The sequence below is a fragment of the Glarea lozoyensis genome (genome assembly GCF_000409485.1).
Source record: "Glarea lozoyensis ATCC 20868 chromosome Unknown GLAREA10, whole genome shotgun sequence".
In the NCBI taxonomy this organism is placed as follows: domain Eukaryota; kingdom Fungi; phylum Ascomycota; class Leotiomycetes; order Helotiales; family Helotiaceae; genus Glarea; species Glarea lozoyensis.
The window spans coordinates 1-69,860 of NW_007360984.1; the positions used below are offsets into that span (position 1 = coordinate 1).

The window sequence follows — 69,860 nt, forward strand, 5'->3', positions numbered from 1 at the left end:
CCCTAACCCTAACCCTAACCCTAACCCTAACCCTAACCCTAACCCTAACCCTAACCCTAACCCTAACCCTAACCCTAACCCTAACCCTAACCCTAACCCTAACCCTAACCCTAACCCTATAGTAGAAATCGAGGGTACTAAGTAGTTTAAGATAACTTAGTACTCTTCTAATAAAAATACTTAGTACTCTAAGAGGGTACTAAGTTTACTAGATATAGACCTAAATTATTTGGCGGTAGTTAGTAGCTATATCGAGAAGGTATTCTAGCTTAAGTACCTTTACTTATATATAATAATAGATTAATATAATATCGATTTAATACTAAATAGATATCTATATTAAAAGATAATAAATTTCGATCGATAGAGTTATAAGTTATTATCGAAGGTAATAGTATAGTTTTTATACTATAGTAGTATATAGATTACGTATATAGGCCTAAACTATTTATAAGTAATATTGTAAATATATAATAACTTAATATAAATAAGTTATACGTAACTATAAGTTAGTTTCTAGATAGGTATAGTATATATTTAATATAATACTAAGTTATATCTATTTATTTTTAGTATTAATTAAGACTTTAGTCGATAGAGTTTTAGTAGAGTTATAATGTCGACCTAAAGCCGCCTAGCCGTAAAGCCGCCGCTAAACGTATAGACTAAGTTATATCTATTTATTTTTAGTATTAATTAAGACTTTAGTTAATAGAGTTTTAGTAGAGTTATAATATTAACCCGAAGCTATCTAGCCGTAAAGCTGTCGCTAAACGTATAGACTATTTTCTATTAACTTTATAATATAAAATAAACTAGTATATAATTTAAATTTTATTAAAAAACTTTATAGTTAAATACTATTTTACTAAATAGTAATTATATTATTTTATAATAACTAACTTTATAAATAATTACTAGTTAATAAAATAACTATTTTTAACTAGTTATATAATATATTATAAACTAGTATATAAACTATATATTACTAAAAGACTTTATACTTTAATACTATTTTACTAATAAGTAATTATAATACTTTATATATTAAAGTTAACTAGTTAATAAAATAGCTATTTTCTATTAATTTTAAACTATATACTAAACTAAATTATATTATAAGTTTTTTTAATAAACTCTATATTTAAATACTATTTTACTAAATAATAATATTACTTTATTTTAATTATACTAATTATAATAATAATAGTAATACTAATAGTAATAATAATAGTAATAGTAATTTTTATAGTAATAAAAGTAGTAATAGTAATAGTAATATTAATAGTTATTCTAATAGTAATAGTAATTATAATAGCTATAGTAGTTATAGTAGTAATAGCGACTATAATATCTATAGTAATTTCGGTATAGTAATTCCGGTAGCGATAGACACGTAAATTCCCTCGATGAAATATAAGTTATCTATTCTAACAATTAACTAAACTCCCTCGCGCAATATTTGAAGCCCTCTCTAGCGCTTCAGCAATCCTCTTTCCCCAAACAATTGCTTCGGTAACATCTCCAGCCTCCAGACTCTCCAAGATCCCTGGGAAGACTACGCCATCATATCCCGCCCACAGCCCTGGCGCAAAAATCTACATGTGCGTTAGATCGACTTTCCTTCTTAGTGCGGGATGCCGAAGGGTTCAGAGTACTTGCCAGATGTCTATACCACGGTCGGCCAGGGAGGCCTTGTCCTTTTTCCAGGAGGAATGCTTTTTCAAGTTCACGGTAACGTTTGTTGATTTTTGCGATAGTGCTTGCGCTAGGAGACCGTGAGTTCGCGTGATTTTCGGCGAGAGTGTCAAGACTTTTCGTTGCGGATGAGAAATTAGAGAGTGCGCTTGACAGTCTTGTAGTATTGAAGCCCGGAGTTGAGAGTTTTTGAAGCCCGAGAAGGTGAGATTGGAGGGACAGGGCGTAGGAGTGAGCGCGAAAGTTCAGAAGAGGAATTCCGGCCAATCGCACGGCCATGAGACCCCAGAGGCGGGCTATTGCTAGATGTTTTCTAGTTGAAGATGTTAATTTATCTCGCAGTGTTTGTGCCGCTGTAGTCAAGCGATATATTAAACAAAACTAAAACTCAATACTCACTTGAATCCTGGATCTCCAAACCTCTCAACCCAAAGAAAGCTGTCGTAATTCGAATGATAAGGATAGACTCCACTCCCCTTTCGATTGAACAGTAGATCAATAGATGGAATCCCGAGGTGGTGGAAGAACACAGTGTAATCGCTGCCAGTTCCAATCACCCCAATTGCATCATCTTGCTCGCCATAATCTTTAGTACCATGACTCAGCCAGTCAGAATACACAGTCTTGCCTTCTTCCAAGGGCGATGGAATTTGTTGCATTACTTCTATAAGCGAATGAGCGAGCAATGGGCTTCCAGTTGCTCCGAGGATTGCTCCGCCGTTGGTAGATTCGTCGACGTTAAGATCTGGTTGACTTTCAGTTTGAGAACAAGCGAGATAAAAGATTCCACCATACATGCCACGCAGGTCTTGCTAATCTCCAAAGCATGATCTTCGCCATATTCGGTTGAACCTACAAGTCCATACTCTTCGTTGTCCCAGGATGCGAGAACACTGGACGAGTTAGTTGTCGTGAATCATGATTATCGAGATAGATGTATACATCTTTCGAAATGGTTTCCAACCAGATGCAATAAGTGTTCCAAGACCTCTTACAACTTCATTCATTGCCGCACTACCACTAATTGGATCGATAGCTCCACAACACCTGTTTATGAGTTATTAAGGGCATATCTGATATCGAAGCAGAACTGTTCGAAAGTCCTTTGCTCCTTTGAAAAAATGCAGTGAAATGGTAATACAAGGTAACATACCAAGAGTCGTGGTGATTTCCCAACATCACCATCTCGTCTGTCTCCCCCTCAATTGTCCCAATGACATTGTAAATTGGAGATATACGATAATCCCCTTGGTTGACCAGGCTAACTTTGGCAACAGACGGTCCAGTTCGATATTCAATACCCTCCAGGCAGCCTTTCCATTCTCCATTCTCACCACCAACGTCCTCCGGTAAAAGTCCACATCCATTCAGTGCTTCCAAGAACGGCGTTGCATCAGCATAAGAGATTGGCAAAGAAGGTATCTTTGGAATGGCATGTTCTGGATTTTGGCGCTCTACGTTTTCACCCGGCAAACTCGCATATCCCGGAGTTGTCGGATCCCCAACAGCAACGGAGAAGAAGTCAACACTTCCTCGCTGAATGCTTGTTGGATGTCGAGCTGGTCCATCGGGATAAGGTTTGTAGCCATTTGCAATAGTTATTTCGCCATCCTCCTGGGGATCGTTGTAGATGATTACTCCGATGGCACCAAATTGTTGTGCTGCTCGCACCTTTAGACCGCGGAATACTTTCCCGTATTTACATATCACGATTTTACCTTCTATGTCGACGCCTTTCGAAGCCAGGAGTTGAAAATCGGCAAGAGTGCCGAAATTGGCGAAGATCAAAGAGGCGCAAACATTGCCGTTGGCACTGAAGCCGTGAAATGCTGGGAGCCCGTTGCTCGGGGATGATGTTGGGTCTTCTTCGTGACTGTCTTCTGTCAGACTTGCTTCAAACGCAATATCCCCATTTCCTGAAAGCGTATGCAGCTTCAAAGACGCGTGTATTGGAAAGTTTTGAAGAACATCGTATTGAACGAGTTTTGTGTCAACACCATATGATTGCCACAAATCCCGAATGGTTTCTGCATGAGCCAAATCTCCGGCGAGATGAGGTCGTAAACTGTACTCCTTCGACCAATGTCGTAGATTAGAGACAGTAGGACTACTCAGCATGAGCTGTTCCGCTTCTTCTTGTGTTGCCGCAATCATCATATCAGGTGTCGTAAACTACAAGGTAAAATTACTGTCAGAAAGAAAAATAGCTGGGATTCTTGGTACTTGTATATGTCAAGCACTTCCTGATTCTCCAATTTTCAATTCATTGTAAGCAACTGATAAGACTGACACGGCCATGTTATTAACTCCTACATCGTGGTAAGAACCTCCGTGCGTTGTTCCATTTGTGTGTCCGTTGTTTCGTAACATCAAGGTTTTGACGCGCTGAAGTTGCCCATTTCAATTCGCTCAAACCTTTGGTAAAACAAAGCCCCGGGCGGCATGGTTGGGGAAACTGAAAGAGGGATAGACCTGGTTGCTGTAAATGGACCCTGTAGCAAAATCGGATAATTGCGGCCAGTACACGCCCCCCACTTTCTCACTATCTCTATTTAGTGGAGTCCTTCTTACACAGATTTGACCTAATGGGTCACCCCGCATTTCGTCGAATTACCACTATACGAACATTTGCGCATATACTTTTACACGTTTTACTCGACCGAACAGAGACAGCAAAAGGTAACTATTACTTATTTTAGAAATCTGCCCAACTACTCAACTTCACCATAGCTATGTCAGGTCTTCCAGTAACCTTTTTGTAGGTAGTGTAAGAATCAAGCTTTTCAAAGATACGTACTTGCAAGACTTGACAGAAGGGTATGGGTCATTATACAAAATCATCTTCCTTCTTTTAAGATATTGATTATGATCATATCTTCGTATGGCTTTCCATGATTTCTCAACTCAAATTAACATGAAAACGTCCAAATTACCACAACAACTTGTCTCGGGTCTATCCTACACTTGATATGATTTCAAGCATTTCCATTGCCAATTGCCGGGGAGATTCTTTATCATCCACAAATATCTACAATAACGCGCATAAACATAGCTATACAGTCTAGGTAGTCTAGTATATCTACCTTCTCATCAGGTCGAGTGTTATATTTTCCACCTGGACCACAAACAATACCTTCCATACCGAGACGCTTGTAGAGATGGCCCGCATCCGAACCGTAGAAACAAGTTGGTGCAATAACGCCTGTAGGTTGATCTACTTGCCGGACACTGTGATACGCATGATTCAATGACTTAACAATTCTGGAGTCTGGAGATACCTCGAACGCTGGCATGGTCGGCTCAAATCTTTGTTCAAGCTCATATTTCATGCCCGGAAATCCAACAAGCGTGTTCTTCATCAACGCGCTGATATCTTTCATCACTCCATCCTGAGTCTGACCAGGTGCGTATCTCGCGCTGCCAGAGAGTTTACAGACATCTGCAACTTGAGCTGGACGCCACTCTACAAAATCTTTTCCCAAAGCTCCATGCACAATTCCAACCTGGCAGCGGTTGCATTTGAGATGCTCCGCGCTTCTTGAATCACTAAATACCATGCTGTCGAGTAAAGGAATAAGTTGACATGCAGCCAGAATCGCATCGGTCGCTTCTTCGCGGGCTGACATATGTCTCGTGATACCAATAAGTCGAATCTCGAAGACCAGACACTCTGCATGCATAGTCACAGCCTTAATATCCGATGGCTCACAGTTGATGAAATAATCGGCTTGGATTTTGCCTTGCTCTATCAATGCCATGGTTCCAACACCCCCTTGCAGTTCTCCAACAACGTAGGTGAGAGTGACATCTGCTCTTGGTCGCCAACCACTAGCTTTGAGCGTCTCTACAGCACAATAATAGGCGGCACATCCTGACTTCATGTTGCTTACTCCGATGCCATAAACAAAATCATTGTCGACTTTGCCTTCCCAAGGATCTATCGTCCATCCTTCGCTAACAGGATTGGTGTCCAAGTGGCCATTGAATAGAAGAGACTTTGGTTGTTCTGATTTGTGAAAGTTCTTGACCTGCGATCCTTTCCAGACTCCCACAACATTCTGTCGCTTCCCTTCGTCGAAAGGTATTAACTCGGTTTCTAGGCCAATTTCCTCCATTCGTTCTGCCATAAAGCTGGTCGCCTCGAGCTCCCCATCTGTCTGGGAGTAACTCTTGATTTGAACCAACCTCGAAAGTAAGTCAAGACATCTCTGGCGATTGATTTCTGGAACTTGCATGACGACTGTTTAATAATAAGAATTTTAAGAGAGACAACATCAGACATTGCCTGCTTGACCACCACAGACAGTGCTTTAGGCCATTGACAACTAGCATAAGTGCTCGGCGAAGCGGTTACCTAGTCGCATCCCGATCCACATGTTAAATCGAATAGAACGAATAATCTAAGCGATCCTCGTATGATAGGAACTTATTGTGGAGGTTGGCCGATTTCGCCGACGACTGGGTTTTGTTGTTCATCCTGACCTGAGACCTGAGCACCTCATCAGATTTTCTTAGTCTCCAAACGACTTTTTGATGATTACTGAACATCTATCGGCTCTCATTCCGATAAAGTTCCACTAAAAAAGCTCATCTAAATCTTAATTCGTCTAAGCGTTATCGAAGACGGGACCAAGACGCCGCAACCGAGCTGATCGACATTGTATCAAGTCTCCACTCTTGGCTATATTCATCAACAGTAAGAGTGATCCCACTCTAGCATCCCCGTCGTTACCATATTTTATTGTAAGGAACGTTTGCGTGGGAACACATCCGAAGATAAACGTCAAGATAAGAAACATGGCATTGCGCCGCTGTGGGGATGGAAGTTTAAGCCAAGGTCTTGAGCAATTGAGTAGATCAAAAAGGATTGTTGAAAAGACGTTGAGCTGCTGCCTTATACTTGTTCCTAGACTAAGCCGCAGATATCATCATCGGTCCATCGACTACACTATTGACCATGGCTAGAAACAGTACCGATATTGAGGCTGTGGCCATTCCAAGCCAGGCAATGGTCGACAAAGAGATCGGAATCAAAGGCGAAATTGCTGACGAAGGATATGAACTATTCGAAGATTCAGCACCTACCCCGATCACAGAAGAGCAGTCCGTAGCTGTTCGAAACAAAATCGATCGCCATCTCCTACCTCTCATGTGCGCGCTCTATGGCTTGAACTATGTCGACAAGGTCGCAATGGGATACGCAGTTCTGTTCAACTTCAGGCAGGATCTGGGACTCGTTGGCACCGATTACTCCTGGGCGAGTTCAATGTTCTACTTCGGCTACTTAGCTGCTCAGTATCCCGCCAACTACATTTTGCAAAGATATCAGACTGCAAGAATACTGAGTATCTCTGTGATTACTTGGGGAATCCTCATGCTCGCGTAAGTTTCCCTAGAACATTTTATTGCTTTCTTTGGCTAACTTTGTCAGGCACTTGGGCCTCAGAAACTTTGGTGGGCTCTTAGCTGTTCGCTTCCTGCTCGGCGTTGCAGAGTCGGCGGTAACCCCTGGTTTTGTACTGTATACCTCGATGTGGTACACGAGAAAAGAGCAGGTCATGCGTACCATGCTCTGGGCAGCCATGCAAGGATGTTTCAGCATTGTAACCTCTTTACTGTCTTACGGTTTAGGGCACATCACTAATACAGCGCTCAAACCTTGGATGTATATTTTCCTCGTACTTGGCCTCTTGAGTATAATCGTAGGGGTTTTGTGGCTTTTCACAATGCCACAAACTCCAAACAAAGCCTCCTTTCTCACACCAGAAGAGAGAGTAATTGCCGTCCAGCGTGTTGCTGGAAACATGATGGGTATCAAGGGCTACCAATGGAAAAGCTATCAAATATGGCATAGCATAATCGACCCCAAAACTTGGCTGGTCTTGGCTTTTGTCCTTTTTACTCAGTTGCCAAATGGTGGGCTTAGCAGTTTTGGTTCACTAGTGATCAGTGGACTCGGATTTTCATCCTTTGGAACCTTGCTTATCGGCTTACCTTCAAGTGTGGTAAGCGCTGGAAGCATGATTGTTTGGGGGACTTTTTCGCTCAAATATGGCAATCTGAGAACCTGGGGTATGATTGTCCCTTTGCTGCCAGCCATTGCAGGTATCGCGGCAGTGTATGGTACTATGGACACCGGAGCAAACAAGTACGGACGTGTGGTAGCTTACTGGTTGATCAACTCCTATGCTGTTACTGTGAGTACACCAATCAGAATCGCCGAGTTGAAAAAAAGAAACTAACAGATTCAGTGGCCATTCGTTCTTACTATCGTGGGTCAAAATGTCGCCGGCCATACCAAGCGAGCTTTCACAAACACGATGTTACTCATGATTTTCGCAGCTGGTAACATCGCTGGACCATTTTTGTTTCGCACTCAAGACGCACCAGGATACGTGTTAGCTATTGCGGCCATTTTAGTATGCTTCTGCCTTGCGTTGTTGAGCGCGATCGCGTTGCGCTTCTATATGGTAAGAGAGAATAAGAAGCGGGACCGCGTGTATGGAGCTGTTGATACGAGTGAAGCCATTGTTGATGGAATGAGGACGGGTATGCACGATAAGACCGACCGGGAGAATACGGATTTTAGATATGTTTTGTAGTTTTAAATTAAAATAGCAGATCAATGCAGTCGGTCGTCCATTCTGTAGATCCACAAACGAAAACCCAAAATTACTGTATCTAAATCATACATATACAAGAGAAATAAGAGACCACGTCATATCGATCTAGCTACTTCCTCAATCCTTTTCCCTTCTTAGAGATTTCCCTTTTGCAAATCGAACCGACTTTCTCAGCAGCTTTTTGATACCCTTCTTAGAGGGCGGATTACTTGGCTCGACCACCTCCTCAACCTCTAACTCCTCGATTTCTACCTCCTTGATCGCTTTTTTGCGTGCAGCTAACAGCGCCAGTTGATCTATCATCACCGGATGATCCACAAGGTCTTCAACTCTTAGTTTCAAATCCTGATCTTCCAGCAATGACGAGACTTGTGCAAGTCCGATAATGTCGCCTCCAAGATCGTAAAAGGAGGAATCAAGATCAATTGTTGCAATATCATCATTTTTATCCGACAGAATCTCCCTCCACGCCGCCGTCAGAATATCAGAATATTGTAGTTGCTCGTCTTTGCTGATTGCTTGGAAATCGCGTGATAATTGCAGATCTAAAAGCGTTTCTGCTATGTCGAGGGTCTTTCGTTGAACAAGCGATAGCTGTGTAGGGGATGGAAGGATGGACCTTGGATTGTGCGAGAAATCTATCGCAGTCTCGCATAGAGCTTCAAACATCTCGGAAGCGAAAGATGAGGTGATACCGCTGTTCGAAGTAAATGTCAAGCTGATCTCAATGTGGTCATCTTCCTGAGGGGTTGAGAGGACTGTCAGGTCTGCAAAGTCTTCTTGAGAACCGACAGCCCCAAGAGTGTAATCGTTACGCCCGAGCTGGAACGAGGTTTCTCGCTGAATATTTTGATGTTGGCAAACGGTGGAAAAGTTTGCCCAGTCAGGCCAGTCGGTGCAATGTTTGATGATTTCGCGGAATCCCAACGATTCGTAAGGCATCGCGGCGACTTGTTGAGTCTGAATACTTTTCAGCAAGTCTAAAACTGACCATCTATCCTGAAATTGTATTCGGATTGGAATAAGATTGACGCATGGGCCGATAATATTCTCGACCCCGATGACATCTGCGTTGCGGCCACTGATAACGTTTCCGAAAACAATATCAGTCTGTGCAAACCATTGAGCCAATACCAAGGACCAAGCAGCTTTAATGATGGTAGCCGGTGTGACATTCTCGGATGCGAGAGAATTTATGTGAACAACCCTCTTCAAGGTCGTGGGCGCGTCGATCCCCCTACTATAATTGGGATTGCTTCGACGAACAACCTCTGTCATGGATGAACCTTTCAAAAATTCCTTCCAGTAGACATAATGATGGTCAGCAGTCTCCCGCACAGCATCACGAATATATGTCGAGAATGATGGCGTTGCCGGAATGCTTTGTCCTGCATAACCCTGCTGAAGTGCGGTCAATATTCCAGGAAGACAAACACCGTCGTACTGTGCGTGAGATATGCGCATGATTATGCGATGTAGTCCGCTACTTTTATGCTTGACGACAGTAAAATTCAAGTATGGCTCCCCTGGGCGAGGACCATTCTCTCGATCCCGTTGTTGCAGTTCCAGCGTAAATTGAACCAAATCGTCGGCGTCGTGAACTTCGAAGCCAGGCTCGAGCTTGCGCAGCACCACTTGGAAAAAGCGGTTACCATATGGAACAAACACCGTCCGAAGTATTTCAAAAGCGCTTACGACTTGTGATATAGCACTCTTGAGACGTCGTAAATCCAACAAACCTGTTCCTTCAAGATAAAAGTAGTTCAACATCCATTTGGATTCCATCAGAGTTCCAGTGACGGCCAGTGCTTGAAAATCGGTGACTGGGAAAACATCCGTTATGCCACCTCGGAACGCTCTGACTTTGGAGCAAATGTTTTCTTGTAAGAAAGTATCCACATTTGCCGCCTGGACGAGGGAATAACGTTGGTACAAAGCATTTTGTTTGGCACGGATCCTGGACTCGTGAGCCTCAATCTCCTCTTTTGTGTCGATGTTAGAAATGGGTGCCTCCTCCAGTGACTCGGCGGATCGGATGGCGTGTGCCATATCAGAAAATGTGGGATGTCGAAAGATGTTGGCAACTGTGAGGTCGAGTTCCTCATCTCGAGCCATTCCCACCATTTGCATAGCAATAATAGAGTCACCACCAAGTTGAAAGAAGCTGTCATCTTTTTTAATTGAGTCTTCCGAGATCTGTAAGAGTCGACTCCATACAGAAAGCAACTTTTGTTCTATGCGACGCAGTTGACTTCTGGCTTGCGATGCGACTGATGCGGCCACTGAGGCGAGCGTACTTACTGATGTCGTCCTGAAGGCTTTAGGTCTAGATGGTCTTTGAGGTGACATCTGTGAGTAATCCATCATGGGTTGTGCGATTTCCTGGCCGTTGAGACCGGTGAGTTGGTGCAGCTGATGCGGGTCTCTGGTAGTAATGGCACCGGATTTGAGCAGTTGCTCAATAGTTTCTCGAACGCATGCTCCAATGATGTCTCGAAGCTGACTATCAGACGCTACGAGCTGTGGTTGAGGTATCATAGTGTCGGTCACCTTTTCATCACCGGCAGCGGGTTGCTCAGGCAGTTCCGCATCTCGAGTTGCTTCGTTCGAGTTTTTCAAGTCTACTTCATCTCCAAGTTGATGTGGGTTATTGACGAAGCTTGTCATGGTCTGAGCGAGTACTTCTGACAACTTTTGAGCTTCTGCTTCGGACAAAACGTCAGTCCAGAAGCGGATGACTGCTCCCTCATCTCCTTTAACGGTTCTGATGTTCAAAGTTGCAACATACTGTAAACAAAAAGGTCAGTACATTTCGTTGTTAAAATTGACAATGCCACTTACTTCACTGGGATCGTGGGCGGCAACAGGTTCAAACGATATCATCTCTTTCTCTTTTCCATCTGACGGTCCGTCGCCTTGTATCGAAACTGCGGTATTGAAAAGTGGCCCACCACCGCCAAGTTCATGTTGAACCTGAGCAAGTGAACAATATTGATATTCCAAACTTTGAAGATAATCTGTTTGGACTTTTTGGAATATTTCTTTGATTGTGGAGTCCTTGGTGAAGACGATCCTGCAAATGAGCATATTGATGAAAGCTCCAATTGTACTCTGAACACCGCTGACGGGCACATCTCGTCCAGATGTCAAATATCCAAAGCAAACGTCCCTTGATCTGGTATATCGGCGAAGACAGAAAGCCCATGCCGTTTGCATAACGTTTGCCAAGGTTACTTTCATTTCTTTGCATAGGGCTTGCAATGCTGCGTACTGGTCGAACTTTATAGTGACGGTGGCAAGCTTTCTGGTCGTTGGTGCGTCGCTAATAAGCTTTGGCATGTGACAAGGATTTGCACCTCCAAGATAGCCTTTCCAGAAACTCATACCAGCATTGACTGGTTGGGTTTTGATGTATGCGACATAATCGCTGTACAGTGGCCCGGACCCGGTAGGTAGACTGTTGTTGTAGGCCGCCGCAAGATCCTTCAGCATAATATTTGCCGAAGAACCATCAATCACGGCGTGGTTCACTTCGACCTTGATATACACTTTGCCGCCCGAAGTCCTACAAATAGTGGCTTGGTGTGGTAGTCTGGGTTGTTTGGTGTAGTTGGCGTCCAGGATTGACATTTTGCCCAATTCTTCCAGAGCGACTTCTTCTTCACAATCCAGAGACAATATTCCACTGTCTACCTTCTTAACAACTATCTGGTTAAATATGTCTCCCTTGTAAACACTATCGGCAAAAACAGTACGAAGAGCGGGATGTCTGTCCACTACCTGCTGCCAGGATTGCGCTAATCTTAATGCATCGATTGATTCACCCATACTGGTCGGATGGACCTCGAACACAGCGTGAAAGTGATACAAGCTTGGGTTCTTGATTTGACTGATCAATAGACCTTCTTGCAATGGTGCACAAGGATAAATATCCTCAACGTCATTTGGAGTTATGCCAACTTGGGGCAAGGATTTCGTGACTATCTTATGCAGTCCTTCATACGAAAGAGGAAGCAACGGGAAAGTGCTTAACGTGAACGAAGTTTCATCCTTTCGACTTGCAAGCTTCTGGACGATTTCTTCAAAAGTCTCCTTACATTCCATAATCCATCGTCTGATCTCTTGCTGGCGGTGCATGTGACGATTGAAGAGGAAAGAGAACTGAATCTTGTCGTCAACAACCACGGCTGATATTTCAAACAAGGCAAGTCTGGTGGTTTTAGAACCAACGTCAGCTATGGATTTTGATGTTTCCTCATCGTCTGGATAACTCCATGGGCGTAAAAGTGAGTCATCGTGCTCCAACTGTTGCATTCTTCCTAGGTAATTGAAAATTATCTCCATCGATCGTAATGGATTTTGTTTGCGCGAGTTTTGCGCTTTGGACAGCATCTGGTGTGCGAAATATGGACGTCCATTGTCTGGAATACTGCGGCAGATATCTTTCATTCGACGTACAGTTTCAACTGGGTCGTCTTCTTCCATGTCCACATCAACATAGACAGGGGTAACTGTAGTGAACCATCCTACCGTCCTCGAGACGTCGATCCGCGCATCCCAGGGTTCTCGGCCATGGCCTTCGTTGCAAATAATTGGTGCTGAGCGGTCGTAGAACACTCTACTGAAAGAATGAGAGATAGCGGATAAGAAAAGTTCAATAGGTTGTGTCTGAAATAACTTGTTACTCTGATCTAGGGCCAACTTCGAAATCGCCTCGTTTGTGGTAAAAGTCTCAGATATAACGTCGCCGTAATAATTGGTGGCATGGTCCACACCCCAATAGCTGCAGTCAATGACCGGAAGTTTGAAATCTAGTGCGTATCCTTTTCCTTGAGATGCGGCAGGAGGGTTTGCGTTTTCGATTTGCATCTTGTTCCATGCTTGGAAGGAAATTGCCTTGTCGGATAGATTTGCTTCTTGGTTCAGCAGGTCTTCCACATCCTTGAGAATGATGCGCCAGGAAACCATATCAATGACGAGATGATGAGCCGCGAGAAAGATCATTTGCTTCCCGTCACCGAGGTTGAAGAGATCAACAGCGAACAATGGACCCTTTCGTATGTCCATGCAAGATTGTGTTTCAGCTACCATGACTGGAATTTGGCTCAAACTTGTAGATTCGTGTACGTGGTAGCGATACGAGTATGTAACATCTTCAGATATTTGCTGCTTCCATTGTTTAGAAACATCTTGACTAAATCGAGCCCTTAGCATAGAATGCTTGCCAACAATTTGTTGAATGGCTGACTGAACCTCAGCTGGTGCTACGGGACGGGTAATCTCTAGAGAAAAGCTCTGATTAAATCTCCCGTCGTTCTCAAACACACCGTGATCTTGAGATTGGAAGTAGAGTTTTTGAATCGGCGATAGGTCGAAGAGAGTGTTGTAGGTTTCGTCTGGATACTGAAACTCGCCTTCGAACCGGACAGTGGAGGCTAGCTGATGTATGGATTTTGATCGCAACACTTCAGATAATGTGAAGCTCATTTTCTCCTTCCGACACATGGCCATGACTTGCATAGCTGTGATCGAGTCTCCACCCAAGCTCAAGAAGGACTTGTTGTTTTTGACTCTCTTCAATGGAAGATTTAGAACCTTTGAGAATATAGCCTGAAGGATCTTGCATGTTTCCGTGGTTGGCAGTGACTCATTTTCTTCGTCGTCTCCTTCCATCATTCGCTCATACGTTTCGGTGTCGATTTCAGTGAGCCAACGATCAACGCTTCGTCTGTTCAGTTTTCCAGATGGAAGTAGCGGAATTGACTTGACGACTGGCCAGAACGTAGGTACCATGTAGGCTGGCAGAATATCTGATAAGCGATTTCTCACGGATTGGATTATTTTACGAGCCTCTTTCGCTCCTTGTCCATCTTCAACTAGTTCGCATGAGCCTTGTGAAATTGCCGATGATGCGAGCTCCGTGAGAGATACGACTGCGACCAGGCGTTTCCTGAAATGGCCAGTCTTAGGTAAGGCGACGAGTGCGTGTTGAATTTGAGAATCTTTGTCCAAAGCATGCTCGATCTCCCCAAGCTCAATTCTCTGACCGTGGAGTTTAACTTGGTCATCTTTTCTTCCTATGAATATCAACGAGCCGTCTTGTGCATATCGAACCAGATCGCCTGTTCTGTACATTCGGCCGGGTTCAGATCTGTGCTGGTGGATTGCTGCTCCCTGCCGTGTCTGGTCGAAATATCTGGCCCACGATGGCCGAGAGATGAAGGCTTCGTCCGTTTTTTCTTTGTTGTTTATGTAACATTTCGCAAGTAGAGGGCCATCCAGAAGTAGCTCACCAACACAGCCAACAGGAGTAAGCTGGTTCGAGTCATGGGGATCAGCAATCCAAGCATGCCCGCTAGAAAGTGCGTATCCGATGTTGGAAGGATCCTTCTGGTGGCTCACAGTTGAGTTTGCAATTGCGATTACTGAAGCTTCGGTTGGGCCATAGCCGTTGACGAGAGTGACTCTGCTGGCCCATTTTTGAATATTTTCAATTGACATTGGCTCACCGCCACACACAAGGACCTCTAGAGATGGGACTGTTGCGGGGTCTACTAAGTTTGCTACTGACGGTGTAAGAAACGCCCACGTAGCCTTTAGAGTATTGATTGCTTCACCAACGTTTCTGGTTCGCATGTCCTCCGAAGGAACACATATGCAGCCTCCACATACCAGTGTGGTTAAGGTTTCCAAGACACTGACATCAAAGGTGAATGATGCAAATTGCAACACTCGTGCATCTTCTTTCATGAGTAGAGCTTTCTGCATCGCTAACGAACTGCTTGAAATAGCGCGATGCTCAACAAGAGTCCCTTTTGGACGACCTGTACTGCCAGAAGTGAAGATCACATAAGCAGCGTCCATAGGTGTCGCTTTTGATGGGGCCTCGGAGGAACGATCTGAGCTAGGCAAGTTCTCAACCACAGTCTCGTCCAGTGGAATGACGACTTCAACCATCGCTTCAAATCGACTACTGTACACCGGAGTACATATTACAATCCTTGCATTCACGTCTTTAATCATCTCTTGATGTCGAGCAGATGGTGATGAAGGATCCAATGGGACAAAGGCACCTCCCGCCATCATGACTCCCAACATTGCAATAATCACATTCAATGATTTGTCCATGCAGATTGCCACAAAACTCCGCCGATCAACCCCACGGCTTGCTAGATATCCGGCCATCAAAGACGCACGATGCCGAAGTTCTTCGTAGGTACACTCGCCGTCCCACGCACATACAGCTGGTGCTGTTGGTTGAGCTTTGACCTTCTTTAAGAAGGTGTCGTGGATGCAGTCGTCGACTGTCTGAGCGGGTACAGAGTTCCATTTCTTCACTGCTTCTTTGTCCTCCGAAGAGAAGACTTCCACGGCATTCAACTTTGCATCCAATCCAAGTCGAGGGAGGTCACTGAGTTGCCCGAGAACCGCGTCCATCTGAAACAATATTTGCTGTACCTGCCAAGCTGAAAGGCAGTTCTGGTCATAATGAGCTGTGATTTCAACAGAGTCCGAATTTCCACCACACTCAAGGACAAGTGGATATGTGAAAAAGTTAGATGCCACTCCACTGCCTTGAAGATCCCACAAACTGCTCTCAATTGCTTCTTCGGCGGTCTGTACCACAAGAAGATTCTGAAAGTCACATGCAACTTCAGTGTCCGGATCAAGGCGTTTGATGCGCTGCAAACCTGCGTGTTGGAATGGGATGACATCGGTGGCATTCTTTTGGATACTATTTAGAAAGTTGTTGACGGAAACACCACGATCAACTTGAATTCGTGTGGGGACAGTTGTAAACGTCGGGCCGATGATTTCGGTGATGTTTTGAACCGGAATGTCCCTACCAGCCAGTGTTTCTCCAAAAACAACATCATTTGAACCAGAATAAGCAGCAACGATCATGGACCAGGCCGCTCGAATTATAGTAGGCACGGTAATACCCATGCTTGTGGTATTTCTTGATATGGGCGCTTTGTGCGTAAGTGTTTCGTGGCCCAGTTTACTGTCGATGGTAGTTCGCTGTGGTTGGGGAAATTGAAGTGGGGCAGCGTTCAATAATCTCTCTCGCCAGAAGTCATCAGATATTTTCTCATCAACACTCGACGTGTACTGGATGAAGCTCGCATATGAGCTTTTACTAAATGAGGCTGTATTATCCGTGTATGTCGCTTCTACCCTTTTCAGCACCATGGGCAGACTCCATCCGTCGTAGAGGGCGTGGTGTATCTCCCAAACGAAGAATCGATCGGCCGATGTCTTCGAGGAAACGATTGTATATCTCGTCAAAGAGCCTCCGTTATACTCGGGTAGTTTTGGCCGGGTAGTGTCAAGGGTTTCCAAGGCCAATGCGGAAAGCCACTCAATAGGTCTTTCCTGCAGAACTACCTGAAGGAAATCCGTTGACTCCATGTGGACTATTCGAGTTCTCAAGATGTCAATATCTTGAACTGCTAGCTGCCAGGCCTTCTTGAATTGCTTTAAATTCAGGTGCTCAGGGAGTTTGAAGACATTTTTCATGACATACGCGCCAGGTTGCTTCAGAGAGAGTGTGATGAGTCCCTCTTGCAAAAGACTGCAGGGGTATGCATCTGATATGGTTTCTGGTCTAACACGACATTGCTCAGACAGTTCACTTATGACGTGTTCAACGGACTGTTCGTCTTTCAATAGACTGAACGGAACCAGTATTGAAGATGTTTCTTCTTTCAATTTGCCACAAATGGTTGCCATATCACATAATCGTGGATTGCGGAAAATGTCGATAACTGCTATGGCAATGCCTTCGCAGCGTGCCGCTTCAACCAGTCGCATTGCTGTAATGGAATCGCCTCCGAGTCGAAAAAAGTTATCTTCGATTCCAACCGAGGTTGGGGTTCCAGTGTTGAGTACCGCCGCCCACAGTGATTGCAAATTCATCTCCATTGGCGTTCTGGGGGAAGATACCGCATTGTTCTCGCTTTCTTGGAGTCGATACGGGCCTGTGGCTTCCCTGGGCATGTTTTGGACAATATTACGCAACTTTGCCCGATCCATCTTCCCAGAACTCATCCATGGCATTTTTGATACCGGAATGTAAAAAGATGGAATCATGTAGGTTGGCAACACCCTTCCCAGTGATCTGTCCAGACCTTTCGCCACACCCATCAGAGATTTTGACATCTTTAGGAGAATCTCATCTACTCCCGATATTCGACTGTCCTCGTGGATATTGTTATGGTTGCGGTCTGGGAGGTAGAAGAAAACCGCGAGAGCCTTCGTGGCTGTACGGCTCATCGGAGCGACCAATTCAACCACGGATTGGCACTCCTCTGGGAGAAGATTCTTGACGTGATGTTCAATCTCGCCCAACTCAATGCGCTGACCATTCAGCTTGATTTGTGTGTCTTTTCGCGAGACGAAGGATAAACTTCCATCAGGGTTGTATCGAACAAGATCTCCAGTCCGGTAAACTCTCTCCCGAGGAAACAATCCGGTCAACCAGGGCGGATTAAAAATGAAACTCTCTGAGGTTTTCTTTTCATTGTTCAGGTAGCCACGAGCAACAATGCGTCCTTCAATAGCGAGCTCCCCGATACTACCTGGTGGCATCAGGTTTTGGTAGTTCCGAGGATCGACAATCCACGCTCGGCCACCAACAGCTCGTCCAATATTAGAAGGGTCGGAGTTTATCTCTTTGCCAGACTCATCAACTTTCGTACTCGTACTTCCTATGACAGAAGTCTCACTGGGGCCATAAGCATTGATCAAGCAACATCTGCCCTTCCACTTTGCAATGTGCCCAGATGACATAGCTTCACCTCCAGTCACTAAGACTTTTAAGCTCGGTACGCTTTTTGGCGACAGAGTGCTTGCTACCGAGGGAGTCAGAAGAGTCCATGTTACGCCCATTTTTCGGATGGCGCCGGGGATGTCATTCATGCGGTCTTCTTCGCTAGGTATACAAACGCATCCACCAACAACGAGGGTAGTCAAAATTTCCATGACACTTGCGTCGAAAGTATGACTGGCAAATTGAAACACCCTGGAGTTTGAGCGCATACACATTGCCTTGCTATGTTCGATTGCGCTTGTGGTAAATGCTGCATGCTCGATGATGGTGGCTTTGGGTCTTCCGGTTGTTCCAGATGTGAATATGATATATGCGGCATTATCGGGAGAAACTTGGGGCATTATCGCCGATTCCGTTTTGGCAGCCAATTTATTGACAGACGAAGCATCAATAACGAGAACGGTCTTTGCGATGTTGGCGACTTTGTCTAATTGAAGTGCAGAACAAAGCACAACCTCAGCGCTAACATCATCAATGAATTGTTGTAATCTGCCTGGTGGGTGAGAATGATCAAGCGGCACAAACGCTCCTCCAGCCTTTAGCACGGCAAGCATCGAAACGATGTTCCATGCAGACTTCTCGAAGCATAGTGCCACATAGATCTCTGGACCGACTCCTAGCTCTACTAGACGCAGTGAGAGTCGCTCTGAGAGTATATCCAGTTCTTTGTAGGTGAAATTTGCATCCCAGGCACAAATGGCCGCTGCGGACCCAAGGTTCGTCGAATGATTGCTAATCATCTGGTGTATACAATTATCCACTGTCTTTGGGAGTGTGCTATTCCAAGCCATGATCTGCTTCTGGCCCCGCGGACTAAGGAAATCGAAGTCTGCAATAGTTTCGCTAAGCTTGGTCCCAGAAACAATTGTACTCAAAACATGCTCGAACGTGTCAGCAACATTCCTGGCCTGGTCAGCAGAAAGGCTAGTAGTCCAGTAGCCAAAATGTATCTCCACTCCAGCTTCCGATGCCTCGACGTTGACTGTGACCTCGTATTCGCTTGGATCGTAGGCCTTTACGACGTCAAAAGAGATAGACTTGTCTGTTGGTGGCACCACACCACCTCGATTCTGGAATGTGAAAGCGGTATTAAAAAGCGCTGAACTTGAAAGCTGCAGTTCATGCTGGATATCGCCGAGAGAGCAGCTCTGGTGGCTCATCCCATTGGCAAAGTCGGTTTGGACCTTTCGAAGGGCATTTTCAAGAGGGATCGAGTTGTCAAGGTTGATTCGGCAAGTCAGCATATTTATAAATGCGCCTACTGCCGAATCCTGTATTCCTTGAATTGGCGCATCTCTACCAGACGTCAGGTAGCCAAAACAAACATCATCAGATCCTGTGTATGCTCGAAGAATCATAGCCCAGGTCAATTGAAGAACATTTGACAGCGTGACACCATTCGTGCTGCAAAATTTTCGGAGCTGGGAAGCTTGCGTAATTTCCAAGACAAGAGACCTAAGCTCTTTCGCTTGTGTTCCTCCGTCTGCGGGGCAGTTGATGTGGCAGGGCTCGACGCCGTCTAGGTAGGCTTTCCAGTAGTTGATATCTTCGTCCATGACTGCAGTCCGGATATGGTGAATATATTCGCTATACAATGGTCCAATACCAGGTGCGTCGAGCTTGACTAATGCCAGTTCATGTTCTAGAGAAACAGCCTTGCTCTTTGAGATACCCAAATCGTATGCTACTGCTAGATCTTTGAGCAAGATCGGTACAGACGTGCCATCACAGATAGCATGACTGATTTCCAGTTTACAGAAAACTTGATTGTGTGCTGTTTTGCATATGGTGAAGCGATGAGGGGGTTGATAGTCCTTGAAGTTAAGAGGTGTCTGCTTCTCTAGGGCGCTCGCATCTTCGCCCTCGATCCATGCAACTCTAGCAATACTGTCTTTGATTACGACTTGGTCATTATGAGATTTCGCGCTGAGTCCGTTGATAAAAATCGTCCTCAGAGTGGAATGTCGCTTGACAACCGCTTGCCAAGCTTCTCCAATATGCCGTGGGCTGACATCTCCCTCTTTCGTGGTAGCCTCAAAAACCATTGAGTAAGCATAAAGACTGGGGTCTTTTAGTTGAGCGAGGAGCATGCCTTGCTGCGTCGGAGAGCACGGATAAACGTCTTCAATGTCTTCAAGGGATTGAAGGCCGAGCTGAGGCAATTTTTCGACTAGTGACTCGATTCCGTTATAAGATAGTTCCAAGAGTGGAAACTCTCGAAGAGTTCGCTCGGTTTTCCGTTGTAGCAACATTCTCGCAGCATCTTCAAGTGCGCGTTTGCATTCGAGAACCCAACGTCGAATCTTGGCTTGGCGACCCATGTTCTTGTTATACGAAAAGGAGAAGTTAACTTTTCCTTGAGTGACAGCAGCGGAAATTTCGAACAGCGCAAACCTGGGAACTGTTGACCCTATATCAAATGAAGCGCTTGAGACATCTTCGTTTGACTGAAATAGAGCGTCTGTCGCGTGTGGTTGATTCAGCTTTCCAAGGTAGTTGAACGTTGCTTCGATCGGCCAGTGTCCACAAAACCGTTCTTGGCCCTCGTCCGTGAGCAGTCTATGGGCAAAATAAGGTCTACCTTTGTCCGGTACACGACTTCTAAGATCTTTGACCCATCTTATTGTGTTGAGCAAGTTGGTTGGGCCATTGTATGAAGAGGGCAAAGCTATCGGAGTGAGTGTTGTAAACCAACCGATTGTCCTTGATAGATCAATGGTCGAATCCCAAGGTTCACGACCGTGGCCTTCGTTGTAGATTGGAAGAGGAGACCTATCCGGGAAGACTTTACAGAACGCTTGCAAAACGGAAGCAAGAAAGATGTCCACCGGTTCAGTTCCCATCGACTCATTGCAAGCACCAAGCAAAAGTAAAGAAGTTTCTGCATCGATAGCAAACCCATTCTCCACCGTGTCGCCATACACGTTCTCCTTGTCTTGCATTGACCAGTAGCTTGAATCCCCGATAGGGACATCTTCTGGGTGGAACGTGTTTTTCGTTAAGGATTGCGCATGACTTCGCTGAAGCCTGGACCAAGTCTGAAATGGGAGAGAGCTTGCTAGCTGGATCTCTGGACGAGTGACAGTGGTTTCGAGATCTTTCAGAATCACTGTCCAGGATACCACGTCGACGATAAGATGATGTGCCACGATTGACAAAAGTTGACGTCCTTCGTCTTCGATCTCAACCAGACTGACAGCAAAAAGTGGGCCGTTACAAATATCTAGACTTTCCTGGCTCTTGCGAATCAAAGCATCCACACTTTCACGGTCAACCGTCTGATGCTGGATATGACACGAACCGGAAATTTCGGGAGATATCCGCTGCTGCCATATTCCAAGATCATTCTTCGCAAACCGTGCTCGTAACATAGAATGAGCTTGAGTAACCTTCTCGATCGCTGAACTCAACATTTCAAATGAGATTTTGCGAGCTAGATTCACTACAACACTCTGGTTGAAGTGAGAATAATTATCGCCAACACATTCGAAAAACAACTTCTGTATAGGTGACAGCTCGAAGAATTCATCGAGTGGCTCTGCTTCGTGGGACACCACCTGCGGTAAAGTGACCCGCGAGCCGAGCTCTGTGATTGACTTACTCTGCAAGATATCTTGCATAGTGACACCCAGGCCTTCTGCCCGACAGCTTGACATGACTTGCATAGCAGAAATAGAGTCGCCGCCCAGTCGAATGAAGGATTGGTTTAGTCCAATCTTAGATGGTGATAAGCTAAGTGCAGTTCCCCAGATGTTGCGCAGTTTCTGCTCGACGACTGTGCTCTCGCCATCGGAGTATTGCCCCTCAGCTTCTGAGATTTGCTCATAGACTTCTGGGGTCAAGTTCTCTAACCAGTTCTCGATTTGTTTTCGATCCAATTTACCGGATGTCATAAGCGGTATATTGCCAATGACAATCCAGTTTGAAGGTATCATGTAATTTGGAAGCAGGCTGCACAAACGATCGCGTATCGCAGACAAGTAAAACGAGCTTGCTTCTGGGACAACGATTTCGATGCCAGTTTTCGATGGGTTTAAAGCTGCCAATTCCTGCAGAGACAAAACGGCAACTAATCTGTTCTTGCAAAAGCCGGATTTCGGAATTATTGCCAGAGCGTGCTGAACTGAAGAGTCCATTTTGAGGTGATGCTCTACTTCATCAAGCTCGAGTCTTTGGCCATGTAGTTTTGCCTGGTTGTCTCTACGACCACAAAAGATAATCGTGCCGTCAGGGGCGTATTTGACAAGATCTCCAGTTCTATACATTCTCCTCGAACTTTTCTGGCTTTTCCATTGGTCAGATGCCCAAGTGGGGTTCTCGATAAAGACTTCAGCAGTCTTCGCGCTATTCTTGAGGTATCCTTGCGCGAGTATTGGCCCTTCGATTGTTAACTCTCCAACAGATCCAACAGGCACTAATCGATTCGGATTGGATGGGTCTGTAAGCCAAGATCGGCCGCCAACAGCACGCCCCATATTGTTAGGATCTGAAGAAATTCCAATGGCGTTGTTGACGGTAGCCACTACAGCACATTCACTAGGCCCATACGCATTGATGAGTTCGAGTTTGTCAGCCCATGTAGTTACATGACCCTGTGACATCGCTTCGCCGCCCAGGACCAACGTGGAGAGTGTGGGGACTGCTGAAGGCTGGAAAAGCTGGACAAATGAGGGTGTCAACAATGTCCAGCTCACTCGCATGTCGTTAATAAATTTGGTGATGTTGTTTAGTCGTATGTCGTCGCTCGGAACGCAAACACAACCGCCCATAATTAATGTAGTAAATATCTCCATCACACTAGCGTCAAAAGTATAGCTTGCGAATTGCAAGACCCTCGACGTCGGTTTCATGTGCATGGCGTGTCCATGGGCAATAGCTCCAGTACAGAAAGCGCTATGCTGGACGATTGTTCCTCTGCAAATCCATTAGGTAAGTTCTACAAGGTTTGAAGGGTCACATACTTTGGTCTCCCAGTCGTGCCGGAAGTAAAGATGACATAGGCAGGAGTGTTACTGTCTGCCTCATTTGTACTTTCTCTTGTTTCCGGTAAAGAGCTGACCATATTCTGGTCTATCGGAATCACCTCAGTTACCAAGCTTGAGCACAACTCTTGGTATCGAGGCGAGCAAAGAATGATTGTAGCATCCAGGTCAGACATAACACTAGTTAACCGAGCAGATGGTGCTAGTGGATCCACAGGTACAAAAGCAGAACCAGATTTGAGAACTGCAAGCATGGCGACAATCATCCAACTCGATTTTTCGAAGCACAGGGGTATGTACTTCCCAGCTACGCCCTTCCTCATAAGATGTTGTGCGAGTGTGGTCGAAACATTGTCCAACTCGGTGTAGGTGAAAGAGGTATCCCAGGACTCAACTGCCATTGTTGCTTGTGGTAAATTCTTCGTTTGTTCCTCAATCATGTGGTGGACGCATCGATCGAGAGTGCTTACTTCTTCATGGTTCCAGCGACCGAGTAGTGCTTCATCCTCTGGATTGAGCATCTTCAGACTACTTAATGTCTCATCCATCTTCTCTGAGGAGCTAAGACATTGGATAAAATGTTCAAATTGAGCAAGAAAACGCTGAACCATCCAGCTAGATATCACTTCATTGTCGAAGTGAGCTTCGATATCTACCTTTCCGTCGCCTAGTTGGCATGAGACAGTGAGAGGGTAGGAGTAAAAATTGGTTCCACTTGTGCCACTACTCCGCAACCTCCAAAACTTGCCCTGTGACTCTGTTTCGTCGTCATGATGGATTGCGAGTAGATTTTGAAATGCACACGCCATCCTGGTATCATCGCTAAGATGTTTAATATGCTGAAGGCCGGCATACTGAAATGGTATAGCTTCGGAAGACTGTGTTTGCACATCGTTCAGAAAATTCATCAGAGTCAAGTGAGAGTTCATTTGAACTCGTGTCGGAACAGTCGCAAGTGTTGGGCCTATCATATCTGTAATCCCGTCTACTGGCGCATCCCTTCCAGTGAGGGTTTCACCGAATACCACATCAGTCGAATTGCCAGAATAGACTGAGACAGTGAGCGCCCATGCGGCTCTGATTGTCGATCCTAAGGTAATATGGCTTCCGGGACGTTTTGAGATTGCTGTTGAACGGACTTCCCTGCTTGTAGCATGAACTTGGTATGCCGGACTCGGTAAAGGTGGAAACGAAGTGGCAGATGTCCCGGATAACTTCGATGTCCAGAATTCGTTCGATTTAGTTGGGTCAATATCAACGAGATATTTGATGAAGTTTGGATAATGAGCTTGACTAGCCGAGCTATTGCTTCGTGCGACCTCGTGATATGCGGCTTCAACTCTATCAAGCAAAATCGGAATACACCAACCATCATAGAGAGCATGATGGGCAGTCCAGACAAAATATGAAGTATCTCCGCCTCGAACCACTGTGTATGTGGAAAGGACGCCACCGTTATGTGATGGAAGATGGCGATTCAGGTTGACGATATTTTCGAGATCATCTTCTTCGTTAAAACTGACAGGTTCATCAACGACAACTTGAAGGAATCCAGAAGATTCTGTGTGAACGATCCTCGTTCGCAATATAACTTCGGATTCGACGATCTCCGTCCATGCCCTTCGTAATCTGTCCAGGTCGATGCCTGCTGGTAACTCATACACGCTTTGCGCAACATAAGCCCCAGGATCTTTGGTGGACAGTGCAATGAGGCCCTCCTGAATTGCCGTGCAGGGATATATATCAGTTACGGAGCTGGTGTCAACTTGACAGTAAGCAGCAACCTCTTTGAGTAGTCCACTTGCATCGACATCAACCGAGATCAGGTCGAATGGGTTTAACGCCTTTGCCGATCGTTGAGCAGCGTCTGTGCCAGAAATGAGACGTGCGTCAATAGCGAGATCTGATAAAGTGGGCTTTTGAAACACATCGGCGACAGTCAATGATATACCCTTCAGTCTCGCGGCGGTAATCAATTTCATGGCACCGATCGAGTCGCCGCCAATTTTGAAAAAGTTGTCATCTGGGCCAACAGTCTTCGATTGAAGTCCGAGAGTTGTTTGCCATAGTTCTGCAAGTATCTTTTCCATTTCTGTCGATGGAGCCCTCCCAGAAGTGTGGGCGAGTCGGTACATGGCAGCTTCTTCTTCGGAAAGTGACTGCCACATAGTTCGAAGTTTGCGGCGATCAAGTTTACCGGAAGAGGTCATTGGCAGTGTGGCCACAGGAACATAGATATTTGGCACCATATATGCTGCCACCTCTTTTGAAAGTGCTGTCTGTACACTCGCTGCTTGTTGCTTGACCGACACTGAGATAGGTGATAGGGAATTTTCTGCAGCGACATTGGACAGAAGTGGATTATCCGGCAAGCAGAAAAATACCGCCAAAGCCTTAGTAGTACCGATTGCCGTTTGAGTGGTAACCATTTCCACGACCGATTGGGCGTCTGGTGGTAGAACAGACTTGACGTGATGCTCAATCTCTCCAAGCTCGATTCTCTGCCCGTTCAATTTGACCTGGGTATCCTTTCGACCAAGGTAAGTGATGGTGCCATCCGAATTATATCTTGCCAAGTCCCCAGTTTTATACATGCGTTGCGTCCCCTTCTTTGCCCAAGCTGGGTTCTCGAAAAATGATTTGCATGTCTTTTCCGGATCATTAAGGTAGCCTCGGGCGAGAATGGGCCCTTCAATAGCCAGTTCGCCCACGCAGCCAAGTGGCATCAGAACATCCTGATTCTCCGGGTTAAGTATCCACGAGTTGCTACCGATGGACTTACCTATGTTAGTAATTTCGCAAGAATTTCCCAAATTTCCGTTCCACGTCGAATTTATCGAGCACTCCGAGGGGCCATAACAACAATGCAGGGACAGCTCCTTGCCCCATACATCGATGTTGTCTTTGGTGAGTGGCTCGCCGCCAAGAGACAGATCTTTGACAGTTGGAATGTCGGAAGGGCGGAGGAAACTGGCGACGGTCGGCGTTATATCTAAAAAGTTAACATTCAAACGGTTTATCACTCCAGCTAAATCATTAAGTCGGTCGTGTTCTGATGGTACACAGACACATCCTCCTCGCATAAGCGTGATGAAAATTTCTGCGAGACTGTTGTCAAACGTGTATGAGGCGAATTGAAGCACTCTCGAACCGGGTCCCCATTTATACACGCTACCAGTGGCTTGCCCGCTCGTGACAATTGCTCGATGTTCCAACACTACACCTTTCGGTACTCCGGTGCTTCCCGAGGTGTAGATGATGAAGCACGGATTCTTTGGCTCTACCGTCGTGTGGCGGACAATATCGTGGCTCGTGATTTCATTCATGAACTTCTCGTTCACGCAAACAATTTCGACACCCATATCTTTGAACAGACCAGCTCGTTCTTCAGAGGTCAACACAACTCGAGCCCCAGTGTCACGGATTCGAAGTTCCAGTGCACTTCTGGGATGCTTAGCATCGAGCGGAACCGCAGCGCCACCAGCTTTAAGAACAGCTAGCATAGCAACAATTGTCCATCCAGATTTATCAAAACAAGTGGGCACGTATGTTTCTGGTCCGACATCCATTCGCATAAGAAGCTGCGCCAACCTGGAGCTAAGTTCGTCGAGTTGGGAATAGGTGAGTTCGGCATCCCATGCGCATACGGCCGGGGCATCTAAGTGCGCAACAACTTGTTTCTCAATAACATTATGGACACATTCATCGATGCTTTTCGGGCAACTGCTGTTCCATTGCGAGAGTTTTTCCCAATGGGATTGGTGCAGGCTGTTAAGGTGCCTAACCTTGCCATTTGAATCGGATATGATATTTTCTAGGGCTTGCAAAAACGTCGCAGCAATGTTAGCAGCCTGTCCTTCGGATATATAATCCGTCCAGTAATCCAAATCAATCGCAGCGTTCTTTTCAGATGCTTCAATGTTGACGGAAACATCATACTCGGTTGGATCATAGGTTGGCAGTCGTTCTTCGAATCTGACTTTTGGGGGTTCGCGACTCGGTTGGATTGGTAGTCGTCGATAAGATAGGGCCGTATTGAAAAGTGGGGTTCCACCAAGGCGCAATGAGTGTTGAACCTCTGCTAATGAAGTCGACTGGTGACATAAACTGTCCAGATAGTCTTGTTGAACCTTATGGAGAATTTCAGCTAACGTACGTGTTGGGTCCATATTGACTCGGCAGACTAATAAGTTGACGAATGGGCCCACAGCGTCCTCGATTCCACGAATTGGCGCGTCCCTTCCAGAAATGAGGTAACCAAAGCAGACATCGGCAGATGCAGTGTAATTACTCAAAGTTGCAGCCCAAGCGGTATGGAATGCATTCGAAAGTGTCACGTTGTTTGCACTGCAGTAGCGTTGCAATTGGCCGAATTGAAAATCGTTGAAATGCAGTCTCAAGGATCGAAGTTCTCTGTCTGCAGGCCGACCATCGTTGAGAATCGGAAAAGTGCACGGCTCGATGTCTGCAAGATATGCTGTCCAGTACTCCACGCTTCTCTGGGTTGACTGATTTTGAAGAAACGATATGTAGTCGCTATAAAGAGGGCCAACTCCACGTAAGTTACCTTCATAGGCAGCGGCAAGATCTCGAATAATAATCGACATCGAGGATCCATCCATGATAGCGTGACTCAATTCCAATTTACAAAACACCTTGCCATCAGATGTTTTGCACGCAGTAAACTGGTGAGGAGGTTGACTTCCGTCTCCATAATTGGCCGCGTTTTTCTTGTCCAAAATTTGAAGTGCGTACTTCTCACTACTGCAATCCATCCGAGTGACATTTGGAACGACTTTCTTAAGCACAACCTGATCGTAGAGACCATCGTCTTGGCTGACACTCTCGATGAAGACCGTCCGAAGGCAAGGATGTCGACCAACGACTTGATTCCAAGCCAACAACAGCTTTTCGGAATCACAGGAAATGCCTTCTCCAGCTACCAGCTCCAAGACCACATGAACAGCGTAGTATGCAGAGCATTTTGCCTGACTAATCAAAAGCCCTTCCTGCATGGACGAGCAGGGATATGCATCTTGGATCTCAGCGGCGTCGTTAATCCCGATTCTTGCAAATCGCTCCTCTACCATAGTCTGAAGAGAGCTGTTTGTGAGAGTGAGAAGAGGAAAGTCGCCCAGGGTAAGACGAGACTCGGTGTAGACAAGCTTCTCTGCGAGTGTTTCTAGAGACGCTTTGCATTTGGATATCCAAGAGCGTAATTTTTCTTGGTGTTCCATGAAACGATTTAAGGTAAACGAGAATCGTAGTTTGCCTTGGACCATCACGGCGGATATCTCTACAAGGCCAAATCGTGGAGTGTCTTTGCCGACGTCACTTGTAGCTTCAGCACCCCGGGTTTCTCCTGCCATAGCATCAACTGGCTTTAGAAGGGCACCTTGCCGCTCAAGTTGTTGGTACTGTCCCAGATAATTGAAGGTAATTTCGAGCGGCCAGTGATGGCCAAAACGCTTTTGGCCTTCTTCTGTCAGCATTCGGCTAGAGAAGTATGGGCGCCCATTATCTGGAATTTTCCGACGAAGGTCCTTGACATGCATGACAGTGTCGATAAGGTCGGAAGAGTCTTCTCGTGAAACATAGACTGGATACATAGTCGTGAACCAGCCCACAGTTCGAGATAGATCTACAGCCGGACACATGCTCGATGACTCGCGTCCGTGTCCTTCGTTGTATATTGCAGGTGATGGACGGTCTTGAAAGATTTGAGTGAAAGAGCTGATTAGGGCAGATATAAGAAGATCGATTGGCTCCGTACGAAGCGCGTCGTGGCAGCCCGTCATAATGGTCGAGCTTACTGTCTCATCGAGCTCAAAGCTCGCAAATTCAGTGTTGCCATATGTATTAGATAACAAGTCCAGTCCCCAGTAGGAGTGATCGGGGACTGGGAAATCATACACGGGTAACACCGTGTCAATTGCACTAGTATGCGAGTCCTCGATCTGCAGCTGACACCACCGCTGAAATGAAAATGGTAAATCAGCAGCGATTGAATCAGGGTTAATCAACAATTCTTCCAGATCCTCCAGAATCACACGCCAGGAAACAAGATCAATCACTAGGTGGTGGCCAACCAAAAAGAGAAGTTGACCTTCACCAGCAACGTCAAAAAGGTCGGCGGCAAACACAGGACCTGTAATCGCGTCTAGAGCGCGTTGACTGTCAGCTATAGCAGGGGACGCCTGTTTTGAATCTTCAATGTTGAATGTTCTGAATCGATAGGAATTGGTGAGATCATTGGTAATGCGTTGTTCCCAGCTGGCCCTATCATCTTTGGCACTGAACCGTGAGCGCAACATTGAGTGTCGTTGGACAATGACCTCAATTGCTTTTCTCAACTCCTTTTTATGAATTGGTCGGCAAACTCGTAAGAAGAAACTTTGATTGAAATGGCCATGGCCTTGGTTTGGAAGTTGGAAATATAACTTTTGAATCGGGGAAAGATTAAAGTTTGTTTCAACTTTCTCCGCATACGCCGTTTGACGAACAAGAGTGGTGGTACATTGTGCCAACTCAACGATTGGCTTGCGAAGTATATCTTGCACAGCAAGGCCAATACCGCTTTTGGCGCACCTGCTCTTGACTAGCATCGCCGAGATGGAGTCTCCTCCCAGACTCAAGAAAGACCTTTCGGAGTCTATCTGGTCCAAATTGAGGTTAAGTACGTGGCTCCAAACTTCTCGCAATTGGTTCTCTGTTTCTGATCGCGGGGTCACATTGTCACCGACATGTGGTTTCTTCGTTGTTGCATCATCTACAATGGTGCGGTATACATCGTCGGAAATGTCCTCAACCCACATCGAAACCTGTTTGCGATCCAATTTTCCCGAAGGTAAAAGAGGAATCTTGCTTACAATAAGGAACATAGTTGGGACCATGTAAGGAGGTAGTCGAGTGGATAGGCGCCCATGCAACTCCTCTCTGACGTGAGATACATCATCCACAAGCTTCATATCGTCCATCGTATCACACTCGGTGAGGTTGAGGTTCAGAGAAAGCACTGAGATAAGTCGATCTCGAAAGGGCCCATGTTTGGGTAGCAACACCAGCCCATGCTCGACCTCAGGATCGGTAGATAGATGATGTTCAATCTCACCAAGTTCCACTCGTTGGCCGTGAACTTTAACTTGAGTATCTTTTCTCCCAACAAACTCGACGCTACCATCTGAACACATGCGAACCAAGTCTCCAGATTTGTAAACTTTCCATTTTGGCGCATTGATCAGGCTGTGAGAAGTCCAGGGAGGCTGTGAAATGAAGGAGGAGGACGTCTTGGCGGAATCTTTGAAGTATGCTCGAGCTAGAGTTGGTCCTTGGATCAACAACTCTCCTACACAACCGACTGGGACCAGCTTTTCGTGGTTTTCGGGGTCAGCCACCCACAAGTGGACGCCAGTTGCTCGTCCGATGTTCGTTGGCGGTGTTTTACGCGTAACCTTCGAATTGACGACCGAAGCTACTGAGCACTCACTCGGCCCATATCCGTTCACCAGCTTCATGTGCGACCATTTGCTAACATGCGTTTTTGACATGGCCTCGCCAGCTAGAACAAGGGTTTCCAATCCTGGCACGTCCTCAGGTTCAATAAAGCCGATGAAAGATGGGGTAAGAACCGCCCAATTCACTCGCATCTGACGAATACACGAAGTGATGTCGTTCAGTCTCTGATATTCTGTAGGAATACAGACAACACCGCCAAGCATGAGAGTCGTGAGTATCTCTACAAGACTCGCATCGAATACATGAGCGGCAAATTGAAGTACACGTGACTGGGCACTCATCAACATCGCTGGGCCATGGGCTTTCGCACCAGAGCAGTACGCGCCATGCTCAATCATCGTCCCTTTAGGTTCACCTGTGGTTCCGGAAGTCCAAATAAGGTAGGCAAGATCCTTGCTGTGTACGGATGGAAGCTCATAACTGGTCGAACTTGGTAGATCATTGAACATTTCTGCGCCAACGGCAACAACCAGGTCAGCTATCTTACCGAGCGTTGTGATATGCTCAGGGCTACAGAGAACCAAGCGGGCATCGACGCGTGAGACGAGGCTGCGTATTCGAGAAACTGGAGCAGCTGGATCCAAGGGGACGAATGCAGCACCAGTTTTCATAACTCCAAGCATAGAAACCACATTCCACAGAGACTTATCAAAGCAAAGCGGTACAAAAACGCCAGACTTAACACCTTGAGATATGAGGTAGGATGCAAGGTAATCCGATGACCGGTTGAGCTCTCTGTACGACATGGTTCTGTCACCACAACAGATGGCCTCTGTATCCGGATATTGCAAGGAGTGTTCGCGAATAATGTCATGTATACACCTCGCATCTTCAACAAGAGCATCGCTATTCCAATCGAGCAACTGCTTAGTGTTGCGCTCGCTGAGGTAATCAATCTCAGCAATCCGAACTTGCGGGTTTCTGATAACTTGCTCGAGCACGGTCTCAAACGTGCTTGCTACATTCGACGCTTGGTCAAATGACATTTGCGGACCCCACCAGTGAAGCGACATTGCAGGCTTCGAGCCTAACATACACGCATCCAGATGAACTGAGAACTGCTTCGCTTGTCAGGATTGCTATGATAGATGGAATATACGTTAGACTGACCTTATCTGGACCAACTTCAGAGTTCCCTGCCATGACGCTCGTACCGGCTTTTCCATCGACATTTTCAGATTTGTTTCTAAGGCTTAGAAGGGTGTTGAATTCTACTTTCGCTGCAGAAGACCGATATTGATGACTGGATCGTATTTCCTCGGTCATGTGAGCAATAGATGTTTCTTTATTTAGGACGATCTTAGTCAATGCCGAAGCGGAGACCAGTTCGAAATTCGTCGTTTCTTGATAGCCAAAGCTAATTTCATCTTGGCCCGTGTAACACCCAAGAACCAGTGCCCAAGCAACTTTCAATGCAATAGGAAAAGCCGTCGGGTCTTTCAATAACAACTTCTCAAGACATGTAGAATTCTTCAAGTCAACGTCAACGGTAGCCGGCTGTTCCTCGTAGCATGCCGTCTTGAATTGGGGAAAGTTGCAAGAAGTGCCCGAAACTGAAAAGTCAGTCTGAGGATTGGTAGTCTTCATGGTGACGTTGGTATTTGTGGTGGGCATTGTGTTTTTGTAATTTGTTTGTTGTAGTAAGTTTGGTGTGCTATTAGATCTGATAGAAGCAAAGAACGATATCTGAACCTTGCTTTCACAGTTCTGAATCGTTACAGTAAACAAGTAAGAGATATTTTGACAGCTTTTTTGCTGTGTGAGAAGTGGTGTGTCTGTTGAACAATACGTATCTGACTTTGGATAGTCTTCAATGATTAGGGGGTAGTATGGTAGCTATTACTAGAAGTACAGCAAGACTTTGGGGAATATTTTTCAAGATATCAGTCTACAAATCAGAGTGTGGCGTCAAGATCAGCTAGAGGAAAACCTTACGAGCTTGTATGGCTCTTTCGACACACTCTTCACCTAGGAATGCCGAAAGTATGCTTCCAGATGGAGCTAACAGACAAGCATCAAGGACATCGAACACTTGTCGATCGTAAACCAGCAGTTTGTTCAACACTCCCAGGCAGACCTTAGCAGGGGCGATAATGCAACGAAACAAGCTCAGGGGAGAATAGCAACTACATCACCTTGGGATACCAAACTTGCCCGACAGCACTCCCGCCATATCTGCGCCTACCTGATACTATTGCCTCCACATGGATCGTGGATCCGAGAATAGGACTGAGCCGAAAGCAGCGAGGCGAGCTTTGCACGCTGTGCTCAAAACGAATAGCTGAGAGTACTCCGGTTTCCATTGACGTCAGAAGTCAGCTCGAGAGCCGCTGCCACTGATGCTACGAGCCGCCACGGGTCGTGAGCCGCCGCCCTGGCGTCCGCATCGAATATTGCCTTTTGGGAAGGGAAGGGGAGATGGTATGGCGCCCAGTTCCAGTCATCTTGGTGGCTGGCGGCTGAATTGGCCTGCGTGCGTGAAGTGGTGGAGAAGGACCGCCAAATTTCAAGTCTGGATGTTGGATGCTCGATGTAGGTTGAGGGGGAGGGGGTGCAGGAGAATTATATTAACGATCGACAAATCAAGTTCTCCGTCAAACGCCTGCATAACCACTGCATAAATGTGCACAGCCAATTGCGGTCGTTGGGATGCACCGCACGCACTAAGCCCAAAGAAGCTTGGCGCAGGTCCTCGTTTGGCTTGCTTCACAACCACGGCCACGACCACCTCAACCACATCACATCAACAGCTCCAACATTGTCGCCTTCTCCCCAGAACACCCCCCGGGGGACGCGTCCAAACTTTGCACATTAGTCTCGGCGGCCCGTTCATCCTCTTTCGTATCCTGATTCAAGGCTGCTGACTGACAATTGAGATGTCGATCCGTCTTCTGAGTCTTCTCGATGGGAAGGCAACATGCAGCTATTTTCTCTTTGCAACAAGTATCCCTCGGGATCCTAGCTCAATGGCAGCTTTGTGGAATGAATTACGAGCTCTAGGTTGAATGACGTGCTATGGTTGAACGTTACTTGACAGATCTCGCTCAGCATCGGCAGTGTTGGCAATAGTTGAAACGGAATGCAACTAACGCTAAGCCCGTTAACGGGCGTCCGTTTTAGTGGCCTACTAATCCCCCCCCCCCCTGAATAGAGGTTATTCAGTGGGATTGTACAGGCGTAGCCATTGACTGGTCAGTTGGCCTCGATATGTGGATTTTAGGACAAATTTTTATCTTTGCCACATAAACCACCCTCGAACCGACAAGTTCTACTCGTCCAAAAAAATCCACATTACCCACCGTATTACCTCTATTCAGGGGGGGGGATAGTAAGTATGGGAGCATCTATCACTGGCGACATGCATGTTCTAGGCTCCTAACTGAGCTTAGGAATTAGGCGAGTGATGCTCTTCTGATGTTGTTTTCTACTGCTAAAAGTCGCTATAGCCAGTATGTCTTGCAAAAATTATAGGCTGCTGAGTTAGTCCACAACCTTATGGCCGGCTTAGGAGACCTTGCAAAACATGGTATTGCCCCTAGGTCCTACAATGTCCCTTTCGTCCCAAGGATTCACTACTTCCCATTTAGTATGAACACGTACTTAGATATCTTTCGAAACCCCCTCGACCTCTAATGTAACTCTATGCATTCTGTCGTCTCAACTGTGGGACTAGTAGTTAGTCCCAACCTGTTATGCATTTTCTGGCTTTTTGGACGCCGATCATAGTTTTGTCACTGCTGATCGACGGATCACTCCCTGTGAAGAGATCTTAGGTGGGTCATGTTGCTTGTAAAAGGCAAATTTTGTTTAGCTAATGGACTTCAGGATCAAAGGAGATAATCGACAGCTCCGATACGTGGCCGTTGCTCCACAGAGGATTGAGTCGATCAAACTTCAAATTCTGTTCATTACAAACACGAGAGCTTGAACCCAGGCACAACTAAAATCTCAATTGCGCTTCAATCCACGTACACTCCAGACTTCTACACATATATTGCTTTACAACAATCACCTCACTGTTGCACTGCTCCTCCCTCCATGAACAGGTCCGCTCTGTCATTCCATTGTGGATAGTTGCAACACACCACCCAAACAGCTCGACAATGGCTTCTTCAACTTCATTATCCTGTTCCCAGGTGGATTCCACATTTGGCCCACATGCTGGTAGATGTAGAGGAGGATTTGACTTTACGTTATTCTTCGAAGAAACGATCCTGGCAATCTTACCGCTTATTGTAATAATGGTTGTCGCGCCATTTCGTCTCTTCTATCTTTTCAAGAAAGATACTAAGGTTGTATGGAGTATCCTGCTGCCTGCAAAGTTGGTTTGTGCTCCTTTTTGTCCCACGAGTATTTCACTCTACTAAAAAATCCGAAGACCCTCTACACCGCCTACGAAATCATGACCCTCTGTCTCGTGGTCAATTGGTCGAACCCTGCGGTCCATAAAACCAGCGCTTCGATTCCTTGCGCCGTAATAACTCTCATCGCATACCTGATAATACCACTGCTATCATATGCCGAACATATAAAAACTATCCGGCCCTCTCTAATCCTCAATGGATATCTATTAATCTCGCTTTTGTGCGATATCACACATTCCAGAACTCTCTGGCTGCGGAGTAAAGACAAAATTGCTAGCAACTTTAGTGCATGTGTGGCCTTGAAATTTGTCATTTTCATCCTGGAAGCGGTAGAAAAGAGGCACATCCTAAAAGCACGATACCAAACCCATTCTCCTGAAGCCACGAGTGGAATTTACAATCGGAGTTTCTTCTGGTGGCTCAATCCACTTTTCCTCAAGGGCACCAAGCATATTTTCTCCTTGGACGACCTCTTCTCGCTCGACAAACATCTCTTATCCGACTACACCCATACGTTGTTAGATACGCCCTGGCTAAAGGCACGCTCTGCATCTGCGGCAGTGGATTCAGAGTCAAGCACACAAGAAGTCTCGCCGCCATTGAAATCCAATAAGCTCTTTTGGACAACACTGGGGGCTACTAAATGGCCACTTTTGTCTGCTATCCTTCCTCGGCTATGCCTCACGGGTTTCAACTTCTGCCAACCGTTTCTGTTAAACCTAACCATCAACTTCTCGCAGGCGCCAATAACTCCCGAATCAACCAACAAGGGTTATGGTCTAATTGGTGCCTACTTTTTAGTTTACACTGGCGTGGCAGTATGTTGATTAGCAACTGGATATCACTTTACCCGCAGTGCTGATTTGTATGCTAGGTAGCCACGGGCCAATTTCAACACCTAACTTACCGCGTCATTACCATCGTTCGCGGTGGTCTCATCTCCATGCTCTATCGTAAGGCTGGGGATCTTGGAATTAATGATGCAGACCCTGCATCTTCAATGATCTTGATGAGTGCGGATATTGAGCGCATTACCCAAGGTATGTTTATGCAAACGGCTACGCTATGATGAGGCTACTGATACAATCAATTGTAGGCTGGCAGACAATACACGATATCTGGGCAAACGTGCTCGAAGTTGCCATTGCGATATACCTTTTGGAGAGACAGATGGGTGCAGCTTGTGCAGTTCCCATCGCTGTTGCAATAGGTATGTTCCGTGCTTTTTGAATGTACCGCCGCTGATCTGGGTTTTGTTCTAGTTTCAATGGCGGGTTCTCTTGCCGCGACTAACCTCGTGATGTCGCGTCAAGCTATGTGGCTTGGTGCTATCGAGAAGCGTATTGCTGCTACGACAACCATGCTCAGCTCGATGAAAGGAGTGAAGATGTGTGGTCTTACCGACACCATGTCAAATAATGTACACAAGCTGCGAATGGAGGAACTCAAAATATCCAGAAAATTCAGGAAGCTCTTAATATGGAACATGGGCTTTAGTGCGTATTAATCCACCCCCACACGAGACGTTACTTACCTTATCTCTTAGCTTATATAACCCCTGTTGCCGCCCCTATCCTTACTTTTGCCGTGTTCTCCGTTATCTCACGCAATAGCGCAAATGGGCAGACCCTCGATACCGCTCGCGTCTTCACCTCACTATCACTATTTTCTTTGCTTTCCGAACCATTGCAGTCGCTCATCATGACAATGGCAACCTTCATGGGCTCCGTCGGATCTTTCCAGCGTATTCAACAATTTCTTATTCTAGATGCCAGGATTGACGCCAGAAGGATTGGTGATGTACAACCGATCTCTCGCCAGCAAACAAATAACCGACCGGCAAGTGACGCTCCAACTGAATGTGCCGAAGATAGTGACAACGAGAAATCTCTTGTCGGTGTATCACAAGACTACCCTCGACTGTTAGACATTCACGCATTTGCCATTTACGATGGCTCCTTCGGATGGGATGCATGTAAAGAACCTCTGCTTTCAGACCTCAACATCCTACTACCTCGAGATAACTTCACAGTTCTCGTAGGCCCAGTTGGATGCGGCAAGTCTACTTTACTGAAGGCTCTTCTGGGTGAAGTTCCTTCCTTGACTGGCCATGTCCAATGTTGTTCTTCCGAGATTGCGTTTTGCGATCAGACACCTTGGCATATGTATGGAACCGTTCAAGAAAGCATTTTAGGAACTTCCAGCCTTGATGAGGCTTGGTACTCGACGGTGATCCAAGCATGTGCACTGGACGAGGATCTTCGACAACTGCCTCGTGGGGATAGGACTTCTATAGGCAGTAAGGGTATATCACTTTCTGGTGGACAGAGTCAACGTATTGTCAGTTTTCTCTCCATTGATCTTCATGCACACAATACTTGAAACTAACAACGCACAGGCGCTTGCGAGGGCCGTGTACGCGCGAAAGGAGATTATAATTCTTGATGATACTTTAAGCGGGCTTGATTCTGATACGGAGAATCGCGTTTTCCACAGTCTCCTTGGCCGTGCAGGCATACTGCGTAAACAGCGAACCACTGTTCTGCTTGCCTCATCCTCCAGTGAGTGTCCCTGTACAATGTTTCCCGTGGTACTTTTATTAAAACCTCTCAGTCAAACGAGTCCCTTACGCGGATTACACTGTTGTTATCAACAATGAAGGCAAAGTATCCGAACAAGGCAGCTTTAAAGATCTCGCAAGAGAAGGCGGCTATATTTCTTCGTTCAATCTTCCGCCACCAGAATGGAGTTACGGAACGCAGCCGCCAAAGATATACGACTCTCCTAAAAAGCCTTTCGGGTCGGTTGATGAAAACTTGGTCAACGCTCCGCTTCCACCACAATCCCTTGAAGGCTCCGAGGATAGGCGTACGGGAGATTTCGCAACTTACGTGTATTACGTCAAAGCTGTTGGGGTTATCCCAACTCTCCTTTTTGTCATCGCGATCTCCGCTTTTGTCTTTTGTCTCTCATTTCCAAGTATGTATTTTAACTCTTCTACCCGCTTCACTATCTGTTCTGACTTCATTAGCTATCTGGGTCAAGTGGTGGGCCGCATCCAATGCCGAGGCACCAAATCAAAGACTTGGATATTATCTTGGTATATATGGCCTTCTTGGTGCTGGGGCGTTGTTTTCGCTTGTCATCAGCTGCTGGTTCGTCTTCCTCGGACGCTCTCTTCTCAGGGCAGGCTAATGTCGCATTACAGGCAATTAATAATTACCATGGTACCACGATCTGGCGAAAGGTTTCACTCAGATTTGTTGCGAACAGTCTTAAGGTTTGTTTCATTCAAGCGCGCTGTTCCAGAATGGCACTCTAACTTTCCGCAGTGCGCCAATGTCGTTCTTCTCATCGACAGATACTGGTGTGACCGTTAACAGATTCAGTCAAGACTTGATGCTAATTGATATGGAACTTCCTATCACCGCACTTAATACTTTTGCTAGTAGGTTTTCCTCTAGTATCTCAAATTTCACCAAGCTGACCTCGTAGCTTTCATTCTTTGTATTGCCCAGATGATTCTTATAGGAGTCGCCTCTGTATATGCGGCCGCTGCATTTCCAGTCGTACTAATATCCCTTTACTTTATTCAAAAGTTCTACCTTCGAACCTCCCGTCAACTTCGCTTGCTAGATCTCGAAGCGAAATCGCCACTATACACTCAGTTCATGGAGAGTCTCAGCGGACTAGCTACGATCCGAGCATTCGGGTGGCGAAATGCTCTGGAAAAGCACAACTCTGAGATGCTCGACCAATCACAGAAGCCTTTCTATCTGCTGTTCGCTGTCCAGCGTTGGTTAACCCTGGTGTTGGATCTCGTGGTAGCAGCTGTAGCAGTCGTACTTATGGTTATGGTCGTAGAGCTTCGGGGAACTATCAGTCCTGGTTTTGTAGGAGTCGCAATGCTCAACGTCATCTTATTTAGCCAGAGTATTAAGATGTTATTGACATTCTGGACGAACCTCGAAACCCATATCGGTTCCATCGCACGAGTCAAGACATTCACAGAAAAAACTATCGCGGAGGACCTCCCCGAAGAGCACAATACGCCGCCACCTCGATGGCCCTCACGGGGTGGAATTGAATTTCACAACATGTCTGCCGAATACAAGTAAGAACGTCCATCCACTCATTGCCTCGATGGGACTTGCTAATCAAAGCACCAACGTAGGCCATCTGAACCCGTACTGCGAGGTATTTCGCTCTCTATCCAGCCAGGTCAAAAGATAGGCGTGTGTGGTCGCACAGGGAGGTTAGTAGTAATATCTGAACGGTAATACGAGTAGCTAATCTGACAATTTTAAAGTGGCAAGTCCTCATTGGTACTCAGTATATTTCGCATGATTGAAATGAGTGCCGGCCGTATCACGATCGACGATATTGACATATCGACCATTCCTCGGCAAGAACTTCGGTCTCGTCTGGTCGGCGTGCCTCAAGATTCTTACCTCCTGTCTGGAAGTGTGCGACTTAATACAGATCCATTGGGGCTTGCGTCGGACACGGAAATTATCAATGCATTGAAGTGTGTCCAAATATGGAATAAGGTCAAAGAAAACGGAGGGCTGGGAGCAGATATTGAATCAATCTTCTTGTCTCACGGCCAGAAGCAGTTGTTCTGCCTTGCGAGAGCAATTATTCGACCAAGCAGAGTTCTCATTCTCGACGAGTCCACCAGCAGGTAAGCCTTCTTTCAGTGCTCGCTACGTCTCAACCATGAAATCTTAACCTAACCTGTATTCTTAGTGTCGATTCCAAAACCGACGAACTTATGCAGCGTATCATTCGAGAGAAATTTGCACAGCACACCATAATTGCTATTGCGCATAAACTTGATACTATCCTCGATTTTGATAGAATTGCCCTCTTAGATGAAGGCCGTTTGGTGGAGTTTGCACCACCGTACGATTTGCTGGACGATCCCAATTCAGCATTCAGCAAGCTATACTCCCATTCGCGCCCTGATAGTGCGGATGACGAGTCAGCTCATACACTATGATCAGAAAACGTTTCAACACATGTTTTGTTTTAGCGATTGTTACTTTGCGTGGTGCAAGACTTCGAACTTCAATTATCTATACATAGATGTTTAAAAGCCACTAGTCATTGCTCTATTTTACGTCGTGTAATTTGATTGTGCTATGCGTTTATTTTCTTTCTTGCTTTACAGTACAAGTCTCCCCGTATAATCTTGTATAGCTTGAGCTCTGTGCTCATCGACTATTTCCTATGCCTTCCGTTATCCGCAAAATTTTGTTTGCACCTTTTCGTCCTCTTCTTTCCCTTTGGCCTTGTCCTCTTTTTTTTTGTCTGTAGATCTTGCGGGGTAGTGGGGTACCCCGGATTTCCCCCCCTTGAATGATGTATGGATGTGGTTGGCTATGAAGGCTAGTCAGGAACATGTCGTGTCAGCCGTTGACAGGCACGTGGGGTAAAAGCGCAGTCATCGGCCAACACTGCTTGAAGCACGCCTTCTCGGGGCACGTCATCCGTTAGCAAGTCCATGTTTGGCACCTATGACAATCGGTAACTACCATGTTGTTTCAACACGGCCTGTTGCCTAGCATTTTCCCTGTTTTGATTTCTTGGGCCGATTTTGTTAGCGTCAAACATTCCAGAGAATTTGCAATTAAGGCGGAATTGCATGCATATGCAGCATGCACGGCGCCACGCTGATCTGAGGCGAGGGTCCGACTTAATTCGCCGATTGCTTGGAACATGTCCAACTGTTGCTCGTAAACTCTTTGGTGGGCCTCCCGCTGTCAAATCCACGTTCTTTTCGGATACCTGGTCTGCAATAGAGAGCTTTTGCAGATTTTGGGATTACCGTTTAACTTCCTATTATGGTTTAGCGCTATAGTTTCATGTAATTCATGCTTTCTCTCTTTCGGAGCTCCGATAGAACTTTATAATCCCAAAATCGCGTTTGGGAATTTGGGATTGAATCTAATCGTCCTAATTAGGAAGTTATTCGGGTCGAAACAGTCTCTTACGCGCTAAATTACGAACCGAGTCCCAAAAGCTGCAAAACCTCTTATTTTGAAAATAATAACAATTATATGACTCGTAATCATGCAATCATAATCCCATAAGTTGCAAAACCTCTCTAATAGAACCATGGAGAAGTGCAAATGATCCTAGTACACTCCAAAGCCGGAACCGCCAGCACTTTTTGAGCCAAATCACCTGCGCTTTCGGAATGAAGTACTTCCGTCTTGTACCAGTTCGCATGATACATGGCTAGGTAATCTGCACCGAACGAATTGGGAATGATACAATCCTTCTGATGATTATCATCTCAACCGGGTTCTACAAGGATCAGCGTACGCCAATTCTGCAGCGCAAATCGTCTGTTTCTATCTGGCAAGCCCATGACATTAGCGCAACGAGGGGCTTTGCATACACGACACAACTCAACACGTGCTTTGCAGAATTTGAGTCGTTCGATAATGCTGAGCATACACGTATTACCTCGTGCACCACATCCAACTGCAGCCCCACAGAACAGCTAGCAACTCCCAGCCGCATGGTTTAGCGGAAGGTTCTACCGAACTATCCGAGCTGCGAGAGGAAGCAACCCTCCGGCAGCCACCACAGCCATTGAGGTCATGAAGCAGATAAATGTCTTCCTTTTCCACCAGATCGCAGTCCTTACTATTGGGATAGCGTCTCTGGAATTGCAACACTATTGAATGACAAGTGTGGGAAAATGCCGTGATCTGCAGCCAACCAATCAGAGAAGTTTTAACTTCCAGTGGTAACAGCTCAGCCCTCTCGGGTCAAGCCATCGATTCACAGATCTTTTCAGACAGATCACAAAAACGCCCTTGAGTAGCAACAGCAAGCAAACTAAGCCGTACACTATGCAACTAATACCACTCCCGTTACCCTTTTCTATGTGATTTGAGTAGGATAGCTTGAAAGCTTCCTTCGATGGAGTTAACTTAAATCTTACATCCGGCGAGTCCCGGTCCTCATCCTGCTCTCCTCGTTCCTACTTGAGCTATTTTCCACCTGCATATGCAACACCAGGTGTTCATCAATGCCTGTTCTATCACGGAAGTACATAATTGGGAAGTTGCCCTAGTGTCTGAAGATCTTCATTGCAGCTACCCAAAACAACTTCTTTTTTATTTTAGGTACATGCTAACTTTTCAGTACAATTATCAAATTTTGTAGCCAGGTGACATACCAATTTCTTCCCTGTTGCTCTAGAGAAGATCTAGATTATCCTGACACCACTACCGGCCCATTGCAGAGTGCAGTGCGTCAGTTTCTTACGAAAGCCAGCCACCATCAAGATCGCACGCACCCAATCCTTCTACTCAGCGACCAAAGTGCTCAGACTTTTCTGCGCTTTCAACACCAGTGGTGTCAATCATGTACTTTTCTGTCACCTCTCATCTCTTCGATGTCGGACGCAATGACGATCGATGAAAAAGTGCAAACGTTGAATCACCGGGGTGGCACATACGAACGCTTCGCATACCAAACACTAACAACGTATTGGACGATATTGATCCCATTCTCACTCAGCTTCACGGAGGAATGGAGGCACATCTGCTAACACCCAATATTACATTAATCCTGCAGCTGAATGGTTTTCAGACGGAGACGTTCCTACTGGGCGGATTACTGGTGCTGTTTTATCCGCCGACCGAGTTGGTGGGGATTTCGAAGTCAATAGAAATGGTAGGAATAAAATACTGAAATAAAATATTCAAATCCAAATCACGAAAATGGAGAAGGGAGTTGAACGTGTCACCTTTGAGCTCCAAATCACACCGGCACATCCCAATTTGTCACTAACTGGCATTCAACCTTCTGACATTCTTGAAGTAGGCGAGAATCCTTCTGCTCAAAACCAACATGCAGCTTCCCAACTGAAAGACTTGTTATGCAGTTTTATACGTCATTGTCGAAGGAATATAAATTGGTCTTTGGGAAATGGTAGATCGTAGATGACAGGAAGAAACGCCTTGAGCGCTCCGACATAGGAGGCTGGAGATGAAGAAGAACGGACTTAATGTAAACACTTGAAGGTAGAATAATCCACGAAGATAGATTTGATCCTGTGCTTTGACTTTTAGAAGCATGTTAAAATTCTTCTCAGCTTCATGTACTTTGCAGTCTCAAAGGACATTTTTTTCCAATCGACTTTCACGAATAGGATCTGGTCATAGACACAGTTGGTCCGTCATGTGATACTCGCTTAACTCATACCCGTGACATCGTTCGGTTGGTACCCCTTAACACGACATCACGACAAACAACGTCACCGGGGTTATCTATTTACGTTTAAAATCGGCTATTATGTTTATCTCCATACTTTGCTTTGGCATTATAAGTGGTGTATTTAATACAGGAATCTGGAAATTAGTCTGTTCATCGCTTGTTCCCGAAAAGACTTTTTGGAGATGTCACTCTCGACTTAATCCGAAGATGGAGAAGAGATGAAGGTATTGACACTAATAATCAGAGACTATTTAACGGAAAGCATGATAAGTCTGGTCGCAAGACTGAAGAGCTTCTTTCATATATTTTCACTAAGTTTGAACTGCTTAATTCAAAGGTTATCTGAAACTTCCTTTTTAGCAGGCCTTTTGACGAATAAAATTAGAGAAATGCTCGATTTCTCTCGCTCAAACATGTGGATCGTCTCAAATATAACTTCCTCACCCTCATGATTCTCTTGATTCACCAGAAGGAGGTATCCCCAGAAATTCGTCTTAGATTCTAAAATGCCCAACTTGATATTTGACAACACCAAAAGTATTTAAGGGATGCTCAGGTATCGAAATTGCGTGCAATTAATTCCTGCAAGGTAGGCTGGGCTTAACAAGTGCCAGCAATGCACAGTATTCTGATTTCTATAAACTGTACCTGAACACCGCATGGTTTACGGCAATTCAAATTTGCAAAACTCCTACGGTATTCATTTAGGTCCTATGGATGACGCTTGTGAATGACATTTCTTTTCTTGCCTTGTTGAGACACAGTAGTTACCAACGCACAAAAGACAATTTCAAAGCGTCAAAGTGGCAAGTTAAGTCCCATGGCTGAGCAAAAACACTCCGGCTTACGAGAATCTTCCAGTACAATTTATCGGCGATTTGTTCGCGCTGATGACGCGGCCTATAGTTGCGAATGCTTATTTACACAACACGTCGTTACTCCCCGACTTGCGGCTCTGTTCTTTGACGTTGAGACATGATTGTGGCTGTCCTGCTTATCATTATCCTAAAGTCAGTCGCGCATAATCTTAGGGGCTCGATCATCGGTCGCACAATATGGGGTGCAGAATCCCAATTACCGTCAACTTGGTGTCTCGGCCCGACGGTAATGTGTGAAGATATTAACTGTAATACAGAATTAGCGGGCAACCATGCTTTTGAGTGGCGTGGTACTTCGCGGCCTGTGAATCATGCAGATATCCCGACAGCTCGTGGTAAGGCTACATGAAGCAGGAACAGACCCACGATCATATGTAGATCAGGGACTTTCGAGTAACTACCAATACCAGAAGATGCACCTCTGGACTTATTAGGTCGACCAGGGGTTGTTGTGTTCCTGATCCGGAGATCCTTTTGGTCAAAAGAGAAAGCTACAGCAAGGTGACACATTACGACAAAAAAAGAAAATAAACTTACATTTGTCGGGATCATGTCGTGACGAGGTGGTCTGTTCAACCGTGAACGTCGATCTTCGCCTGACAAACATTTTTCTATAACACAGATCGCGATCCAATTTGCGGGTAGAATTTGAAACTGTAAATTGTGATGGTCAGCGAGACTTGCAAGCGGAGATTATTACTAACGCTGAAGGGGAATATGCTTAACATCCGATTCTTAGTAGCTCCCAAAATTATTTATACAGAAGCTCTCTTGGATGATTTTCTCAAACCTATGAATAGGTCAGGAAAGGCCATCATAGCCATGTCTCGACATTGATGGGCATTTAAGGGGGCGGCTCGCTTATTAGGTTGCACGAGTTTCCATGCTAAGAACAGTGCATCACGACGGCGTGGACTTTTTAACACTGCTTCAATGTGCAGTCTACTAACAGTCTACTATGCTAGTCGATTGATACTTTTTTCCCTTGGCGGAAGCTTGCAAGTTTTCGGTGACAGCTCAATGTTACTCAGAGTTCAATCTACCTACATTGCCGCTATTTCGCGTTGTCATGAACCTTATCTTCTGATCACTACGAGTATCTCTAGTTTCAAATAATTGCCATTAGACTAACATGTCATAAGATACTTTAAGAGTAAACTGGTCTGACATCAAAGAATCATGACAGGTAAAGGGCTCCTGAAGGTAGAGGATAATTAGGTAATCTCTTTCATCGATGACTTTTGCCAACGAAAAATTTAAGTAATAAGAATAAATTTATTGGCAACTCGCATTTCATGGTATCAAGTAACTCAGCTCACACCTATACTCAGAACGTTGAGATCTGATGGGCTACTTTGCGGGATTCTTTCCCCAAAAGAATAGCTTGATTCAATAAGGTCAACCTATTTTAGGGCCTAACAAATTCTTTTTCATCAGAACGAGAATTACTATATCAATTTAGAACGTCTAAAAAGATAACCGTAAGAATTTAGAAATTTGTACAAGTAGTGGAAAGTAATTCAATGGTGGAATGTAATTCAATTAAATTAATTCGGCAGGCTTTAGTGCACGGGTAACATATCCTACACCAGCCAGTTATCATCTGTTACTACTCAATTAGATAGTATAAGACTACTCTAACTCGTGATTGCACATTGATTACTGACCCTTTAAATCACAGAATCAGTATCATCTTTTGATTCTAACGCGAAAACGACTATTGTTCACAGGTATGCATAACATACCGTAAAAGGCGGTACCTATGACGACTTCCTTGCTGTTGATAATACAGTGACTAAGGATATCTCAAGAAGAAGTAGTATATCTTTGACTAGGGGGCACTTCTTTTTCCGAAGTTGAGCTGACAGGATTAGGTGCGACCACATGTCAACGTAGTCAGCAATTTTGGTTGATGGTCTTTTTGAGTGCAAAAGGTTTCCCACGTAATTGTAAATGTTACACATAATTCCTTGTTGAAAGTGTACTTCGACTTCACGATGTTTCCAGTTGTCAGATGCTGCCTATCTCATCGCAAGTAATAAATCTCATATGTAAAATTAAAGGACCGAACCAAATGTATTTATTTATCATATTTAGTTGACGCCTTTAAGCGCCGGGTATATGCACATAGTATTGACAGAAGTAAAGCGGGTAAAGACAAAGTTTGCAAAAGCAAAGTTGCTTGTCGCCACTGTCTTTGCAGTGAGCGAAACAGCATCAGCAAATTGTTGTCTTGTCTTCCCAGCAACTCTTCCCAAACGACAAAGTTGGTCTTATCAGACCTAACGACGACTCGCCTGTAGCTCAAACAGAGTCGGGACTACGCGGCTTTCTCCACTCAACTGTTGCGGTCCTGGTGGAATTGGCGGCACGATCGGCTGGTGGTATGGCGGGGAATTTGTTTGTAAATATGTTGGAGGAAATGCTAGTCGACTCAGTTGATTCAGTTTCTGAGATTCCTGATAGCTAATTATAGGTAGAGGGCCGGAGATATGTGGCTTTTGCTTGGTCTTTTTTCCAAAGACAAACCATCCAACGCTGAGACCAAAGAGGATGGCAGCCGGTATCCCGATCCCGAGTCCAGCTTTTGTCCCGTTGCTTAACCCTGTAGCAACTAGTGTTGGTGCGGCGGTTGTCGCAGCTGAAGATGTAACTGCAGCTACTGGTGCTGTGGTGCTGGTCGCCAGGGTTGTTGTGCCGGCAATTGAAGGAGGACTTGTGGACGTACCCGTAGTGGTACTGACTGTTGTAGAGCTGGTGTCTGAAGAAGAAATAGCAGCTGCTATTTCTGTGGTACTTGTGGTACTTGTGGTCTTACTGGTGGTGCTGGAGGATGGGTTTGAGCTTTTTGATGCGGTTATTTTGCTACTAGCTATGGTAGAGCTCGTGGTTGAAGATGTACTTGCTGTTTCTGACTTTGTGTCTTCCGGTTTGCGGGTAATGTTGAAGAACTGACTGGCTGAACTGCCAGAAGTTGCTTTGTCTAGATATATGGCGAAAAAGAAAGTGTTTGAAACTGTGAGATCTTTCGTAGTTGTGACGTCCCAAATGAAAGTGGTGACGTTAGAAATTAAATTCTCTATAAAAGATAAGTCAGTCTACCAACTTCCGCAGCACAAAGGTATAAATCTTAAGCATACGTGTGACATATTCAAATGGTTCTAATGCTTTTGTCCCATCGGCAGATTCTTGAAATAGTGTCATAGACGTTGGGAGTCCCTCTGGCCCTGCTGTCCATTGAAGTGTCACTGACGTCCCTTCGACAAAGACAGTATTGAAAACATAATCAGAGAGTTGTCTACCATCGGCAGCAGGAGGATTGATGAATGTGATGACGCAGATACTCGTGTCGATGAGGATTGTGAAAATTGACAAGAGGAGCAAGACTCGCATTGTGGAACAGCTGGAGTCAATGCTTGAAAATCCGCATATACCAACAAAACAAAAGAAAACCAACACGAATTAATGAAAAGAACAAGACAAGAAGGTACAATCCCTCAAAACCCGAAATGTGACAGCAATTCGAGGCAAAAACGAAAAGGCAAAGACAAAGGGAAGGTCACGGATGTACCTCTCACCATGGGGGTCTACCAATTTCAAAACCAACATCTGCGCCAAGATTTTATATTCATCCATTGGATAACAATAAGAAAGCGCCAGCTCAAACATGAAGTTGTATTGAAAAAGGCTAACCCGCGGCCGCGTTCATGGTATCGCCATGGCTCGGTTAAGCCCCCTGAATTTTCAGTATTCCCTATTGGTCACCCTAGCGCCGTTTGCTCAAGATCCATGGATAAATCTACGTGAATCCTTAAGCGAGCACAGATAGAGGGGCCATTTGCTGTGCCGCTGGCCTGTTACGGACGGAGTAAGCTTATTATTAATAAATCCAACTCTACACCGTGTTGGTTTTTCGCATAAGGCTGTCAGAATGTTCGTCGCGTCCTGTTCAATCTTGGGGCTACATCCTTCACATCGCGAAGTATATCTCAGACGATGCCCGACCCCTGACCGCCATTCTTCGTCGTCGAGTCTGGAAAGGTGGTATGAACCATGCTAATCTCGAGCCGACCGCCCAGACTTCTGTTTGCCATCACGTTTATCGCGTTGAGCGTCTTTCTCCTGCTGAACGCTCATATATGGCGCGATAGCAATTGGGTCTTGACGCCTGCCGCAATATTCACTACCCCAGCGACAAATACTTCGATCATCCCAGAGAAAATATGGTACAAGCTCGGGCCAAAAGGGTTGAACAATGAGTCTCATGAGTGGATTGAGGGTTGCCGGCAACAGAATCCTAGCTACCAAGTCGAATTCCTGACGGATGTCTCTGGGGACGTATATGTGCAAGAGCACTTCTCTGAATACCCCGACATTGTTAGCACCTACCTTGCGCTTAGCGTGCCTATACTCAAAGCCGACTTTTTACGCTACCTCATTTTATTCGCGGATGGAGGGATATGGAGCGATCTCGACGTCTCATGCGAAGGAATTCCCATCCGCGAGTGGATACCCGAACAGTACAGAAAAGACGCTAGTATCGTAGTAGGGTGGGAGTTTGACGTCGGGTGGTGGGATAATTTTGAACGACAATTCGCGACTTGGACGATTATGGCAAAACCAGGCTCGCCTCATATGTGGAAGGTTATCCGCGACATTGTGGAGGGACTACATAAAAAGGCAGAGGAAAACATGGTCGCGCTTAAAGGTCTCACCATGGAAATGGCTGGTGAAGTCGTGGATCTTACTGGGCCCAGGAGAATGACACGCAGTGTGTTTAAGAGCTTGAATCTTGATTACAGTAACATCACTGGACTGCAGGGTCCTATGTTGATCAAAGATCTTGTGCTCATGCCTGGCTATTCGTTTGCTAATTCAACAAACACTTATCCGGAGGATCAGATCATAGGTCCATTACTGGTGACGCATCATTACGCTGGGACTTGGAAGAACAAGGACGGTGGAGAGCAGGCCTGATGGGACGCTGATCGAAGCGTTAGAAGCTACCACAGCTGTTGATATCACGACTAAGAAGCATGGCGTTTTTACACTGGTGATGCATTATGATGCCTCCTCATTGGATAAAAACGGCGGCGCTTGAATGTTTAATGTGCAATTTGCTTTTATACCGTGTTCCTTAGTTGTTCGGACTTGACAGAAGACAGATAATTATAATACAGAACCCAACACGCTTTTTGCGTCGCACTTTAAATTGAAACTGTCGAGTCGCCAATATTGTGTAGATTCTTCGACTGAAGTCGCCTCGAGTCTCCATCGCATGTTCATTGCTGAGGAAAGGAAGGTTAAGGGAGTATGAGAGGCGCGGTTGTAAGATTAGTACTAAGGTATTATCGAAGAGTAAAAACCTCTCGCTTGACCTCGGACTTACGTGACTGGTCATTAAAGTCTTTAGAATAAGGTACAGCGATCAATTGAGAACCGCCGTCGCATGGCCTAAGCACAAGAGGTTGTCTGCAGCCGAAAATTGTGCAAAGTTGATCGCCCTCTTTGACCTCGCGCTCTACACGGCCGACATAACCCGTCTCGGTTCCAAACCACCACTTGTCATTACTGACTTGCGTCATCAGCATTAAAGTTTCCCACAGTGCCCTTCTCAGCCTGGGGCTGTCTGGAAGCTCAGGTGTCGGGTAGAGGAAGCCCATCTTTACGATAGTATCAGTATACCACGGGTAAGCCATCCGGACAAAGGCCTCAATGACCCAATACTCATAAGGTCTATCATCGCCATCCACTTGTTCAATCCCGGCGTGGGCACAAACGGCGTCGACAATATTGAAGAGTATGCCACCTCCAAAAACTATCTCCCAGACCTCCCCAGCAGCTAGTCGCTCTTTTGCTGTTTGCACGCCATGCTGACGTTCCCAAATTTTGAACGAAATTGCGCTCTGATAAAGGACCTCCTTTATGAGCTGCGTGACTACCCAGAGATTTCTGGCTTTTACCTCTATCGAAGGGTGAGGTTGGCCATCGCCTACGAACGTGATCTGGCTTTGATCCCAGGCTGAGGGGGGAATGAGCGGCCTTGACATGATGACTTGTCCAAGAACGCCTCCCAACACCTTCAATGTGCCTACAGATATGTTGTGGGAGAGCACGCTCATATAATTTCGAGTTCCCTCACTTTCATCGCATCCGCCCAAATCATAACCTCCGACATTTCCATAAGTGCCCCAGTCCCATAATCGTTTGGAGAAGTCCACGCACCAGGATGGCAATCCAAGTTCCACATCGTCTTTTTCAACAGCATGGAGTAAGAAGGCAAGATTTTTGCTGCTCTGGATGAAGGCAATTGTGGCTTCTTGATAGACTTCGCTGGCCGACCTCGCGTAGTTTGGAGCTGGGAATCGCTCTTTATCCTCTTCGCGCAATAGATCCCTAATGGCGAACACTTGATCACGCTTATCGGTGGCTTGATATCCTCTCGTACGCTCCACTATATCAGCGAGCGTTCTACTCGTTTCGGAAGAGTTATCTTTGTCATTCCATTGCTTCCTGAGAGATACATGCCGTATAATCGCAAATGGATCCGCTACCCACGTCGAAGATGCGTCGTGTATGAAGGTCCCACTTTCATCCATCTTACGACGAGAATAATCTAGCAATGCACTCGAGAGCTGCGTCCATCCGAGCCATGTATGTCCACACCCAACTATCGCATCTGCATTGGCAAGCACATGTTCCTGTATTACCCATATACGATGCCACCACGGCCGCGACAGAATCCTCTGAAGTCCAAGCGCTATATCTTTGGGAAACTGCTCGTATTGTCGACCTTCTAAAGCACCTTCGATCTGGAGGGCCAACATAGTGTTTTCAATCTCAGCATCTGGGGGTCCAAGCCAAATGAGAACGCACGACGCTTGAGAGTAGATTCGGCCCATCTGCCTGACTTGCTCATTACGCTCATTTATATCATTTTGGTTGATGCATATTGCATCTATCCAAAGGGTTCGAGAAGCGTCCGTCTGGCGGATGTACTTCAATGCTGTCCAGAGATTTCGAGTGATTGACGTTAATTTACCGTCAAGTAGTATCTCATTCCGCTCAGCTGCCTCGCCCCAAACGTACGACAGCGCTTCGTACTGAGGCCTGGCAATTTCTGACAATGACAGTGGCGCGAGTGAGCAGGTTATGACAGAGTCATCTTGGGCACTCGGTTCAAGTATTAGCACTCTGATGTACTGAGCTTTCAAAACCGAGTACGCCATTGTTGTGTTCAGTTTCTGAGTATGGTTTCGGCTAGGCAGTCTAGAAAGCCAAAAGATTTAGACCAAGATGAGAGTAAGGAGTAGCGGGCTCTACGGTAACAAAAGAGTGTCCCGAATTTGACACTCGACCCACAAAACCCGAATTTGTATATAATAGCACGCGTACGATGTGGTTGCAGATGTGTGTGTATTGAATTGAAGCTGTGTTGCGAAGGTCGAAGACCTCGCATACTATATACTGCGTGTTATCACATGACACTGTACGTAAAAGCACTCTCTTCCTTATCTACGTTGAGAATCAATTTATTATTGCTTGAACACCTTAAACCCCTAGTCTTCTGTACATATTCTCACAGCTACTAAAAATTCTAAGACCTGTAATAATTAAAGGAGTAATTAGCGTAGTGACGTACAGCCATAATGATGGATACAATATCTACGCTCCTAACAAAATTTTTACTTAGATGTAAAGGATTAAGCACCTGTATTTATAATAATCACTTCGTCAAAATCGGCTGTTTCTTTACTATAAGATATAAGATCTTATTTGACTGATCTAGCAACTAACACATATCTATACCCGAAGACCTTCACAAGCTAGATAAAAAGAGCAAGATCCAATTATTCGATAGGTCTAGGAAGGTGAGCATTTCGAAGAATAATCGGTTACAACATAGCTTGAAGGAAGTTTGGACTTCTAAAATCGTTACGATGACTTGCACAGAGAGTTACACGACGATAAAGCTAGGGGAGGAATGGAAATACTAAGCACATAAATAGATATGGACCGCTGATTCGCAAGGTGATGTCGTTTCTTCAACTACTCTAGGTCACGAAACAATCATCACAGACATCAACCACCAATCTCACATCCCCAACAGTCAAAACCCCATATTTCACCTCACACTCCAACCCACACCACCACCCCAAAGCTCAAGCTCAAGCCACAGTAGCACCATCCACAACACTCCCCTCCAACAACTCAACCAACTCCCCGTACCCCTTCAACACACTCTCCCTCACCTCCCCCGTACTCCACTTCTCCCGACTCTTCTCCCCCACCACGCCATCTTTCCCAGCTGGACCCATCTCAGCCAGTATCTCCGGGAAATCCGCGCCGCCGAAGGCGAGCGCGGGACGGGTTGGGACGACGCGGAGTTTCATGCCTGTAAGGATCTTGAGGTGCGTTAGTATAAGCTGAAATAAAGGGGGAGAGGGGAGAGGGGAGAGGGAAAAGACGGGGATGTACGGTTTTCAAACTCTCACTAGCGTTCAAGCCGCCGAAAAGGCCGTATGTGATGATGAGGACTGGTTTGCCGATCCATTCGTGGTAGAGGTAGTCGATTGCGTTTTTGAGGCCGCCTGGGGGACCGGAGTTGTATTCGGGGGAGAGGAGGATGTATGCGTCGAATGGCCTGAAGAGAACTTATGTTAGCACATGCTATTACTTTTGTTGAGTGAACACGAGATGTAGAGGACTTACTTCACAGCCGCACTCCACTTCTTCGAATGCTCAAACGCGAATTGCTCTTTGGCTGGGACGTTCGCGGGGATAACGATCTCGTCGTAGACTGGGAGTTTGAAGTCTGCGATGTCGAGGACTGTGAGGGTGGGTTTGTTTGGGAGGGTGGAGGATTCGAGGAGGGTTTTGATTATGTTGACGACGTGGGGACCCTTGAGATGTTAGTTGGGAATGGGGTTGGTGGTCTGAGAGGAGAGAGGGGGGTAGAGCTGTGTCCGAGGGTGAAGGAGTAGGAAATTGGAAGAGGGAGAATAGAAGGAGGTACGTACGATGCGAGGAGTACGTGTTGAGCCGGTAATTATAGCCAGTTTTCTTGGGATGAGAGACATCTTGGGTAGAAGTGTTTGGTTGTGGTTTTAAAGAAGTTGTAAATTTACTTCGAAGACTGGAATTGAAAATGTAGATTGCAATTCGAACAAATCAAACACCTTAAAAGATATCCAAAAATCCTCCTTCTCCTCCTCATCCCATCAATATATACCAAAACACCCTCCCCCATCCACCTCATCAACCACTCATACCCCCATCCGCGCTCCCCCTCCTCTCCACCACTCACAGCGCTTTCCGCCCTCGAAACGAGCTCCATTACCAACCCTCCTCGCTTCGACCCCCTTTTTCGTATTTTGTTGTCCTCTGTGATGCATCTAGAGCGGAGTTTTCGTTGACCATGGGTAATCAATATTGTAAATCATGTCGCATCATAGTGATGGGATTGCATCGAGAGATGGGATTGCATCGAGAGAGATGGGAAAGGCGTGTGCAGTTACGTGAAATAAGCGAGGGAAAAGAATGGCCCTAAATTTGCTGGCAAAGGAAGGAAATGAATGAGGGTTAATTAGGGATATAAAAGTCTTAATGAGGGTATTTGCAGATAGTCGTACAGAGAACGAATAATATCCAGCAAGGGATTTGCTTGTACGACGACGGTGACGCATAGGGAGATCGATGTGGTGAGAAACCTCCATGTCAATTTTCTGATTGGGCGTCAAGAAATAAGCAATGGGAATCGCAGACTTCACATAAAGCAGCTGAAAACCGCGAAGACGAAAGTTCTGTATTGTTTCAACACATCTTGGTGTTAATGTTCGAATTATGTTCACATCCAGCCAGTCGTTCCATGCTACATATTTCCAAAAAAGGCAACAACATGCTGCAATGCCATATATACATCTCCCAACGCCAGGTCGATGATTCCCATCTGGTGACCATGCCAAAAGAACACCGTACGCCATGCATGCCCTAGCATTTGTACAATTAAGCGCCACAGAGGTATTTATAAAAAAGAAAAGAAAGAATAAGAAAAGAAAACTACGCAGGTGAGTCCACTAAATCTCCCACGAATCCCATATTATCTCTCCGATCGTCATTTAATCGGCCGTATTCGAGTAGTAATCTCAACACATATATCTGCATATCTTCTCTTCGTAGAACTTTATTCGCCCAGTCTTGCCCGGCAATGGCGATCTTCTCTCCTTCTGCGTCGTGAGCAGGAACTTCCATGGTCTCGCTCTTGTAACCGAGGAAATATTCCATAATACCCCAGAAATCGAGGAATCGGTTATCCATAGGAACGAAATGCAGCCATGGCATGAGTCTCGAATCATGCCATTCACGGAAAATGGTCGCTTTGATCGGTACTGATGTCGACATGAGAAATCCACGGTACCGACCAGAAAAGGAATTACCGTCAATATCTGGAAGATATTTGCGTTGGAACTGCTCAGCCATCTTGATACCGGGCAGAATCTTATAATATGGGTCGGTGTGGTTGCAAAGATGGTTTTCTCCAGGTGGATCACACATAAGGTCCACGAAGCCAGTGTCTGCCCACTCTGCAGTCCAATTCCCTAGCCGATTGTCTTGCTGTGCGGCGAGATTGTATTGAGTGGTTGGCATAGCCCAATTTTCAGGAATTTCCGTCCACGCTTCCGCATTTGAGATCTTGGTTCCATTGGTTTGCGCAACAAAGCGATGTCGTTGAAATCCTCGCCAGTTGTCTTTGTTGTTTTTCCCCCCAGTCGCAACACCACGCCAGATAACCTGCGCTGTCTTATTATTCCAAGGACCACCAGTCGCTCCACCACCTGTAAAACGCTCTTCCTCACTCCAATACATTGGTGCTGGCAATAAGATCTCGTTGTTGGTTGGAAGTTTCGAGCCGCCAAAAAGAGGAGCAAACACTTTGGTCTCAGATACCGAAAGCGGATTGATGAACATGCCATGAAGCGCTTGCAGGTCCGGTTGACCGCAAAAGTCTGTGGAAGCTGTATAGTTGGAAACGTATCCTTTGTAAGTGTGTCCAACCGTGTGCGTGAGAGATAATGGTGGCGCGGTGCCATTGATTGGATGCAACAACATTTGAGCCTTGCGCGCAGGGCTTTCGGGATGACAACCCCGAATAGCAGCTTGCCAATATGGACCTAAACAAGTTAGAGGAATCCCAAACGCTGAAAATCAATACACTTACGGGTGTCGGAGAAGTTCTTGTGTCGCTGCGGAATATCAGTGTCCGGCTCTTTGGGAAGCTTCTGAAAGTCGGAGAATATCTCATTAGGAGGCAGCATTTTTCTCGAGGCCTTTTCAATCTCTACCAGACGATTGACTTCTTCCCACGGAGCAGATATTCTAGGCTCGTCCATGGAATTTAATGGCAGGTCCATATCTGGTAGCATATCTTCGATACTCTGGGTCATGTTCAGCCATATTTCAGTCCAGAACCAATTGCTCGTCGTTTTTGCCTTCTGGTCTCGAATGTGGATTGTCATATCATATGCGTGGCTCTCCTTGCGCAGGACGGCGGGAGGCAAACCCCAGAATGGAGCTAGATCATGGTGAATCTGATCAAAGAAATCTTCCACCATGATGGCATTATTTTGCTTTGCAAAATCGTACCAAACATCGAACCCAGGCGGCGGGTGCCGGCCCCTCCTCTCGCGATATGCGGCAGCGGCGGACTTCAAATCATGGCTCTCTTTCTTCAGCAAGTCCTCTTGTGCCTTGCTCGCTCTTTCCATCAACGTATCGATTGGGTGTGGGCTTTTCAAGGACGTGGAAGCTGGCACAGACGATGCTGCGGCGACCGAAGGAAGAATCGAAGATACCGCAGTCGAAGAGGGCGAAGTTGAAGCTGTAGTGGCGCTTGGGGCCGCAGAAATCTGGGAGACAGAACTTGAAGATATCGCACTGGACGAAGGCGCAACCAAGACTGGCGGTTTGAACTCGTGTGTATTCTTGTGGTCGCTCGTTTCGGTATCGGGGAAGGAACCGGGATCTTGAGCGTGCAATGGTTCGGCTGCTGGCTTCTGCGGTGACATTGTTCCCGAGAGAAGAGAGGTATCAATTGGACTCTGGGTTGAGCCCAGCGTGGCGCTCAATGCGGACAATCGTAGATAGTACAGCAATCCCAGGACGGCGCTGGCAAAGAAAACATACTTCATCATCCCAGCGGGCCCGCGCGGTGGACCGGTAAAAGTCATTTTGAGAGAATCCCGCTGCATAGAAGGCCTGACGATGCCTCTCACCAAACGAGTCGCCTGGTTCTCTGTATTTGATGCAGAAGGGGGGATCGAGGAGAAGTCTTCAACCTTTGTTGTTTTTCCCAGAAAACTTGTTGGCGGGTGGATATTAACGTGGCGTAATGCTATAGTAGGGTATTATCTGGTCGTCGAATCGTCGTAAATTATGGTGGTTGCTGGCTACCAAACCGGACTGGCAGCGGACACTAGAAAAGGAGCGTCGTGGTCAAATGGACCGGGCTAAAAGGAGATAGATGTATATCGGCAGAACCAGACGAGCCGTCGCGCTACCCCACCTCGCACAGGAAAGTTACACAGATGGTATATACATGCGAAAGTCGTGTCGGATCCTATGCGCTGGGCCGTGAAGGACAATGTCAGGATTTGAACGAGAGAAAGCGTTTGTGGTGTTTTGAACTTTTTTCAGGATGTGGCTGTTGAAGAATGAGATGAAATTGGAAACATGGCTTGCGTTGGCTGCAGCGTACTCCGTTTCCGTCCACCCCTGGTCCCTTATCACATGTGGGTGGTGAGGGTGGATCTGGCAATCGCCCCTAAGATTGGGTTGCCGGGGGTCCAACAGATTGAGTTCGACCATTTTGGGATGATTCGAGGCGTCTTCCTAATGATTTCTAGCCTCCTGAAATTCAGTACTTCACCCAATTAAGCCCCAATACCAATTATCTTCATCAACGCAATTTCGTGGTGTCCAGTTCCCTTTCGAATCTTTACTCCCCCTTTTCACAACACCTCGCTTAGAACATATGTGCTGCACGTCATTTAATCATTAACCACCGCATTTGCCAATTTGGGAGAATCATCTAGTGGAAGTAATCGCCCAGTTAAACACTCTTTCGTATCTCTAACATTACCTCTCTACAGAGATCAATACGATAGCTCCTAATCTTTCGCCTCTCGCCTCGTATGGCAAGTTCTATCTTTACCCTTCAAAGATTCTTCAGCCCGTATTCACGTATCTCGGTATTACCAAAGACTAGGTAGCCACCATCGTTGTTCCTCGAGTCCAGTCAGCAAGATACATCTCTCAGGGGCGCTTGTGGTTCTTCGCCAATTACAATAGCCGCCAATGTTGACTAACAGTCAGCGGCTTTGATCAGCTGTCTTGGTGCAGGCTGAAGCATCTCAGCAATCGTATCGAGGCGAGCAAAGCCTTCTCAGCTGTAATCAAGACGGATTACTCATGTAGTGATTAGTAGCTATGTGTACTACACCATCGGTAGGATGAGGATGTACAGGTGCGATGGTACAACTGACGGCGGGTTGCGACATTGGCGTAAGGGGGATGCAACATGGGAAATACATGAGGGTAGGATTTGCCTGACTAAGAGGGCAGACTAAGGTGCAGCTGCAGAAGTTCGATTCATAAATTCAATAGTACGAAAGCGCGAAAGTAAGGAAAGCTACTAGATAGGTGCAGGATGGTAGACTCTGGTGGTTGTCCAGATTGAGATGCACCGGCATCTTTTCTACAACGTCCGAACCATGAGAATTCTGTCGTCTGGTCTTGAGGATGTCAAACACCCCATTGAGAAATACTCGAAGCAAGGAATCCTCATATGTTTCGACATGCATTTTCTCGTCTCTGTTTCGCAAAGATCATCCTCCCCAGATTTGCGGCAAGCACTGAATGCATCCGAGCGAGGATTCCGAAAGTGTCAACTACCAAAACAGGACCATCGCAACCACCAGCCGTCAACATTACTACTTCTGCTCACTCGCATCGTCTCACCACGTCTCTGTCCGACATGTATACAGGTAGCCACAACATGACTATCATCTCCTATTCCATCAGCAACCCGGTACCGGCGGATCGTCCGAAGTTATTGCCAACTCGCCGGATATACTTTGAGTCTTTGACCCGTTTGTAATCTTACCAGAAGTCGGAAATGGTTTATCCAGGTAAGTCAAATATTTACTACCATATTGGAAATGGTTTCGAAACGGGTTTAACAAGGATATGCTATGCACGATGGAAAGAATTGGCCCGAAAGTGCAATCTGGTTTGTTATGGATGTGTGCATGAGTTTGGATGTTTCACGAGTACCACTTTGAGAACGACTGCGTGGGACATCTAGGTATTTACTAGGTCTCTAAAAGCAGTGTATTAAATTAAATACTAAGGGGCCGTTAGAAGTAGAAAATCTTCTAAACGGCGAATAGTGATATTTTTCATCTATAGTGGAAGGTGGAAATGCTTATAAATAATAAAGCTACCTGTACTGATACTCTACTTGGTTGTGCAGATTCCTTAGGTCACCAGCAGCAAGTGCCCAAATAGCAATATGAACATGAGGAATTGTGATTTTGACACGGCATTTTTAAGATATAAATCTGCTGTAGATCCTAGAACAATTCCATTCCATTCGCACAACTAGCATTAACAGTATTAATCCTCATCGCGCTTTCGGACGTCTCAATCAAGTCATGTGTCTTATAGATCCAGCAACCTTCCGAGGTTTGCGACAACTTCTTGACAAAAACCTCCCGTCCCGAACAATTGTTCGTCCTCTACCTCTTACTGGTCATATATCTCCTTGTCTCCTATCGCAACCGGTGATTTACCAGATCCAAGTTAGATCGCACCTCGATTCGTCCTCCATTTATTACTGGCTCATTTATCTCCTTATATCGGTGAATTTCCAAATCCAAGTTGCATCGCACATCAAGACCAAAGCCGATACACTTCACCGCCCACAACCAAACCATCCTCAACACATTCCTCACTCGTCCCCCCTTCAAGAAATCCAAAATCATCACGCGCATCCTCATTAGGAAAGTGTGACACATCCCATCACCATTGGTCGACCTCTTATCGGACCCCCGTGGTGGAGTTCTCGCGAATCCTCCGCACCACGGTTGCTCCTGCACTTAGGGGAAGGGACCACGACGCGAATTCGAGGGCATCGCGTAGATTCAACTTTAAGGGAAGAACAACTTCACCAATTTCTCATTTTTTACCTAACGGACCACTACTTTCCGTCATGGCTCCAGCACCGCGGCGGGACTCGGAGGGAGGAGTCAGATTCCGGCAAGGTGGGAGAGAGGCATAAATACCAACGAGTTTCCCGGTCCGAAGAGCGCATTTTGTGATTCCGCATCGTTTGTTTTCGTCGCTTTCATCGCGGCCGTACCTGAAGCACTCCAGAAATCATACCCCTCGGATCTGTACCCCACCAATTGTTGCCCCACCACCAGCCAGCTCTAGCTCTGAATTCTTTCAAGAAGGAACATTTTCAGCAACGGAACTTACCAGCAGCATACGAGGACACTCCACACACTCCAACATGAAGCTCAACACGTCGTTAATTGAACAAAAGTTCGTCGCGAATGGCGAGCTAGGTGTCGTCGCTGTTGGCTTCTCCGGTGGTCAGGTAAGTTACACTGCTCTCTGTCGCAGACCTCACTGACAGATATTCTTCTAGGGCAAAGCAGGTGTCGATATTGGTCCTGCCGCCATGATCGAGAGCGGACTTCTCACAAAATTAAAAGAGGACCTTGGATACGAAGTCCATCACGATGACACCGTACACTCTTACAAAGAGCTCACTCCCGAATCAGATCCTCCCTTCCGTGGAATGAAGAACCCAAAGACAGTATCTGCAGTCACAAGGAAGATTTCAGAGCAAGTCTACGAGCATGCGAAAGAAGGCAGGACTGTTCTGACATTGGGAGGTGATCACTCTATTGCAATTGGTACCATCTCCGGTACGGCGAAAGCGATTCGAGAAAGACTCAATCGCGAGCTGGCGGTCATCTGGGTAGACGCGCACACCGACATTAACACCCCAGAAGGAAGTGATAGTGGTAATGTCCATGGCATGCCAGTGTCCTTCTTAACAGGTCTGGCCAAGGAGGAGCGAGAGGATGTCTTTGGATGGCTCAAGAGCGAGCATATGCTCAGTCTGAAAAAGCTCGTTTACATTGGTTTGAGAGACGTGGATCGCTTCGAGAAGCAGGTCTTGAGAGATCACAAAGTCAAGGCATTCAGCATGCATGACATTGATAGGTACGAACAATCCGCTGCGTGTACAGTTCATCGCTAACAACCGCAGACATGGCATTGGAAAGGTCATGGAAATGGCACTCGGATACATCGGGACAGACACTCCCATCCATTTGTCTTTCGACGTCGATGCACTCGATCCCATGTGGGCACCAAGCACAGGAACACCGGTTCGAGGTGGACTTACCTTGAGAGAGGGAGATTTCATCGCAGAATGTGTTCACGAATCTGGAAGCATGGTCGCAATGGATCTGGTAGAGGTCAACCCTTGCCTGGATCCAGGTGTTGATAATATCGGGTCGGATGAGACAGTCAGAGCTGGATGCTCTCTTGTAAGATGTGGTCTTGGGGAGTCTTTGCTTTAGATGGAAAATGGTATTGGGACTGGTTCTGGAGCATTTGGTATGGTAAATGGTGGTAAGGGTTTGGGCATAGATAGGATACCAGGCTTTTGGGTAAAATTGGATGGCAATTCCCATGACATAATTGCATCTCGATTAAAAGCGCATTCTTTTAGACATAAGCATTGACATCCGCGCGAAGATCCGAGCCGAGGGGTATTTCTAATTTCGCTTGAAGAAGAAATAGTGGTTGTTGTTCCCCTTCCTGCCTCCTCGATTTACCCCCCAACCTCCCCAAAAAGCCAACTTTTTCGAGTACAGTGCGTCACCCTAAATCAACCCCAGCCCGACAAGCCGGTGATATGCTCCGCGCAAACCGCATCGTCGAACAGCACACCGCAATATCTTCATCTTCGCGTCGACTCGAGTCTCTCTCTCTCTTCTTCAATTCTAAACACTCGTTACATCTATCTACGTCTCTCTATTCCACGATCGTATTACTTGCGCACGAGAAAAGGTACCAAACGGCACTCCGCAGCACAATCGCATTGTCAGGCACCCGACCAATCGACCAATCGGTCCCTCGTCGCAAACCCAACAACGCATTAACGCTCCAATTACCAGTTCGCAGCTGCATTCGAGCCCAGCGACGAGCGCAGAACGTGGATGCTTTGAGGTCCAGACTACTGCGCGAGGCGAACTGGAATTGATTTCTTGACGTAAGATTTCCGGGCAAGAAAATCCTCTTCGCGGTTGTGAGGGTGGTATAGAAGGGATACTCGAGATTATTTCTAGGAAGTCGCACAGGACATCAGACGAGAAGCATACCGTACGACGTTCGCCTTGGAATTGGCCATACAGCTCGCAGCGACAGCCTCATCTACGAAACTGAAGAGTCGCAGATACATATACCCAAACCATAGCATACTCGCGGCATGGCATCGACATCCTCAACCATGACGGAAGTAGTAGTTCAACGCGTGAAAACGAAGTACCACTGGCCGCCCGTGCAGCTCAATTTCTGGATCTTGATCATGCTGGTCGGCGCCTCGACGATACTGGGCGTGTTTAGCAGTTTTATCACGGTGCAGCAGCAGCTTATGGTGGGGATACCATGGTACGTCCTCCCCTCCCTCACCCTCTACTCAATTCCCAAATCCAAAACTGACTCTTTTTCCAGGTACTTCGCCTACGAAATCACCGTCTCGGCCCTCGCCGTCTTCTTCATTATCGTGATGCTCTGGCTGATCTCGCAGCGCCAACTCCTGCCGGGCATCGTGATCATCGGCTCCTTCATCCTCTTCGTGCTGTGGCTCGTCGGCTTGATCGTGATTAGCATACAGCTGTGGGGACCGAGCGGGAGCGTGAATAGTAATTGCCAGATGTATGTGTCGGGGCAGGGAGTGCGGGGCGCGAATACAGCGACGTTGGCGTGGTTGGAGCAGAACAGTATTTGTAAGTTGATTTCTGGCATAGTGGAATGAATTGGGACTAATGAAACCAGGCCAGAGTTGGACAGCAGCGTGGGCGTTTAACCTCGTGGGCGTAGTGTTTTTGCTGTGGATGATTATCATGGCGTATCAAGTCTACCGAGACGATATGTGAATAAGCGCGACGAGATTATATTGTGTGGAGAAGCGGATTTATGAAGGATGAAACACATAGGGAATGTACAAGTTGCATGGGAGATACCAAAGACTACGTGGGAGAGTACATATTTTGGGCGGAAACAGGCATTTTCTTGGAGTTTTTGGGAGGTGATCTGCTACTACTACTAGTGGAATTATGCTAGGGAAGTAAATGTATTAGGTTGGGTGGTGGGATTTGGTTTGAGGGGGGAAAGCATAAATGACATGGTGGGGCGTGTTGGGAGTGGACGGGTGAATGGCATTGGTAGATATAGTGGATAGGGGTTAAATAATTATATTTACTCATTTTTGTGGTTACTCGGGGGGGGTGTGAGGCGTTGATGTTGGTAACGTTGTAAGTGTTTATGTCTTGGTTGTTTTGAGCGCTTCCGAACTTCATATTGTGTAAACCATACATGTATTACGGTTCTTGCGCTCAGAAATCTGGTATTCCTTCGCTTGATGTGGGAATATTAGTATCTGCCATCTACGGCGTAAACCCTTGCATACAACCTCTCCTTCAAACCTCACACTCCCCGCCTTCACCTCACCTCACCTCACCTCATCCCATTCAATCAACTCCCCTAATCTAATCAAACACCACCACCGTCAAATTCAGAAGCCACATACCCAGCGATTTAGCAGTAGAGAATCCTAGCAAACATCTGATTTTAATCGTAAACCCCGACAGGTGATGACATATATCCTTCTCGCTGGTGTGGCTATCTACTGGTGTAAATGTGTAGTGTAAATGTGTAGTATAAGGAAGAGCGTGATACTTGGGTTTTGCTGTATGAAAAAAGGGGTTGGGAATTAAAATACAGGTATACTTGTTTTTTCAGAAATATCTATAATAATACGTGGTATGCAGTCTTCATTGAAGAGGTTGGGAGTGTGTAGCACTTCTTTTGATTGGTATTTCAAGTTAAAAGTTTGTAGGGACTCGGGTGTTTGGGTGGTGGATTATTAGGGTTTTGGTTTGTGTGGTTGGTAAATGTTCGCTAGAGTTTGAGTTTATTGTGGTGGAGATAATGGCTCGGGCTTATCGTTAGTTCATTGTTTCTTGAGGTCTGTTGTAGTGAGTTTTGTGCTGAAGTTTTGGTGTTGGTTGTGGAATATATATTACTGTTGTGTGTATTGAAGGTGTAGGAAGATATAACATCTTGCTACTATAACCTACTCAAATATAGCATATTATACACATACTCTCCAAGAAACTCATATCAAATTAATAACAAATCTCCTCCTGTTCCCATTTTTCACCTCTTCTTTCCCCCCCTTCTCCTCCTCTTCTTTCCCCTCCCCACTCTCCTCCGCACACTCACACACATCCTCTCCCCCCTCACCTTCCCCCCCCCTCGCCTCTCTGAACGCCTCAAACTCATCAACGCCCGTCAAGTACCTTCCGATACGCTTGAACCAGCCTTTGCGGCCCCTCAAATTCTCGAGAATCAAACCAGTACCTGCGTTTTCACCTCGCTGCACTACATCCATGAGGTAGAATGTCTCTGGGACGATGGGTATGCTGTCTTCGTCGTGGTTGTCGAACGAACAGCGCATCTCCCACGCATCGCGCTGAGGGATTGACGGAATGACGAGGCCGTAGTATTCAAAGAATGAGTCGCACTCGCGGTCGGAGATGTAGAGCTCTGCTACCGGTAGAAGTCTTTCGCAGGATAGTTTGATGGTACCCTCTGGCTCATGACCATAGTGGTCGGCGGGTGCGGTGATTTCGAGGATTTTGACTGATGTTGTTCTGAGATCACTGTAACTCATATGGATAATTCCGTTTACACTGGCCCACGACCAAGTGGGCGCTCTTAAGGGCAGCGGCCTTGTGCTTTTCGTTGTTTCAACAGACCAAAGAAGATCTTGGCTCAGGTTATCCTCCCAAAGGCCAAACAGATATCTACCACGGGGGTAAGTCTCCGCAAAGACTCGAGCCACACCACTGATGGCGACTAATTTATCGCTTCCCTTCGTGAGTTGGCCTTTTGTATATGATTTGACGATGTCTGACCATTTTTTCTCTGGATCATATCTCTGTATTGATTCGCGTGATTCGCCTTCGATGAGGAAATCAAAAGGAAGCCCGAGGGGAAGAGTCTCAAAACAAGTGTTAGTTTTGCATTCGTAAAACAATTGGAAATTGCCGAAGTGGAGGGTTCGAGTTGCCAAGTAGCGTTCTTGAAATACCCAGGCGCGGTTGAATATTGGGAGTTGATGGAATGCGCGATTGTAGAGTCTACCGTCGATACAGTAGTATAATCTCCTTCGATGGACGGCATCTTTGGAGTCTGAAGTCCGAATGCCGCCGGGCTCTTCCTCATGATTTTCGCGTTTCTTCTCGTCGTCTTTCTCGGTCTGAATCTCGATATCGTCAAGACATCTTCCATCAGCTAACACCACACAGAACCTGACAAGGTTGACATCTCGATCAAAGAATAGACCGTCGCCGCCATGATCCGCTCCCGAAGCAGCGATGTTCAAACCCCCACCACCGTAGACACCTCCCATCCTTCCACTCTCACTACACCAATCATCGTGATCGGGTCCTTGGACAATACATAGTGAGTCTATCCAGATGTACTTAAACCCATATTGTCTTGCTACTACCACAGCATCTTGAAAAGTTTTTGGTAGTGATAAGAACGGGATGTTCTCTTTGAAGTCATCCAAATTCGACCGAGTGAGAGAAATAAAGTGCCGTGCACCCCAAATATGCGATAGTGTCGCATAAGGTGTACCCTTGGCAACATCTTCACTAAGATGGATTGGGGATGTAGAAGTGTTGCCTATTGACAGAAGACGTGAGGGGTAGGCGTCCAGCACGTGTGGCCCAGCACATTCTGTGTGGTTTTTAACACAGTGTTGAATCCACATCTCGGCGAGCTCGATGTTTATGGGTGACCATGTATTAGTACTAAATTCCCAATGGTGTAGAGGATTTTGGTCTCGCCATATTGTTAGCACCAGCTTGAGTATGCAAACGCTCAACGCGAGGCAACATACCAGGAATGTAAATCAAACTCAAAAAAGCGATACCAGTCTTGCCATCTGCCAGGCAAAGAATGATTTCCCAGAAATGAAAGAAAGTTGAAGATTGAAAACATTGTATTGGCTTGTTGTGGAACTTCTCGTCATCCCGTTCCAGCGCGATGTGTTCTGGGGAGATTTGAGCATTGACTAGGGCGCATACTTCACAGTCTTGAGCTGAGACTATGAGCGCGGCCAATGTATGAAAGTCATAAATGGATTCCCATGAAATGAGCTTGTACCTTCGTGGGATAGAGAAGAGACCATCGCATGTTGAGCAGATTTTGGAAAGTGGGACAGGAACCGCTTCGTCCTTTTCGTCGGGAAGGAGGTTTGGGTCGGCAGTGACAATTGGCGAAGAGCTGGGAAGCTGCGACATGACATTGTTAAGCCGCTACTTGTCTTGCCATTGCTGGACCCAACTCCACGGTCGTGATGACTGTTGAAAGTTGTGGATCTTTATTCCAACAATCGCGCGTCACGATTTGCTGGAATCTATTTATAGCACACTGCATATGGTAATCACGCTCTCCCTCTCGACATATTTGTAGGGTGTTCAGGGGGAAATCCGCGGTGGCAACTGATAAGAGCGTATTCAGAGCAATATTAATATTCCATCACGATAAACGAAGCGTAGCTTCCAGAGAATGATACTGATAAAGGCAAAATCTCTATGGCTATGATTCCAGTCCAGCCCAAAGGCTGCACCTCGCCTGGCTCGCAACCAAAACCCCACGGCTGCTGGGTATCATCCAACAATAAAATTATAACGCCTTAGCAACGACGCAATGCCGTTGGAGATCATATATCTAGTTGGAGAACTTTGGATTGACCTTCTTTCTATGTTGTGATACCGTGTCAGCATGCGAAAAAAATCAACGGTATAAGCATTGGATGCATGCATGTAGTATGACATACCCAGTGAACTTTTCGTAAAGACCTCGAGCAGTATCGCCAATCTTCTCGTTCTGCTCTCCGGTGGTGTTGTATCCCGCTTTCTTTGTGCCGGCGGCGATAACTATAGAATGCGGTCAGCAAGAGAATCTTAATGGAGTGCTGCTGGACGATAAGATGCTCCCTTCGTCATATTTGAATGTCGCGCAACCATAGACAACTTGGAGTACGTACTCTTGTCACCATAATCTTGTTTCTGTCCAGCCGGCTGTTGTTGGCTGGAGCTACTGCTACCACCTGCGGCGGCTTTCGCTTTCTTGAATAAATCCATATTGCTTGTAGTTGTCGACGGCAAAATTTTCGTAGAAGAGAAACCGATGACAGATCTGCAACCCCAGGCGGGGCATCAAGCTATATACCACCTCACGGAAGGATCCTCCCCATCACGACTCAGCTACCCTAGAAGCTAAGCACAGCTACCGTACGTCTCGGGCTCCATATTTAGAGCTCCAACCACTGGTGGACTGAAAGAGTAATCTGGCAGTGCAAGCCTTCAACACGCAATGGACCGTGGCTGGCCCAGCTGAAAAGCAAGCTTGGTAAGGGTGCAGGGTGGGGTGGGGTTTGGTGGACGCCATATGTTATTGGAGGGGTTTGGAGGGGTAAGACATTGAACTCAGACGCAATAATATGAACGATATATTTCCTTCTTTGGGGAGAAGGGGAGTGTAATTGTTCGGGGTGCTGCGCTTGTCGTGTGTGAGTCCGAGATGTGAGGATGAATTGTTCTAATTCCCTGAAGACGGGATGTGTTGAGCTGATTACCAACGGCAGTAATCCTCGTGAAGAGGAATAATGCAATGGGGAGGAGGGCGTGCATTGCCATGCAGCTTGCGTGACCTGGAGGATGTGGAGTTTATGTCGTGTGGAGGGGCTGTGTATATTCTGATCCCGCAGAGTTCGATTTGAGGGATAGAAAAAGCGAGGAGATGAATGGTGTTGGGTGAAAGATAGAATGAAGTGAAATGATATATTGTGCAGATGACAATGAATATATGAAATTGAAGTTGAAATCATGAAGGTCCTTCGTGACAGGAATCTAGGAGAAAACATTTGCTCCTCCTCTCGTTCTCTCATGTTGTTGTACACACTCCTCGATAAACATCAACATTAAGTCAGCATAACACTTGTTATCTCGTGACACATTTTTACCTCGTGACACTCTTCCTCTTTCTGCCTTCACATTGAGAAAACAATAGTCAAGTGTTCCAGGCGTCGAGGGCAAACAGCACATAAAGTTGCAGCGTCGCCGAGGGACACAGGAAAGCTTGGCGGGTACTCCCCATCGCGAGATCACGACTTTGATAAGCGAATGCGATTTTTAGCCTCCTCCACAGCCAATCAAGAGATTGATGTGAAGACCCGCCCAGCCTGTTCTCTGCTTTGCAACAACACAGGGATATATGAATCTCGAGTTCCTCATCGGCAGATGATGGTATGTTGGGGATCGTAATAGGAACTCGATGCGATTGTTGCGATCTTGATGTTGCAGTTAAGCGAGTGCGAAGAAAATGGTGGTATGTTCAAAATCAGAAATGTATATATCATGATGAATCTGCTGGCTGAACATAATTTGCTACCCAATATCGTCGGATACTTCAGAATCTTACAACAGCAGTTTCTCTTACACCAGTTGCTCAAGCAAGTCCAGTGGTATCCGTGAAGATGTCCACCGTACCCCAGAATGACAGCCAGAAGGCTCCGAAGTCATCAAAGTTCGTTGTTGTTATGCGCAAAATATACAGGCCATTAGGCTTTCAAAAGGGTTACAACTTCCCTTTATGTAAGTATATGATCCTTTCATATCAGTTCTTTGCTGATGTCTTCTAGTCGTCATCTTTGCTGGAGCCATGATGGGATTTACCCTAGCACGTTTATCATATCTCAACGTCGGCGGTAGTGCACCTTCAAGCTACCGCAACAGTACAGTTCCTAAAGAATGGCACAACTTCAAAGATGGATACCGTCGGATAGGACTTACCTTACATCTTGCCACCTGTTTACCTCTAGGCTTCCTCATGGTATGGCAATTCATACCAGTGATCCGACACAAGTTCCTCACTTTCCACCGAATCAACGGATATGTCATTCTGCTGCTCATTGTTCTGTCCAATGTGGGCGCTCTGATGATTGCTCGTGTCGCGTTTGGAGGAACACTCGATATCCAGAGCGCTGTTGGTGTGTTGGCTATCCTGACTTCAGTCTCCGCATGGATGGCATATTATAATGTGAAGCGACTCCAGATGGATCAGCATAGGGCTTGGATGCTGCGATGCATGTTTTATCTCGGTACTATCATCACTGCCCGTATCATCATGATCATCGCGGCTTTGATAATTAGCAGTACCAAGAAATACTACGGACTCCAGTCTTGCGATCAGATTGCAGCAGCATACGATGCAGTCCAGGAGGCTCTAGAAAATTATCCAGCTTGCGCCAATGTATCTGGAGATACACTCGTTATTGTGCAAGCTAGCTTTGATTCAGCAGTGACTGTAGGCACAGCGCTGTCGCTGCCATTTGGAATGGGCGTTTGGCTTGCCACTTTCATCCATCTGGTTGGTGTCGAAATATATTTAGGCCTCACACCGGCCGAGGGAGAGAGACTGAGAAATGTCAGTTACCAGAGACAGTTGGAGGCAGGTTTCGCGCATCCAGGAAGTGCTGGTCTGACAAGTGATCGGTGGGGAGACGCTCCAGAATGGAAACCAGAAGCCGCAAGAGAGTCAGCAAATAACAAGCAGCTCTCACAAGAGGGAAGAAAGTGAGCAACGCTCGCTATGAGTGTTTGCGATTGAGATTGTGTTGCAAGTATGCATTGGTTCGTAATAGTATGGTGTATATAATATTCTAGCTCTTCAAAATGTGGATATATCCTATGTCGGTGGCGTTGAGGTCAATTGAGCTACGATTGCAGACTGAGGAGGAGATGGAAATACACAAACCATTGAGCTACAAACTTACTATTATTGTTGACCAATTACTTTCATACTTCGAAGTAAGTTCCTTGTTTATAAGTCAACCTTAGCTCGATGCGACATCCACCAGTTGAAGGCAAGAAGTACGCGGAAAAGATTTAGTCGTAAAAGGTTCAAAGCTTAAAAGACCGCGACGGTCGAATCGCAAGACAGTTTTAACATTGATGCCTTGAATACTAGGCAAAAGTCTTCCGTGTTGCTCTTGGCGGGAGAAGTGCACCGCAACTGCCCGCGAACCGAGCAACCACGCGAAAAAGGAGGGAACTTCCTAAAGTCAACACCACAATGGCCCCCTGCGGGTGAAGCACCTCCCATGTTCCAGAGCGCCTCTTAATACCTCTGATAAGATTCACAAACGACGCCGGGATTTTCTGCAGCACCGTTGTAACCAGGTTGACAACAAATGCCAGCTGTCTCTGACGAACTTGAAGCTATTCCCACCGCATCGCTGCTGTGTTTACTCAACCTAGTCCCCTGTCACCAAAGGCCGAGCGCGATTTTAT

At 46.1% G+C, this 69,860-nt stretch overlaps 14 protein-coding genes across 14 annotated transcripts; 6 read left to right on the plus strand and 8 right to left on the minus strand.

The window, feature by feature from the left end:
• Positions 1-1,566: 1,566 nt before the first annotated feature.
• On the minus strand, positions 1,567-5,933 carry GLAREA_05007 (PA; the record flags this gene model as incomplete). Its single annotated transcript, XM_008078297.1, has 6 exons — positions 1,567-2,011; positions 2,098-2,443; positions 2,494-2,591; positions 2,641-2,745; positions 2,852-3,870; positions 4,782-5,933. The coding sequence occupies 6 exons, from the start codon at positions 5,931-5,933 to the stop codon at positions 1,567-1,569; spliced, it is 3,165 nt and encodes a 1,054-aa protein (XP_008076488.1).
• A 722-nt stretch (positions 5,934-6,655) lies between these two features.
• Positions 6,656-8,300, plus strand: GLAREA_05008 (MFS general substrate transporter; the record flags this gene model as incomplete). Its single annotated transcript, XM_008078298.1, has 3 exons — positions 6,656-7,080; positions 7,130-7,895; positions 7,950-8,300. The coding sequence occupies 3 exons, from the start codon at positions 6,656-6,658 to the stop codon at positions 8,298-8,300; spliced, it is 1,542 nt and encodes a 513-aa protein (XP_008076489.1).
• A 138-nt stretch (positions 8,301-8,438) lies between these two features.
• Positions 8,439-32,264, minus strand: GLAREA_05009 (Acetyl-CoA synthetase-like protein; the record flags this gene model as incomplete). The annotated part of the gene is made up of 4 exons (XM_008078299.1): positions 8,439-11,108; positions 11,163-23,067; positions 23,115-31,708; positions 31,761-32,264. 4 exons carry the CDS (start codon positions 32,262-32,264, stop codon positions 8,439-8,441), a joined length of 23,673 nt encoding a protein of 7,890 aa, XP_008076490.1.
• A 2,489-nt stretch (positions 32,265-34,753) lies between these two features.
• Positions 34,754-40,016, plus strand: GLAREA_05010 (P-loop containing nucleoside triphosphate hydrolase; the record flags this gene model as incomplete). The annotated part of the gene is made up of 15 exons (XM_008078300.1): positions 34,754-34,975; positions 35,029-35,832; positions 35,889-36,054; positions 36,111-36,224; positions 36,277-36,510; positions 36,561-37,354; positions 37,413-37,575; positions 37,628-37,993; positions 38,046-38,169; positions 38,223-38,294; positions 38,347-38,462; positions 38,510-39,128; positions 39,189-39,269; positions 39,324-39,698; positions 39,764-40,016. 15 exons carry the CDS (start codon positions 34,754-34,756, stop codon positions 40,014-40,016), a joined length of 4,503 nt encoding a protein of 1,500 aa, XP_008076491.1.
• Positions 40,017-46,412: 6,396 nt separating this feature from the next.
• Positions 46,413-47,523, minus strand: GLAREA_05011 (uncharacterized protein; the record flags this gene model as incomplete). The annotated part of the gene is made up of 2 exons (XM_008078301.1): positions 46,413-47,209; positions 47,271-47,523. The coding sequence occupies 2 exons, from the start codon at positions 47,521-47,523 to the stop codon at positions 46,413-46,415; spliced, it is 1,050 nt and encodes a 349-aa protein (XP_008076492.1).
• Positions 47,524-48,183: 660 nt separating this feature from the next.
• Positions 48,184-49,107, plus strand: GLAREA_05012 (uncharacterized protein; the record flags this gene model as incomplete). The annotated part of the gene is made up of 1 exon (XM_008078302.1): positions 48,184-49,107. The coding sequence occupies one exon, from the start codon at positions 48,184-48,186 to the stop codon at positions 49,105-49,107; it is 924 nt and encodes a 307-aa protein (XP_008076493.1).
• Positions 49,108-49,478: 371 nt separating this feature from the next.
• GLAREA_05013 (uncharacterized protein) lies at positions 49,479-51,359 on the minus strand (the record flags this gene model as incomplete). The annotated part of the gene is made up of 1 exon (XM_008078303.1): positions 49,479-51,359. One exon carries the CDS (start codon positions 51,357-51,359, stop codon positions 49,479-49,481), a length of 1,881 nt encoding a protein of 626 aa, XP_008076494.1.
• A 939-nt stretch (positions 51,360-52,298) lies between these two features.
• GLAREA_05014 (Flavoprotein) lies at positions 52,299-53,210 on the minus strand (the record flags this gene model as incomplete). The annotated part of the gene is made up of 4 exons (XM_008078304.1): positions 52,299-52,535; positions 52,609-52,774; positions 52,843-53,033; positions 53,151-53,210. The coding sequence occupies 4 exons, from the start codon at positions 53,208-53,210 to the stop codon at positions 52,299-52,301; spliced, it is 654 nt and encodes a 217-aa protein (XP_008076495.1).
• A 979-nt stretch (positions 53,211-54,189) lies between these two features.
• GLAREA_05015 (uncharacterized protein) lies at positions 54,190-56,357 on the minus strand (the record flags this gene model as incomplete). The annotated part of the gene is made up of 2 exons (XM_008078305.1): positions 54,190-55,301; positions 55,349-56,357. The coding sequence occupies 2 exons, from the start codon at positions 56,355-56,357 to the stop codon at positions 54,190-54,192; spliced, it is 2,121 nt and encodes a 706-aa protein (XP_008076496.1).
• A 3,344-nt stretch (positions 56,358-59,701) lies between these two features.
• GLAREA_05016 (Arginase/deacetylase) lies at positions 59,702-60,785 on the plus strand (the record flags this gene model as incomplete). Its single annotated transcript, XM_008078306.1, has 3 exons — positions 59,702-59,788; positions 59,840-60,423; positions 60,470-60,785. The coding sequence occupies 3 exons, from the start codon at positions 59,702-59,704 to the stop codon at positions 60,783-60,785; spliced, it is 987 nt and encodes a 328-aa protein (XP_008076497.1).
• A 932-nt stretch (positions 60,786-61,717) lies between these two features.
• On the plus strand, positions 61,718-62,366 carry GLAREA_05017 (uncharacterized protein; the record flags this gene model as incomplete). Its single annotated transcript, XM_008078307.1, has 3 exons — positions 61,718-61,878; positions 61,942-62,216; positions 62,266-62,366. The coding sequence occupies 3 exons, from the start codon at positions 61,718-61,720 to the stop codon at positions 62,364-62,366; spliced, it is 537 nt and encodes a 178-aa protein (XP_008076498.1).
• A 1,241-nt stretch (positions 62,367-63,607) lies between these two features.
• Positions 63,608-65,804, minus strand: GLAREA_05018 (uncharacterized protein; the record flags this gene model as incomplete). Its single annotated transcript, XM_008078308.1, has 2 exons — positions 63,608-65,343; positions 65,402-65,804. The coding sequence occupies 2 exons, from the start codon at positions 65,802-65,804 to the stop codon at positions 63,608-63,610; spliced, it is 2,139 nt and encodes a 712-aa protein (XP_008076499.1).
• Positions 65,805-66,234: 430 nt separating this feature from the next.
• GLAREA_05019 (uncharacterized protein) lies at positions 66,235-66,650 on the minus strand (the record flags this gene model as incomplete). Its single annotated transcript, XM_008078309.1, has 3 exons — positions 66,235-66,265; positions 66,344-66,443; positions 66,554-66,650. 3 exons carry the CDS (start codon positions 66,648-66,650, stop codon positions 66,235-66,237), a joined length of 228 nt encoding a protein of 75 aa, XP_008076500.1.
• A 1,394-nt stretch (positions 66,651-68,044) lies between these two features.
• GLAREA_05020 (uncharacterized protein) lies at positions 68,045-69,147 on the plus strand (the record flags this gene model as incomplete). The annotated part of the gene is made up of 2 exons (XM_008078310.1): positions 68,045-68,162; positions 68,210-69,147. 2 exons carry the CDS (start codon positions 68,045-68,047, stop codon positions 69,145-69,147), a joined length of 1,056 nt encoding a protein of 351 aa, XP_008076501.1.
• Positions 69,148-69,860: the final 713 nt, after the last annotated feature.